This window comes from Jaculus jaculus, chromosome 6, assembly GCF_020740685.1.
Source record: "Jaculus jaculus isolate mJacJac1 chromosome 6, mJacJac1.mat.Y.cur, whole genome shotgun sequence".
NCBI classification, from domain to species: domain Eukaryota; kingdom Metazoa; phylum Chordata; class Mammalia; order Rodentia; family Dipodidae; genus Jaculus; species Jaculus jaculus.
The window spans coordinates 87,546,064-87,618,152 of NC_059107.1; the positions used below are offsets into that span (position 1 = coordinate 87,546,064).

At 40.3% G+C, this 72,089-nt stretch overlaps 1 pseudogene; it reads left to right on the plus strand.

The window, feature by feature from the left end:
• The first annotated feature begins 4,840 nt into the window (after nucleotides 1-4,840).
• LOC101615780 lies at nucleotides 4,841-37,789 on the plus strand (annotated as a pseudogene).
• Nucleotides 37,790-72,089: the final 34,300 nt, after the last annotated feature.

The window sequence follows — 72,089 nt, forward strand, 5'->3', positions numbered from 1 at the left end:
GGGTAATAGAGACCTTGCCTGATGATTGGGTGGGGGGAAGATCCAAAGATAGCTACAGGGATAGCTTGGGCTTTCGCTAGGCTACTGAACCTTAAATAAAAGCCTAGTTCTCCAGACTTAAGGCAGGGTAGAAAAGTCTGGCCTGGGGGTGGAATGGGGGCCCCTCAGTGTTTGTAGGATGAAACAGATGTCAGGCATCATGCCTCTGTGGGCCTCTCAATGTTCATATTGGAGAGTCTCATCAGGGTTCTGCACAACAGGGTGAATGGGAAGATCACACCGTATGTCTTCTGGAAGTGAGAGAGGGAAAAGAACATGATTCACACCACACACTGCTGCCTGCAGCGTGTTAGAGGGTGGAGCTGTACCTGCTGACAGGGAGGAAGGAGAAAGTAGGAGGCAGCATGAAGAATAGGGGTAGGCTCCCCCACAGTATTTTCTCCATGTCGGTCATCCTCTTTTGGAAGGTAGTTTGTGGCCATGATGACTGTGGAGAGTAACAAGAAAGTATCAGAAGAACAGGAAACACATAGAACCAGTTAATGCAGGAGATGGGTGTGTTAATGGGGGGGGGGGTTGCTGATTGTGTTGAGTTAATGGGGGAGCTGGGTGTGTTGAGGACAAGGAAATGTGGGAAATCTCTGCACTTTCTGTTCAGCTTTACTATGTAACTGACTAGAACTGCTCTAATAAATAAGCTCCATTTCAGAAAATGAGTCAACAAATAGTTCCTCACTACCCTGGGCAGCAGTTCCCTTCTAGATGCTCAACTACCTCTGCTGAGACTCATACCTGTCCTTTGGTATGTGACCACATCTCCATTCCAGGTTTTGGCTAACTCTGGTAGCTGGAACACTTCAAGTACTCAAAGCCTGTTCTTGCTTTCCAAAAATCATCAGCTATTCCGTCACAGGTGCATATGCCCACACTGAGAGCTGGGAAGGCAGCCATCTGTGGAACCATTACGATTAAATTAGCTTATGTGTGGTGTAAGCCTATTTTCCTCAATGACAGTGTTTAACTAGCATGCAAATTTTCCCAAGGTGCAAGTCAGGGTCACTAGCACAGAACCAGTAGGATATATACTAGAGGTTAGGATGGAGATAAAAAGGAATTTATTATAAAGAATAGGCTCATGTAATGATACCAGCTGAGAAGTTCTAAACTTTGAAGTCAGCAAGTATGAGAGCCAGTGTGGTAGCTTCAGTGTTTGAGCAGGGAAAGAGAGACTTCCCAGATCTGTCAGGCAGAGTGCCCTTTTAGACGTTTTGTTCAAGTCTTGAAATGATTGAATGAGGCCCACCCATGTTAAGGTAGGCTTATGCTTACCATAGTCTGACTATTCAAATATTAACACATCAGATCCTTGCAGGCACATCCAAGAGTGTTTAGCTAAATGATTAGAACCCAACAGAATGCTATTATGCTACTCTATTGTGGTTTTCACCTTTATATAATGAAAGGAAATGAGGGAAATAGTCCCAAAGAAAGGAAAGGGAGGAGGGGAACAGTCTTGGAGGATGCTTACTTGCTCTTTGAAAGTGAGCTCTAGTATCCATTGAGATACTGCAGAAGGATCCAGTGTCAGCAAACAGACTCCCAAGAACAGCAGAGGCATTTGTACTAATTGCACAAGGGCTTGAATTTCACTTTCTATTTCTATTTCTTTGGCTAGCACATAAAGATAAAATACTGTCATTGAGGTGGCTGACAAACCAAACTACAGGCTAGATCATCCTCCCCAAGACATGAAATATTTTTCCACTGGTCAATGTTACTAAATTTATTTACTACTTTAGTACTTTTGGGTTTTGTTGTTGCTCTTGTTCAAAACTTTTATAGAAAAAAAAAAATCCCATCAATTTGAACACAAGTTTTTCACAGCATTCTTTTTTCTACTGTACTTAGCCCAGATAGAGGACCACATTTACAGAACATTCTCCTCCTCTTTGCTTAACCTCACAAGGACGCACAGAGACCTCAGACCATAGCATAGCGATTGGAGTCAGATGCCCACCTATGAATCCAAATGTCACCACTGAAAAGCTTATAAGAAGTTTTCTTGCCACTCCAAGCTTTGGCTTTCTTATTTGTAAAATCAGGAAGATCATGTATTTCCTCATTCACAATACTGTAGCCAGGATGAAATGAACTAATATGGACTAACATATTCTGTCCACTGTAAATCATTGAGTAACTCTTGGCTTACATGCTCTCATTTCAATGCAGATACTAGATACTGTCACAGTAATGGCATCAAGGGTCATGTACAAGTTTTGTGTTGCTGCTATGACAAATTGCTACAAATTTAGTGGCTTAAAACAATATAAACTTATTACCTTATAGTAAGTCTACAGTGATTCTCACTTGGATAAATTAAGTTATCAAGAGGCTCTTTCTTTTAGCAGGCTCTAGGGTAGAAGGTTTCCTTGGTAGTTTCAGCCTCCAAAGGGATGTTAAGTCACTTTCTTGTTACTAAGACAAAATACTTGACTAGAAGCAGTTTGAGGAAGAAAGGAGTTTATTCTTGGCTTACAGTTTCAAGGGGAAGTCCATGATAATGGGGAAAGTATGGCAGGCCTAAGTAGGAAGCCTGTGTCACATCTTTATATTGGCAGGGTAGAAAGAGAGAGTGCCAGAATAGGAAGCAGGACTAGATTATAAAACCTCAAAGTCTGCCTCTAGTGATACTTCCCCTAATAAGGCTCCACCTTCCTAAAGGTTCCACAACCTTTCCTAACAGCACCACCACCTAAGATTAAGTATTTAAACACATGCGTCTATGGGAGCCATTTCATTCAAACCATAAGAGGCACCCAATATCTTTGCCTGGTGGTCCTAATCTCCATCTTCAACACAAAAAGTGTTGGGCTACATCCTTCTCACATTGCCATCTCTCTGGTTGTCTACTAAGTTTCCATCTTCTACTTTTGAAGACCCGGGATGAACGGGTATTTGTTTGTTTTTGTGACACTGTGACAAAATACATGACAGAAACAACATAAGGGAGAAGTTTGTTTTGACTCAGAGTTTAGAGGTAAGAAAGGCCTGGCAGCTACAGTGGGTCAGCCTATAGTGCAGTAGATTCTCATATAGCACCAACCCAGAAGCTAAGTGCTAGGCAGAAATCAGAGGTGAAATTTTCTTTAAGTCTTGTCCTTGCTGGTCTTTGTCAGCCAGATAGTACCCATATCCCAAAGATTCTATAACATCCCAAAACAGTGTCATCAAGTGGTTCAAGCCACAAACTTGTGGGAGATATTTCACACCCAAACCCTAACAGGAGCCTTGTAATGACACTGCACCTAGCAGAAAAGCCCAGGATAGTATCCCCATCTCAAGATCAAATCTGATTCCTTAATTTTCCCTGTTTAACTTATACTATTCACTCATTTCCTAATATAAATTGAAATTTTAAAATATGGCAACTACAAAATTCATTTTACCTTCATTCTCTGATGAAAACAAAAAACAAAAACCTACTAGTAATTTTTTAAATATTCAAAGATATTTTCTCCCATTTAAAAAAAAAAAAAGCATACTTGGGGTCCTGGAGAGATGGCTTAGCGGTTAAGCGCTTGTCTGTGAAGCCTAAGGACCCCAGTTCAAGGCTCTATTCCCCAGGACTCATGTTAGCGAGATGCACAAGGGGGCGCACACATCTGGAGTTCGTCTGCAGTGGCTGGAAGCCCTGGCGTGCCCATTCCCTCTCTCTCTCTGCCTCTTTCTCTCTCTGTCTGTCGCTCTCAAATAAAGAAATAAAAAATAAAAATTTTTTAAAAAAATACTTGGAAAAGTTAAAAACAAAGAAATTAATAATAAACAAGGTTTTAAAGAGTAGCCTGTAATACATACATGGACAACAATTTATATTTTGGCACATTACTTCCCAGCATTTTTGCAAAATTTTAAATAATTATTGAGAATATGCTGTACACATAAGTGCTTATACTGTTAAACATGATTGCATCAAGATTTTAAATTTATAAACTCTGAAAACATAAGTTGTCATAACAGCATATTTCATTGCAGCAAGATAACTGTTGAATATTTCAATTATTCATATTTTTAAATTGTGAAATATAATGGATTTTAAACATCTTTTGTCATTTCTACTTATTTAGATTTCTAGATATTTCCTTAGGTGATATTCTTAGAATTTATGGGCCAAAGGGGAATATACTCAGAGTTGTTGATGCACACTGTTGGATTACTTTCTTCAAATAATCGTCTATTTTACTCCTACCAGCATTCTGCCAGGGTTTCTTTCAGCATGCACTGATCCGATGTCAGGTATTTGCATTCTTCTTATTCCCGGATAATTTTAATTGAAACAAACGCCTCATTGTTTCACGTGCCTCTCCTTTTGAGCATATATGAGCCTGGCATTTTTTCATATTTGTGTCTGGCAACTGCATTTCACCCTTTGTGTATTGTCTTCACAAGAAGGTCATTCATTCTCAAACCTGCTTATGGACATGGAGGCAAACACCCAAACACACAGCTGTTTCAACAATTACTAGACATTTTCCCTCTTGTTCTTACTCAGCTTGAAGGTTCTTAGTTCTTATCAGATTCTCCAAGGGCCACTGTCGTCAGGTCTCCTCAGAACACTTTCTTTACCTATCTCTACCTGCTGTGTGGCGTTCACAGTGTTTCCTCATGTCAGCCCAGTTGTCAGGACCGGTCTGGTGCTGGCCAAACTTCCAACAGACCACACGTCTCTGCAGCCTTCTGCCTTTCCCCATCATGCTTACCTTTCTTCAGTCCTCCCATCACCTTTCTTCTGCCTGTGGTAGTCAATTTCTTGGCAGAGAAAAGGTTTCCAACTAGCAGTACCATGAAGGTAAAGGAATCACTGGCTAGTTATATCTTAAGTGAACATCCCATCAATCCTCCTGATGCAGCACAACACTCTACCTCTTCCACGACACCTGATGCCTGTAGTTCCAATGATTGCCCTAGTTCTATGGTGCAAGATTGATCACCCCACCTCCTTTTATAGCACTTGTGCCTCTCATTCCAAGGATGCCCTGGTTCTACGGTGCACACTAACCGCTCTACCTCTTCCATAGCACCTGTGCCACTAGTTCCAAGGATGCCCTGATTCTGTGGTTTATATTGGCCACTTCTTTTGATAATCTGTGTTCAGAAAAAGGTAGGTCTTGGTTGTACCTCTTTGCTAAAGTAGTGGCAACTTTTCCACGTTCTTTTCATCCTCTGACATTTTATTGCTATTTTTCATTTGTCCCCATTCCTCTTCTTGTTTCTTAGTCTCTATGGGCTTATACATTCTAGATTCCTTTGCAGGCACATTGTTGAGGATTGGAGGGCACATATTTCAACTGCCCCATGATTCTTTTTTACTCTCCACCATGAAGACCCACACTTTATCTTTCCTGTCCTCATAAATATTTTCTGTGTCACTCTCTTATAAAGCATCCCTCTTTATAGCACTAGAATTTTTTAAAATTTGGAGCATTTGAGTTTTGGATTTTCATATAAGAGATGCTTTATTTTATTTATTTATTTATTTATTTATTTATTTATTTATTTATTTATTTTGGTTTCTCAAGGTAGGGTTCCACTCTAGCTCAGGCTAACCTGGAATTCACTATGTAGTCTCAGGATGGCCTCAAACTCGTTTTGATCCACCTACCTCTGCCTTCCAAGTGCTGAATTAAAGGCATGTGCCACCATGCCCGACAATATAGAAGAGATGTTTAGTATTAACATAGATATGTAGTGGGTAGGTATGTATATAAGAATACAGAGAGAATGGTTGACTAGAATGCTAAGCTTCATTGGGGCTTCTCAGGCTACCACTACATAAGGTCTCACTGAATGTCATAAACCCCAAAGAATGATTACTTGTCAATGTCAAGGAGAGGACATGGCATCTTCATAATTCAGTCATAATCAGAGGCAATTTGTTCAGATCCCACTCAAAAAACAGATACTAAAATCTGCTTCTCAAACTTCACACCACAGAAAATCATGCCATGCCCACCTTCTTGCTGGCTTCAATTATAAGTCATCACTATTGTCCCAAATTTTTAACCTTGATATTTAAGTTGCTGCATTCAAGAGTTGAAAATAGATACAAAAAAAGGAAGTTGCTAATATTTATCATGAAATTTTAGATAACTAATCTCAAAATGTTTGTGCTTATGCTGGTTCTCGTGTCTTCAAATTAACTGTTAATATCAAATCAGAACATTGTAGTTGTCAGAGGCTCCTGAGCCTAAGTGGTTCTGCTTGCTAAAGAAATTAGGATGACTTCATCAGAGTTTCACTATAAACAAACAAAACCTTGTAAGATGCTGAGTGCAAACAAATATTTCTTAAATATTTTTAAAATTAACTTTGAAGAAAGATAAACTTTGAATCATATTGAAAATAGAAAATTTGATCAAATCAATTGGCTTTAAACATATTTTTTAAATAGTTTATCTATTTATTTGCAAGTAGAGAGATATAAACAGAGAAAGAATGGGCATACCAGAGTCTCCAGCCACTGTGAATAAATTCCAGTTGCATGTGTGCTTTGGGCATCTGGCTTATGTGTGTACTGGAGAATCAAACTGGTGTTGTTAGCTTTACAGGCAAGTGCCTTAACTGTTGAGCCATATCTCTATGCCTTAATTGGCTTTAAAATAATCAAAACCCTATTACTAAAATAAAGTAACTAAAGGCAATAGAAAAACCAATTAAGGGCTGGGAAGATGGCTTAGCAGTAAAGGCCCTTGCCTACAAAGCCAAAGGACCTAGGTTCAATTCCCCATGACCCACATAAACCAGATACACAAGGTGGCACATGTGTCTGGAGTTCCTTTGCAGTGCTTGGAGGCCCTGATGCACCCATTCTCTCCCTCTCCCTCTCTCTCTCTCTCTCTCTCTCTCTCTCTCTCTCTGATTCTTTCTCTCCTCTCCTCTCTCTCTCACAAATAAATAAATAAAGATAAATAAAGTTTTTTTTTTAAAGAAAAATCAATTTAAAAGAACATATATACAACATGGGAGATGAAGTCATACAAATGAGGAACAAAAATTCTAAAATTTAATCATATGTTGGAGAATTACATTAGAAGGCATAATAGAATATGCAATTGCCTGTCTCAAGTACAAAACATAAATTAGATTCTTCCTTGTTCTTGTAACTTGATGTTTTTTCAATCTATTTAATTACTGCCTATTTGGTAAACATTCAAAGTTTAAGAGAGTGCTTTTGAGAAGAAAGAAAAGAATGTTATTAGTATTACCACCACAGACAACATGAGCTTGATATTGTTATAATTTCTAAACTGAAGATGATATTTTTCTGAACTTTAATGTAATCATAACTACTTACTTCAAAGGAGTCTGACTGCATGTTTAAGTCCTTCCTTCACAACTCTACTTACCAGTGGTAAAATTATATCTTGCTGGTCTCCAAGAATCTCAGCACAGCTCCATCTATTTGCTGTGACCAATCCATCCCAGGAAACCTCACAAGTGGATCCCCAAACATCTGCATAATGGGATATGTTGAAAACCTAGTATTTTTTCATACCTTATTTCTTATAAAAGTGGTAAAAAGTTTTAATAAAAACAAACAAATGTCCAGGTAAGGTGCCAGACTAGAAGCTGCCTCCCAGTGTGACCTGGTAAGGAATGGGAATGAGAAAAAATAGAAACTTCTCAACAAAGCCAGCAGCACTTTGGACCAAAACTAAAAAAGAACACAACAACAAATGAAAGCTATAGACCAATTTTTGTGAGGAAAATACACACAAAATTTCTCAGTAGAGTCTTGAAAACCAAATTCAAAAACACATAAAGATCATATGCCATGACCAAGTTGATTTCATTCCAGGAATGCAAATTAATACATTTATTGCAGCATGAAAATAGACAAAAGGACATACAATGCTATTATTTCAATGGATGCCAAAAGAAGCTTTTTAACAAAATTCAGCATCTCTCCATAATAGCCCTGGAGAAATTAGAAATAGAAGGAACATATCTCAACATAGCAAAGGAGATAGATGATAAACTTACTGCCAACATCATATTAAATGGGAAAAAAACCCTGAAAGCATTTCTTCTAAAATCAGGAATGAGATAAGAGTGTTCCCTCTCTCTGCTCTTATTCAATATAGTGCTCATAGATAGCTAGAGCAGAAAGACAGGCTAATCAAGCAAAAAGGGTACACACAGGAGAGGGAGTCAAATTCTTCTCATTGAAGATAATTAGATCCTATGCTTAAAAGACCCTATAGACTTCATCAGAAAATTCTCATATCTGATCAACACTTTTAGAAAGTGGTAGCAGGATAAGGGCTGGAGAGATGGCTTAGCAGTTTAGGCATCTGCCTGCAAAGCCAAAGGGTCCCGGTTCGATTCTCCAGGACCCACATAAGCCAGATGCACAAGGGACGAATGCATCTGGAGTTCATTTGGAATCCCTGGCTTGCCCATTCTCTCTCTCTCTCTCGCTCTCTCTCTCTCTCTCTCTCTCTCTCTCTCCCTCTATCTTGCTCTCAAATAAATAAAATATATTAAAAACTTTTTCTTAAAAAAAGAAAGCAGCAGGATAAAATATCACAAAAAGCAGTATGTTCTATGTACCAATAATGAACTTGTCAAGAAAGAAATCAGGGAAAACCCCAGTCATAATGGCTTCAAAAAATAAAATACTGGGCTGGAAAGATGGCTTAGCAGTTAAGGCATTTACCTGCAAAACAAGTTTGATTCCCCAGTGTCCATGAAAAGCCAGATGTACAAAGTGGCACATGCATCTGGAGTTTGTTCCCAGCAACTGGAGGTCCTAGCATGCCCGTTCTCTGTCTGTCTCTCTTCTTTCTATCTGTCTCTCTACTTACAAATAAATAATTATATATTTTAAAACACCCATATAGGGTGTGGGAAAAGTTGTGCTTTAAAAACATAAATAGATAAACATAAAATACCTTGGAATAAACTGACCCCCCCCCCTCAAATTTAAAAAGCTCTTCAATGAAAACTTTAAGACACTGAAGAAAAAGAATTGAAAAATACACTGGAAGATGGAAAGATCTCCCATTTTCATGGAGTGGCAGAATTAATGTAAAATGGCTATCCTGCTGAAAGCAAGCTACAGATTCAACACAATCCCAATCAAAACTAATTGCATGTTTCATAGAGCTAAGAAAAAAACTATGCCAAAATTCATATGAAAACACAAAATACCCCCAATAGCCAAAACAATCCCAAGAAGAAAAGGTAATGCTGAAAGTAAATCAATACCTGATCTCAAAATTCTACTACACAGCCATGGCAACAAAAGCAGCGCGACCCTGGCACGGAAACAGAAAGGCAGCGCAGTAAGCCCACACTCCACAGTCACCTACTTTTTGGCAAAGGTGTCAAAAACAAATTGGAAAAAAGACAGCCTCTCTTCAACAAATGGCTCTGAGAAAATTGGATCGCCATGTGTTAGAATGAAACTAAATTTGTACTTCCCACCTTGCACAAAAAATTAAATCAGATGGATCAGAGACCTTAATGACCTTATTATGCAAGACTTAAAATTTGAAATTACTAAAGGAAAAAACTATTTTAAGATATAAGCATAGGTAAGAAATTTCTTTTTCCTTTTTTCAGTTTTGTGAGGTAGCATCTCACTTTACCCCAGGCTGATGTGGAATTCACTATGTAGTATTAGGGTGATCCCAAACTCATGGTGATCCTTCCAGCTCAGCTGCCCAAATTCTGAGATTAAAGTTATGCACCACCATGCCCAGCAGGACTTTCTATTTTTAAGTATTTTTATTTATTTATTTGCAAGCAAAGAGAAATAGAGAGAAGGGAGACAGACAGAGAGAATGGGCACATCAGGATCTCTAGCCTCCTCAAATGAGTTCCAGATACATGCACTGCTTTGTGAATCTAGCTTTACATGGGTACTGGGGAATTGAATCTTGGGTCGTTAGGCTCTGCAGGCAAGTGTCTTAACCACTAAGAAATCTTGCCAGCCACCTTAAAATTTTTTTTTTTTTTTATTAAGGATTTTCTTAAAAAGATGCCAATAGCAGAAGAACTAATCCCAAGAATTGACATATGGGATTATATGAAATTAAAAATCTACACAGCAAAGCCAGGCATGGTGGTACACACCTTTAATCCTAGCACTGGAGAGGCAGAAGTAGGAGGACTGCCATGAGTTGAAGCCACCCTGAGACTACATAGTGAATTCCAGGTCAGCCTGGGCTAGAGCGAGACCCAACCTCCAAAAACAAAAACAAAAATAAACAACAGCAAAAAAATCTAATAAACAATCCAGACAGAATGAGGAAGGGGAATCTTTGACACTTTCACATCAGAAAGGGATTGATACTTAGATTGTATAACAAATTACAAATTTTAAATACCAAAAATTTATCCAATCAATAAATAGGCTAATGAACTTAATAAATAGTTCTCAAAATAAGAAATATAAGGGGTTGGGGAAATAGTGGGTAAAATGTTTACTGCACAAGAACAGGACCTGAGTTAGATCCCTGCTACTCACATAAAATTGTTGGGTGTGAAACGCTGCACGTTATCTCTCATATGTGGATCCTAGCGTTGAATTTCTAGATTGGTAGGTATAATTTGGAATGAGTGTCTACAGAGGTTGAGAACTAGAAAAGAGCCAAGGGGCTGGTGAGAGGCCATGCAGTGGGGAGTAGAACACACAGGACTCAAAGGTGGAGGGGTAGTAGTAGGAGGGAAAGGTTTGAGCAGGGATGTGGATGGGATGGTGGGAAGATGAACCAAAACTAAAGACTATGACCATACGGAAACCTACTATGTAGTAAGCCAACAAAAAATATCATGTTTTAGAAGTTCCTTACACGGACAGTGTGTAAGCAGGCGCTGTGGCCTGGAGTGAGTAGGCCAGACCAATATCTGGGCTCCTCCCACCTCCTTCTCGGCCTGAGTTCCTTGCAGGTCAGTGTGTGAGCAGGCGCCACATCTGCAGTCAGTAGGCCTGACCAATTTCTGGTCTCCGCCCACCACCCAGCTCTGAGTTCCTTGCACATCAGTCTGAGGGCAGCCGCAGCTGTCGGAAGTGAGTAGACCAGAAATTAATGAATTGGAAACTAGGAGAATAATTTTAAAAATCAATGAAACAAAGAGCTGGTTCTTTGAAAAAATAAACAAGCTTAAGAAACCCCTGGCCAAAGTGATCAAGCACAAAAAACAAGAAGGCTCAAACTAACAAAATCAGAAATGAAAAAGGAGAGATCACTACAGACATCAATGGCTCATGGAATTTTGTGGAAGAGGGGGTGGAAAAATTGTTAAAGGCATAGTTGGGACATTTTTCACAGAGACATTGCCCCTCCCCCACAATTGACTGCTGCCCCCATAATGCATGTCCCACAATCCCCATGGGGTTGACCTGCATCCCCATGAGGAAGACCTCTTCAGAAAAGAGACAGACAGGAAGGAAAGGATGGTACCAACATGTGATGTTTACATACAAAATATGTCCATATCTAATAATAAAAAAGAAAAAATACATTTTTTAGATGTTTAAACAGAGATTCCCTACATGAGTGGATAAAGCTGCTCCCAGAAGCCAAAGGGTATTAATAAAAAATTCCAGGGACTGGAGGGATGGCTTAGCAGTTAAGGCCTTCACCTGCAAAGCCAAAGGACCTTGCTTTGATTCCCCAGGACCCACATAAGCCAGATGCACAAGGGGGTACACACGTCTGGAGTTCATTTGCAGTGGCTGGAGGCCCTGGTGTGCACATTCTCTCGCTCTTTCTGCCTCTTTCTCTCTCTCTCTGTTTGTCGCTCTCAAATAAATTAATAAAAATAAGCAAAAAAAATTTTAAATTAAAAAACAAAATCCAGTGCCAGAGCTGGGTGTGTTGATGGACACCTTTAATCCCAGCACTCAGGAGGCTGAGGCAGGAGGTTCACTGTGAGTTCACAGCCAGTCTGAGACTACATAGTGAATTCCAGGTCAGCCTGGGCTACCTGACTGCAGAATTTCAGTGCCAGAGATGGGATACCTCCCAATGAGTTCTCGGTCAGGGAGGCTAAAGAGACCCCCTAAAACCATATGGGCTGTGGCTCTTGCTCTTGGTTGCCACCAAAATTTCTGAAGATACCACATGCTTGCTGGGCAAGAAGTTTCCTCCCTATCAGCTAGCTGTCTTCTTGCTAGAAGGTGCTATGCAAGCCGCTGGGGGAGAAAAGTCAATCAGCTGTGAACACTGTGTGCTCTTTGCAACCGACCTGCCAGGAAAAATGTGTCCACTGCTGCAATTGAGGCAAGAGAGTTATGAGAAGGTCCAGTTGCTCTCCGATTGGATTTGAGGCCTATACCACAATGTTAGGGGCTGTAGCTGCTCTTTGACCATATGAACTGAAGCTGTTTTTGGATCTCTGGATACAGAGACCTTATCGTATGGCCTTGGCAAACAGTCTTCAGACACAGAGGCATTTGTGGAACAGACTTTAGGCACGTAGGCAATGTCTGGAAAGTTTTATTTTCTGTATATAAGCTTGTGCTTGCCTGAATAAATCTGAGACCTTGATCAGAATATAGACTTGGTCTCCTTATTTGTGTCTCTTGTCTTCCATCCAGGTTTCTTTCCCCTCATGTCCTTGTTTAACTCCCTGCTGGCCGGGGGCACACAAGAGGAAAATCATGCCTGATTAATCTGGCTGTGGCTGAGGGCTTAGGCACTAGGGATAGACCCAATACTGTGGTTATTCTAATAAGATGGCATGTCAAGTCCACTACATTCATGAATGCACAACAGATGTGGCTTCCTGCACAACACTGAGCCTATCAGTATCTCATCATACATGAGGGAGGGGTCTATAAGACGTCATACCTCCCAGAGTAAATAGTGAAACTTATGATTGCTGACAGACGGGAAGTCATGTCTGTAAAGGGGGTAGTCAGTGGAGGACTGCCCATTCTCTAGTAAATAACCTCCACCCATGATGATACAAGGGACCCTAATTTAAATCAGTGGACTAAAAGTTAAACAAGACATGGAAGTAGGATGGGAATCTCATGGAAGAGGAAGGGTTTTGGTGGGAGGGAAAGAGAGAAGGTAACTGAGGGGCATGGTATCAAGATGCATTGCATACATGTATAAGAGTGTCAAAATTAAATAATTTTTTAAATGCTGGGTGTGTTAGTACATGCCTTTAATCCCACTGGAGAGGCAATGGCAGAAGGATCTCTGGGACTGCTGGCTAAATCTGTGAGTCCCAGGTTTAGTGAGAGACCCTGAATCAAACCATAAGGTGAGAAGAAATAGAGGAAACTACCTGATGTTAACCTCTGACCTCCTCATGCATGCAAACACATGTGCACACACAACCACATACACATGTACACACACACACACACACACACACACACACACAAGGAGAAATACAAGTAGTCAACAAATATTTGAAAAATGCTGAATTATACTTAAGAAAATGAATATATAAAGAAAAATGAAAATTAGAACTGTGTTGAGATTGCTTCTCCCCCAGTCAGAATAGCTGTCATCAAGAAAACAAACAAGTGTAAATACTGGCAAGAATGTGGGGAGAGAGGAACCCTTCTACAATGCTGGTGGGAATGTAAACTGTTATAGTCACTATGGAAATCAGATTTCTCAAAGAATTGAAACTAGAACTACCATATGGCCTAGCTATATCATTCTTGGGTGTATACCCAAAGGACTTTAAGTCAACGTACCACAGAGATACTTGCAGATCTATCGTTATTGCTACAGAATTGAAATCAGCCTACATGACCATCAAAAGATGTATAAAGAAAGTGTGATGTTGTATATACACAAAGGGATTTGATACAGCTATAAAAATGAAATCATCATATTAACAGGAAAGGGGATGGAACTGGAAATCATTATGTCAAGCAAAATAAACCAGACTCAGAAAGATAAATACTGCATGCTTTCTTTCATATTTTAATTTCTCTCTAGATTTAAGTGTGTGTGTGTGTGTGTGTGTGTGTAATGAAAGTAGAAGGGGACCATAAGAGGGGATGAAAAATCTTAAAGGAATGAAAGGTAATGAAATACATATTACATGAAAGCAGAAAGGGGGACTAGTATGGAGATCAAAAGGATAAGTAAGGGGCTGGAGAAATGGTTTTTCAGTTAAGCACTTACCTGTGAAGCCTGATGACCCCATTTCAAGGCTCGATTTCCCAGAACCCACATTAGCCAGATGCACAAGAGGAGCACACATCTGGAGTTCGTTTTCAGTGGCTGGTGCACCCATTCTCTTTCTCTTCCTATCTGCCTCTTCTCTCTCTATCTGTTGCTCTCAAATTTAAAAAAAAAATGGATAAGCAAGATAGTAGCAGGAATATGGAGAGGTTAGTAAGAGGGGACTAAATTAATGTATAATGACACATACATATAAATAATATATGTAATAATGAAACCTATTCTTTTGTATGCTAACTTAAAATATTTTAAAAATAATGTCTTGACAAAAAGGGAATAAAAGGGATGGAAAGATATCTCAGTGGTAAAGGTACTTGCCTACAAAGCCTAATAACCCGGGTTTGATTCTCCAGTACCTACATAAAGTCAGATGCACAAAGTGGCACAGGCATCTGGAGTTTATTTGTAGTAGATGGAAGCCCTAGTGTACGTGCTCTCTCTCTCTCTCTCTCTCTCTCTCTCCATGTAAATATTCATATAAATATGCCTCTTTCTCAAATAAATAAAATTTTTAAAAGAGAGAAATAAAATAAAAAGGTGCCAGTTTGTACATGTTTTTAAAACCTGTTAAAAACTTACATGCTAGGGCTGGAGAGATGGCGTAGTGGTTAAGCGCTTGCCTGTGAAGCCTAAGGACCCCGGTTCGAGGCTTGGTTCCCCAGGTCCCACGTTAGCCAGATGCACAAGGGGGCGCACGCGTCTGGAGTTCGTTTGCAGAGGCTGGAAGCCCTGGCGCGCCCATTCTCTCTCTCTCCCTCTATCTGTCTTTCTCTCTGTGTCTGTTGCTCTCAAATAAATAAATAAATAAAAATTTAAAAAAAAAAAAACTTACATGCTAAAGCTGATGGTGAGCCCTTCAACTATATACAAGTGAACTGCCTGTTAAGTTCTTTACACATTTACTTATTTATTTGAGGAGGGGGGAGAAAATAGGTGTTTCAGGGCCCCTAGAGACTGCAAATGAATACCAGACTCATGCAACACCTTGTGCTTCTGGCTTACATGGGCAGTGAGGAATTGAACCTGGGTCCTTAGGCTTTGCAGGCAAGTTCCTTAACCACTAAGTAATCTCTCAAGCCCTGAACTGTGTTTTAATAAAATGATATAAAACTCTTTTAGGTTGTGAAATGTATCTATGGTAGCCCTTAATGCAAATAAATTGTTGTAGCAGTCAATACATATGTGTTTCCTACCTGTCAGAATTATTTGACGTCTCATTTTAAATGTTAGACATACTAATTGATCTTGCTTCTAGAAAGGATGATGATTGGTCACAGGCAGGCCATGGAGCTGAGTTTACAAGTGGCCCTCCATCACAATATAGTGGCTCAGGTGAAAGATACTAGGTCTGTTATTAATGGTGATGTTAAAGTGTCCTCTGAGTAAAACAAGTTGCTGGCCAGATCTACACCAGCAGTAGGAATGCCACCTCTTAAATTTGTCAGTCACTAGGACGTAGATATGCCTGCCTTCTGTCCTAAACCTGAATATGAAAATAAGAAAGGAAGAGAGGAAAATTTTTTGTTGTTTTTACTCCTTCAAATATTGTCAGTTCTCAAGACTAAGAGGTGACGAGGAGCCCATGGTGTACCAAGGCAGGCCTTGCTTCACAGTAATGCCCATCTTCTTGGGCATTCCTTGGGCATGTAACTGAAATACACATGTACACAAATACACACACATACATACATACACACACGGGGGTTGGGGAAGATCCTCTAAATAATGGGGGAGATCTCTCTAATGTGAGAAAGGAAAAGATCACTTTCTCATTGCCATCTTCCCTCTCTGGGAATTTCAAATCATTACAGAGTGGGAGCTACTAAAATGATTTTCTGCTTTGATGAATAATTCACTAAATATTTATTGAGTGTGATTACATTAATCATTCTTCTATTCTCCTGTGAAAATTTTCTTTTAAAACAGGAAAGAAAATAATGCTTCACCTTTTCAAATATGTCTTCTGTTGGAAGAACTCTTGGTCCCAGAATTCTTTCAGCATACAAGCCATCACTCAGAAGCAGCCAACTGAGAGAACATGGTCTGCTCCTTCAGCCAAATGATGGCTTATAAAACCACACAGTCAGACTGTTTTAGACTATTGTGTCTATTATGAAAATACCAAGGTTTCTATGAAATCCCAGGTGAGGACCAAGAATGAAACAGCCCAGTATGTCTGTGTAGTTCAGAAAGATCTTTCTTCTATGCTAATGTTTCCCACAGCCTCTACTTGGTGTTGATAGTGTTTCCCTGTGAGGTGATATAGTAAGGTCAAGTCTTCTACTATAGAACTCAGAATTACAGTTGGCATTTATTAGGTGTTTACTGTACTAATTCCCTGAGCTAAATTCTTCATGTACATCATGTCATCTTCCCCTATAACAAGACCCACATCATCCTTTTTCCAGACAAAACAAACCAAGATCTTACAGCTAGCTGTCTTTCATATGATGTTTCCAACCTTTTTGCATCTTGATCACTCACCACTGCTCAGCTTCACTTTGCCAATGACCTTCTTAGTGATGTGGCACCACGGTTTATTGAGTCCCTGTCTTAAATGCAAGTTATCCTATTCCAAGTCCAAAAGAACCATGATTTCCTTGGTTTGGACAGGCTATTTTTCTTAGTCTGGCCTAAGAACATGGAGTCTTGTTTTTTGTTTGTTTGTTTGTTTTATTTGCTTGGAAGTATTTTGAAAACATATCACATGATTTGTTCATGCTGCCTTTTCTTTCAACTAAAACCCTAAGGTCTTTCTTTATATACACTACAATAACCAAATCTCAACCACACTGATTTTTAATGTAAGGGAAATGTTTACTTTGCATTCATTTATTCCCATTAAATTTACTCTCTTGAATCTACTGTTCAAGTTGTTCTGAAATTATATGGTATTGCTCAATACATTAACTTCTGTGATAGCATATGTAAATGAAGTAAGGAGGTCTTTTATGTCATTATCCAAGCTGATTGCATAAGAAGCTAATTTATCCACACTGCATGCCAGTCAGAGCTTTCCACCTCATTGATAGTCAGCTCATTAGTGGAAGGTCCTGAGATCCAGCCCTCATCCACTTACAAACTTGATAATCTTTATTTGCTAAACTTGCACATGTTTGTATGCACACATGTGTATGATGTATCTTGTATGTGTGTGTACACAGATGTGCATGTCCCACACACATGTGAACAGAGTCCAGAAGAGAACATTGGGTATCCTCTTACTGATCATCCACTTGCTTCCTTCAGGCAAGTTCTTTCCCACAACCCAGAGCTGCTGTCCATCAGCAAGCTCCAGGAATTCTCCGGTCTTTGCCCTCAGTGGACTGGGTGTCAGACATGCATTACCATGCCAATCATTTAGGTGGGTTTTGGGGATCAAACTTGGTAGTCTATGGTTGCTTAAATGGCAAGCACTCTTAACTGCTGAACCATCTTCTCAGCTCCCTAAGCCTCTTCTCAATCTTGTCCTCAGTGATGCCCAGAGGCCTTGCTGGCTTCTTTGCTGTGATCAAGATGTGTTCCTCAGCCTGCCAGTGTTGCAAGACAACTCACGGGGCATCGATTGGAAGTTGTGCTTGGTCACCAGTAATTTCTTTCTTTTTTATAATTTTATTTCATTTATTTGACACAGAGCCAGATAGTGAGGAAGAGAGAGAGAGAATGGGTATACCAAGGCCTTCAACCACTGCAAACTCCAGACACATGTACCACTTTGTGCATCTGGATTACATGGGTTCTGGGGGATTGAACCTGGGTCCTTTGGCTTTGTAGTCAAGCACCTTAACCATTAAGCCACCTCTCCATCCCGAAATGTTTTTTTTTCTGCAACTTTCTTTCTTAACCTAACAATCTACTACAAATTCATGATAGTCTTTTGCAGAAGATCAATATAATTTAAGGTTTTGTTCCTGAAATTCATGTTCTTTTTTTTTCTATTTTAAAAATATTTATTTCTGTGTATGTGTGTGCACTCACACATTCATGCACACACATTCCAGGGTCTCTGGGTTCTACAAATGAACACCAGATGCTCGCATCACGTTCTGTGTCTGGCTTACATGGGTAGCTTGGGAATAGAACCCAGGCAGACAAGCTTTGTAAGCAAGCCCCTTTAACTGATGAGCCATCTTCCCAGCCCCAAATTCATATTCTTAGCTGCATCCAGCCATATACTCTTTATAAGTCTTGGGAGATTTGTTCTTTTCTTTTTTTTTTTTTTACTTTCATTCTTAATTCCTCTCTTTCAATGTTCATCAAGATTGCTTATTTTAGGAATGTATTCTTCTCTGTAGGAGGTGTGCCAGACTTAAATGCACCTTCACTCCTGAGGTCACTGGATACAGTCAGTTGCTTTTATTCATGCCCTTACCTCTTTACAAGCTCATGCTTGCTTACTATCATTGTATCTGTCGCTTACAATATGAGTATGTTTCTTCATAATCACCATAGGAGCCAGATGGTTCAACTATTTTTGTCTTCTTCCCAAGAAGTCATGGAGATTCAAAGGATGAATGGAGCTGTTGATGAGAGACAGTGTGCATGGAACCCAACTGTCTTAGCCTCCAGTTTCAATGCTGGGTAATCTATTTCTCATGTTTCCTTTTTTTTTTCTTCCAAGAAAAATATTGTGTTTGTGAGTTCTTATGCTATGTGTTTCGAAAAATAAAAACAAAAGGCATGTAAGCTTATGTTTATCTATCTTTGTTTTATAGCAAAATACTTGGATCAAAATATATTAGCATTTCAGCTCTGGTCCAAAAAAATCTACAATTTACATTTTTCCTCTTACAAGTTTAATTTTATTTTAATTTTTATTTTACTTATGTATTCATTTGTTTATTTTGAGATAGGGTCTCACTATATGGCCTGTTACCAAATTCAAGATCCTCCTGCCTCAACCTCCCAAGTGCTGAAATCACAGACACGCACCATCATGCTTGATGTGTATTTCAGTCTTGTTTGCTTTGGAAATGGTTCATTAAACACATCTTAACTGGTTCATTAAGATTGTCTTCTTTTCAGAGGGAATCCTGCCACATCTTTATAAACATCTTTCCTCTGCAAACTAACGGAAATTCTCATCTGACAAAGGGATATTAAAATCGCTCTCTTTATCCTTATGGTTTGAAGATAAAATGTTCTCCAGGAGCTCATGTTTGGATACTTGGTCCTGAGTAAAGAGGTATGATTAGGAAGGCTCTGAAGCCATTAAGAGGAGCCTTTCTGGGGAAGTGGTCATGAGGGTGGGCTTGGAGAGTTTTGTCCAGCCCCACTTGCTGTCCTGCCTCTGCCTCCCGACTCTGGTGAGATGTGACCAGCTCTGCTCCCAGGCCTGCTGCCGTACATTCCCCACCAGGATGAACTCTACCCTCTGCACCTGTAAGCCAGAATAAACTCCTTCCTGAAGTTACTCTGGTCAGGTATTTATCTACACAGCCAGAAAGTAACTGATACAATCTTTATAAACAACTCATTTCACTAGCTCATGAATGTGCCTGGCTGATACCTACTGAAGGAAAAAATTTGCTTTCTTTTAATAAAAACAAATACATTTACCTAAAAAAACTCAACAACTACCCAAAGATAAAACACAATTCAGAACCACAAAGCACTTGGGTTACAGGCCGGGGAATTGGCTCAGTGAATAAAACAATTGCCACTCAAGCCTGAGTAGCCAAGTTCAATCCTCAGAGTCCATGTAAAAAGTTGGAAGCTGGGCAGGAGTGATGGTTTAGTGGTTAAGGCACTTGTCTGAGAAGCCTCAGGAACAAGGTTTGATTCCCCAGTACCCTTGTAAGCCAGATGCACAAGGTGGCACATGAGTCTGGAGTTTGTTTGCAGTGACTGAAGGCCCTGGCTCGCCCATATTCTCTCTCTCCCTCTCTCTCTCTCTTCCCCCATCTCCCTCTTAATTTCTCTTAAATAAATAAAAGTTAGAAAAAACAAAGTTGGAAGCCATAGTAGGCTTTTGTAATCCCAGCATGCTGTCAGATAATTTTGGGAGGTGGAGAAAGGAGAATTCCCCACTTTGCCAGAAGCTTGCAGCAAGCTCAGCAGGAAGAATGAGAGAGAGACAGAGAGAGATAACCTACCTCAGAAACAAGGTGGAAAATGAAAATAATCCCCCCAAAATTGTCCTTTGACTTCCACATGTGCACTATGGAATACACATGCCCATGCCAACATATACACAAACATACATACAATAAATATTTTTGTAACAGTATCTGTTTTTTATTGGTTCTGGATATGCTCAGAATGTAAGCAGCATTTGTTGATACCATCCTTACCCTCATCCCTGTTTCCCCACCAAAGGGAGCCATGCTGGTTATCCCTTGGAGATTGTCAGCTGTGCATTAGGAGCCTTTGGATCTCTCTCTCTCTCTTTTGAGAGAGAGGAAGAGGCAGAGAGACAAGGGGCAGGCCAGGGCCTTTCAGCCCCAGTGAACAACTCCAGACATGTATGCCTCTTGTGTGCATGTGCAACATTGCAGTAGAACATGGAGATTGAACAAGTGTTCTTAGGCTTCAGAGACAAATGCCTTAACCCCTAAGCCATCTCTCCACCCATGCATCTGTATTTGTAAGTTGAGTTTCACAGAAAATGTCCATGGCTAGCAATCTAACAAAAATTCTCACATATGTAAATGCAGGGAAATATCCATGCATTATATTTGCATGTATTATATTTGCTTTTATTTGATTGTCTTTTCCATGCCTAGATTAGCATTTATTATCACTATCAATCACTATGATTATTATCATATTTTTCTTCCATGTGGTTCCAGATCTCCTTGGAACTTGTTACCTGATTTCTTTTTAAACTATGTTTTATTAGTTTATTTGCAAGCAAATAGAGATAGAATGAAGAAAGAAAGAGAGGTAGAGAGAAAGAGAGGTAAAGAGAATAGGCACACTAGGGCCTCCAGCCACTACAAACACAAATTCAAGAAACATGTGCCACTGTGCATCTGGCGTTGCATGGGTACTAGGGAATTCAGCTCCAATCACTAGGATTTGCAGTCAAATGCCTTAGCTGCTGAGCCATCTTTCCAGTCCCCTGCTTTCTTTCAGTAGTTTATAAAGCTATCAACCATTATGCTTTGAGTCATTATTTCTGGCCCACAATCTCTTCTTTCCTTTATCTTTCAGATTTCCTACAGCGTGTGTTAGCTTTTCTCATTGTGTGTTCTATTTGTATTAGCCACACTTATTTTCCTTCAAACAAGACATTTTCTTCTGGCTTATTTCCCAAATTTCTGTTTTAATTTATATCTAATATTTAATACATAGTGCATTTTTCTATATCTTAGTTTCTTTTTTTTATTGTGTTGTATCATACGGCTTTCAATTTTATGCTTACATTCCCTGTCTTTTTACCCTTAAATAGAGTAAGCATACATGCTTCCAGGTCTGTGCCTGAAAGCTGTACAATCTGTGGTCACTGTAGGTTTTTTTCTGTTATCTGTTTAATTCAAGGTTTGCTTAGAGTATGTTATCAATCTTGAGTACTGACTTTTTTTATTTTGTGCTACACAGTGCATTTCCTCAATTATTCATATAACTACTTTGCAGTCAAGGATATTGCTTTTCACCAAGTAAGTTTAGTCAGGGAGCTGGAGACTTGAGCAATTCAGGACAATGTTAATTCAACTTCAGGAATTGAGCTTTGGTGAACCAATGAGTTTGTTGGGCATACTTATAGAGCATGGCAAGGAATTGTGTATAGGAGTGTGTATATTATTTAAAAATTGCTGCATTATGGAAATGACCAACCATCCTCTTGGTGATGAACAGCCTCATGGAAACTGCATCATGGCCTTAATTCAGTGAAACTATATACTCTAGTACTGGCAAGACCGTCTGCAGCCTGGAGACAGGAACAGTGGTAGATGGAATACCATGTGGATCCGTGATAAGTGTCCCATGACAAACACCACCACTCCTTCTCCTAGCAAATGTTAATAACCCCATTGCCCTACCATAGCCTTAGATATCACAGCACTTAGCTATCATGACACTGTTTTGTTGCTATGTCTATAGAGCCAAGCATTCTGTCTCTGCAGCAATCTGTGCTCCATGATGGTGATGGAAAGCACTTTTCCCCAACACCAGGACCAAAAATGTCTTAGTGAACCCTATACTCTCATTACTGCCCTAGTCTCGCCATCTTTTAAAAATACTGGCCATACCTCCAATATTTCCTCCAGAATTGACAAATCTCTTCCAAGAAATGTGGACCTCATCTCCATTTTCCTCCATATCCTAAACATTAGTACTTTACTATCTTGTTAGCTATTGAACATCTAATGCTTTCAAAATACTTTTTTAAATGGTTTGTCCATATTTCTAATTATTCTTAGCAGAAAGTTGATTCAAATTGCCTAGTCTTCCATTACTAGAAATAAAAGTCTCTAGGGTTTCTTTTTAAATATTTTTTATTTATTTATTTGCAAATAGAGAGCAAAGAGAGACAGACAGAGAGGATGGGCACACCAGGGCCTTCACCTGCTACAAATGAATTCCAAATGCATGCATCTGGTTTTAAATGGGTACTGGGGAATTGAACCCTGCCCATTAGGCTTTGCAGGCAAGCACCTTAACTGCTGAGCCACCACTCCAGCTCTAGGATTTTTCTACTCCTGGATCACCTTAGCCACTTTAAAAATATTTTTAAGTAATTTTATTTATTTATTTGCAAGCAGAGGGAGAGATAGAGAAAAGGTGTGTGTGTGTCAGAGCCTCTAGCCCCTGCAAACAAACTCCAGCTGCATGTGCCACTTTGTGCATTTGGCTTTATATGGGTACAGGGAACCAATACCCAGTTGTTAGGCTTTGCAGGCAAGCACCTTAACCACAGAACCATCTGTACAACCACCCTTAGCCACTTCTGTATCCATAGCTCAGCAATCAGGCTTACCTTTGAATTGGTGATCTTTCCTTTCCAGATGTAACTGCAGTGATAGAGCAGTACAATAAGACACACTCATTTCTGCTCAAGCAATATGAATGGCTTCAGCCCACCTTGCTTTACACAGGAGTTCCTGACTTTCATTTCCATGGGTTCTACTTGGAGAAACTTCTGTGTTTACTATTGCCATAAGGAGACAATACTAAAGGCAGTAAAGTGTAGGAAAGAACACTGGAATTGGAGTTACAAAACTCTGACTTTCATCCATTTCTACCACATTTGCTGCTTGCTGTGTTCTATGGTTTCTGTCATTGTGCGCCAAGCTGTTTAGTGAACATGTAGACTGCCAAGGTGAGTGAGATCCAGTCTTGTCCTCTACTCTGCTGTGTGATCTTTAATATATTTATAACCTGTAAGTTAGGAATTAACAAATCCACCCCAAGTAGTTGTAAGGATTACTATTAAAGCATTAATGTTGCAATTACAAATAGGGAGAACTTAATTCCATTTATTAAACAATTGCAAACTTAGATAGTAGTTTTTAGGTTGTCAAACATTTGAGACTTTTTTAAATTATATTTATGAGAAAGAGAGAGAACAAACACCAGATGCATGCACTACTTTATTCATCTGGCTTTCCATGTGTACTGGGGAATTGAGCCCAGACCAACAGGCTTTGCAAGCAAGTGCTCTTAAAAATTTAAATAGCAGGGCTGGAGAGATGGCTTAGTGGTTAAGTGCTTGCCTGTGAAGCCTAAGGACCCCAGTTCGAGGCTTGATTCTCCAGGACCCACGTTAGCTAGATGCACAAGGGGGCGCATGCATCTGGAGTTCGTTTGCAGTGGCTGGAAGACCTGGCGCGCCTATTCTCTCTCTCTCTCTCACTCTCTCTGCCTCTTTCTCTCTCTGTCACTCTCAAATAAATAGATAAAAATGAACAAAAAAATTTTAAAAAATTTAAAGAGCAAAAGTTATTTTTAACTTATTGGTAACCTTAATAAATATGCACAATGCACCCTGATAATAATACCCACCCTTATTTGTTCCCCTCTTAGACCCTTTTCCATTTTGATGCTATTTTTGCCCTCATATTATGCAGGTCTTACATGGGTAATGACAGCCACTGTGAGGTTATGAGTGCAATGGCCACTTGTGTCTGGAAGACAGCATTCCAAAGCACTCCTCCCATCATTTGGCTCTTACATTTTTCTTGCCACCTCTTTTACAATGGTCCTTGAGTCTTGAAGGCTGTGGTGGAGATGCCTAATTTACTCCTGGACACTCAATTATCATTTCTTCTCAGCATTTTTACAATTTTTGAGTGTCAGCAGTCACTACCATCTGAAAAGAGAAGCTTCTCTAGTCAAAGTGAGAGCAACATTAATATATGGGCATAAGCCTAAGTATTTAGAGGGCAATTTGGTGGGCATAATATGTTCATTTAACCAGACAACAGAAGTAGTTTCCACTATAGCACTAATGACCTTCCTTGTCAAAGCTTTTAAGTATCTGGCATGGATTTCCTTCCATGGAGTAGGCCTCAAATCCAATCAGAGAGTATTTGGTTACCCACATAGCAGACATGCCACTATTGCACTAGTGGGCACATCTTGCCTGGCTGGCCAGTTGAATAGCTTGCAGGGTCCACTGCTGTTAGACACAGGAAGCTAAGTTTTGAAAGGAAATTAATATGTGGGTAAGGGAAAGAATCTTCTATAGAGTGTTAAATTTGATTTACTTGTTTGTGATCATGTTGATAAATTAATTTCTATGAAATTAATTTGATTAGAGTAAGTTATACCTGTAATAGGACACAATTCTTCTAGTTAGATAACCTTAGAAGTCCCACAGGTTGTTGACACTCATGTGACTATAAACAGAGATGTTGTTCCATGTGTCTGTGACAGCTAAATATTGGTCTGAGCTATGTCAGACAAAGTTTAAGGTGCAATATTCTCTCCCGAAGGCATGAGGTTTAGTAAGCACTAACGGGGAAAAAAAAAACTTGCAATCAATTTCTCAAGGTCATACTCCCAACTATTAATTCAAATATGATTTTTTTGTTCTAAAGGGTGAAATGTTTCACTTTATGACTGCATTTCAGATGTCATCATTTATTATGGAATTTTATTATTGCTTTAAGCAGCCTCTTTATGAGATCATTTTGTCCTTTTGGAATCTAAATCTGGGTAATGACTGTGTTGTTTTCAGTTTCTGGTTGTTTGTAGGTTGTCATTTTTTCTAAATGTTTTAAGACCTTAGCATTCTAATGGAAATGTAAACACCCTGACTTCATTTTGATAATGCAGGAGTAGTGAATATAAATGATAACAAACAATTGTGGCTTCATTATCATAACTCAGAAAAAGAATGTTATGCTAGAAATTCTAGATAATATTTTCAGGATAATGTAGACTTGAACCATTATATAAACTCATTACTAAGAAGGTTCTGATAATAATTAGCTTCTTAGCAACATAAAGATTTTTAAGACAAGCATCTGTTAGAAATGCTCAAATAAATGTAATGTTATTATGAAAGCCTCTCATTTGAATGTGTCATTTACCTTATAAAATGTTTGAAAGCACCAATAGTTTATGATATATGGTTATATATATTTACTATCATTTCATTTTGAGATTGATTTCAATCTACTGACTACTCCCTGTGGGTTCATGCAATGATGATAATAGTTTCCAAAAGATCTCAAAATTAGATGATATTTACTGGTAGCCTAAAAGTAGCAACAGCACCAGACATGGAGCTGACCGACAAGGTCCAAATCTCTGCTGTATTATTTGAGGCAAATGAGCTCTTTTAATCCTCAATTATGTCATCTTTGACACAGAAAAATAATAATTGTAACATGTATCTCCTATAATATAATTCTCATATAAGGGAATTAAACAATATCAGCTATATGAAGTAATTCACATAGGACTGTCACACAACCACTCACTAAATAGTAGCGACATGTGGTATATTGTAAAATAGAAATTAGAAACACAGTTCATATATGGAAGGAGTGGTGAAAACAGCAGGACATAATAGTTACATATTCAGCCAGCATTCTTCTGCCATAATGCATTGTTATATACTGTTATTTTTGCTGCTCCTTCCTTACATGAACTGTGTATCTAATTTATGTTGCATGGACCACCTAGAAACTCTTTTGTCATTTCTGAAGCCTTAGCCTGACCACTCAGCAAGAAGAGGAGACAGTCATAAGTAAACACAGAAGAAAAACAATGGAGCAAGATAAAAGAGGATGTTAAATCATCTCATGCATGTAATTGTAAAAGTGAAAATTAACTAGTTTCACAAAACAGAAAAAAGTTATACCTCTTTATATGCTTCTGGCATACTATAATCAAACATCTTTTAGGAATAGAAAACTATTTCCATAGTGTAACTTATATATATGTGTGTGTGTGTGTGTGTGTATGTGTAATTAATATATATTTATGTGTATGTATATATGTATTTGTATGCATGCATGTATATACACAGCCAACATCAACAGCTAGCACAGACATTCCTATTAAGATTAAAGGTTGGGCTGGAAAGATGGCTTAGCAATTAAGAGATTTGTCTGTCAAGCCTAAGGACCCCAATTCCAGGCTTGATTCCCCAGGACCAACGTTAGCCAGATGCACAAGGGGGTGCACACATTTGGAGTTTGGTTTGCAGTGGCTGGAGGCCCTGGCATGTCCATTCTCTCTCTGTCTCTATCTGCCTCTTTCTCTTTCTGTCGCTCTCAAATAAATAAATTTTAAAATTTTTTTTAAAAGATTAAAGGTAAATGAGCTGCACATGATAGTGGATACCTGAAATCTCAGCACTGGGAAAAAGGATGGTAGCTGGTCAAAGCATAGCCTGGGCTACTTAGCAAGGCCTTATCTCAAAATAAAACAAAAACAAAATGGTAAGGCAAGGAACTGAAGTGCCAGAGAATGCCATCATTGCTTTAAATTGCTCTGGAATTTCTGGATGATGTAATAAGACATGAAACATATATCATAATTCTGAGAGAATGTGTTGGTCACACTGTAGATTAAATGTTAGATAATATGAGAATGTGCTGGGAAGACTAGATTGAAAAAAAAATTAGTGACTTGTGGATGCACACTATCTGAAAGTCAGGTTTCTTCTCTCTGTGCTGTCTGAATAGTGAACATTTGTTTACCTACTAACTTAAACCATCCTATCTCAGTGGCTCAATTCTTTACTACTCCCATTATTAACACAAGTTATGATTATTAGATTGGGCTTTCACTTACTTAAAATGTCAAAACACTAATAAGAGTAATATTATAGATTATTTGAGTAACATAGACATGATGGTATTCAGCTGTGCTCTCCTAGGGAGTTACACTTACCTTGTTCTAAGCACTGGAAGAAAACCTGAGATGAAGCATTTATTTATTCATCCAATGTAATGGTTTCTAAGTATCCATGACAGACTCTGCATGGATTTCAGTGAGGTCACAATGACTTTAAAGTTGACATAAAGTTTACAGGCTGGTGAGAAAAAGAAAGTACAAGTTGTAATAAAGTCTGTGGAAGGGTAACAGAAAAAAAAAAAAGCAGAAAATGATGGGGTAAGGAGCTGAGGAAGAGAAAGAATATAAATTTTCAAATAAATATTCAGACAAATCACTCTAGAGAGATGATGCAATGGCTCAAACCTGAGTGACCGGGAAAAAGCTGCTGAAATGCAGGTGAGTAGCCACATCCCCAAAGCATATGCAGAAGGATGTAAACAAAAGGCCTGTGAGCTAGGGGCAGAATGGCGAAGGCTAGCAGGGTTCACATGGTGCAGCTTGACAAAGTCCTGCTTTCCGCTGCTAGTAACAGAAGGTTAATTAACAAGAACTCAAACAGGGTTGGAGAGATGGCTTAGCAGTTAAGACATTTGCCTGCAAAGTCCTAAGACACTGGTTGGATTCTCCAGGTCCCACGTAAACTAGATGCACATGGCAGTGCATGTATCTGGAGTTTGTTTGCAGTGGCTAGAGGCACTGGCACACCCATTCTCTCCCTCTCTCTCTCTCTAACAAATAAATAAATGATTTTTCAAAAGAACTCAAACAGCAAAATGTTTATTACCTAACACAGTAAACATGTTATCTTAGTACACAGAATAAACACATTATACTCAAACCTATCATTCTAAACATAATAAATATATGATGAGGCCCCAAGGCAAGCTGTTCGAGGAGTGGATAGGTTGGTGGCTCCAGCCCAGCCTCAGTGATGCGGACTCCTCCACATTGCCTCTGCTGTTTTGGGGAGTCTGTTTGCTGACCGTGGATCCTTCTGCAATGCCTCAATGGATACTGGAGCTCACTTTCAAAGAGCAAGTAAGCATCCTCCAGAACTGTTCCCCTCCTCCCTTTCCTTGCTTTGGGGCTATTTCCCTATTTCCCTCATTTCCTTTCATTATATAAAAAAAGGTAAAAACCACAAAAGGATAGCATTCCATGTTATCTAGCACCAATAAAAGTCAGATTCTTGTATCATAATAAAGTTAAAGCTATACTGCTTTCTTGCATTTGCAGTTTTCATCTGTTTTGTGTGTGCGTGCATTTGTGAGTATGCATGTTCACATGTGTGTGGGCATAATTGTATATAGGTGCATGTGCACCCAGTATCTACCTTTCACCTCTACGTGCACATGCACACATGAGCCCACATACATACACATGCAAATGAGGGTGGGGTTCTATAGGTTGTGCATACTATCAAAAGCATCCTTCTTCAGCTAAATAAAATCAAGATCTTTCAGCCAGATCAGAGGCTGGAACTGGCTGCAGGAATCGTTGAGCATGGATAACTATGCCTGCTACCCAGAGCTTTCACCTTTCCTGTTCATATTAAAGAATGTAAACTTTTTTGGCTGGGAGATGGTTTAGTGGATAAAGTGCTTACCACATGATTCCAAGTACCTGAGTTCAGACCCCTAGACCCCACATAAAAACTGGAAGCCATGGTGGGCTTCTGCATTCCCAGTGCACCTATAGTAGCTCAAGTGGCCATACAGAGAGAGCAGGCAGAGACAAAAGAATTTCATGGAAGCATGGAAGTTTGTGAAAGGGGTGTGAACAGCAATGGGGACTATGCCTCAAATGAAGAGGGAGGTGAAGACAGACCTGAAACTTGTCTTCTGATCTCCATATGCACACATGTATGCATGTGTGCACATGCGCGTGCACACACACCCACACACACACCACATAAATAAACAAAATAAATGCTTTACAAAGAATGTGAGCCAGGCTGGAGAGGTGGCTTAGTGGTTAAGGTGCTTGCCTGCAAAGCCTAAGGACCCAGCTTTGATTTCCCAGAACCCACGTGTGCCAGATGCACAAGGGGGTGCATGTGTCTGGAGTTTGCAGTGGCTAGAGGCCTTGGAACATCCATTCTCTATCTCTCTAACTAATAAATAAATAAAAATAAAATATTTTTTTGAAAGAATGTGAACTTTGAATCAAGCACAAACGGAAAACTGTTGAAATATTTTCAAGTACTACTTTTATTTAAGTGTAATATTTAGAGTCCACATAAGCATAAATGCTAATCTGTTTTCTCAAAATTCTATATAAAATGATTATATTATTTTTATATATGATAATTATATTAATAATCATATTTAATTCTATTAAAAGGTCTTAAACGATCAAACAAAATACTATATTTGCTCTTTAGCAAAATCACACTGACACTGACTCAGGATTGGTGGAGTCAACAGAGAAATATCAGAGGCAATGCCCTCTTATCATAACAGTACAGATAAGAGCTGCCCATCCAAGTGGTACAAGTGAGATAGAGAATAGTGGGTATATTTAGAAAGGTACACAGGCTATTGCCAAGGCCCTTGGTTTCCCACCAGAAACAGATGGTAAGACACTGTGGCTGAAGACTTCACATGCCTTAGCAGCAAGGTCACTGAGAAATCAAGCTAGGGCTGAGCTGAAAACCTTCCTGTAGATCAACTGATAGAAAGCTGAAAAAAGCTACACTGCATGCAACCCTATGGGAGACAGAAGTCACTAGTGGTTAAAACAGTGGACACAGCAAGCCTCAAGTTTGGCCAGATAGGCCAAATGACTAAATGGGTGCAATAGTGGCATGTCTGCTCTGCGAGAAACCGACTGCTCTCTAATTCGACTAGAGGCCTGCTCTATGGGAGGGAATACATGCCTGGTACTGAAAACCTAATCAAAAGCCTATGGCAGGACTGGAGAGATGGCTTAGTGGATAAGTGCTTGCCTGTGAATCCTAACGACCCTGGTTTGAGGCTCAATTCTCTAGGACCCACATTAGCCAGATGCACAAGGGGGCACATGCGTCTGTAGTTTGCTTGCAGGGGCTGGTGGGCCCTGGCGCGCGCTCTCTCTCTCTCTCTCTCTCTCTCTCTCTCTCTCTCTCTGCCTCTTTCTCTCTGTCTGTTACTCTCAAATAAATAAATAAAAATAAAAACAAATTTTAAAAAATAAAATAAAATCATTTTTTAAAAAGCCTATGGCAGGGGAGATCATGAGCCTTAGGAGTGTGAAACCTGCTCTTCTTTGGATAAATGCATATATTATGCTCACCAAACTGTCCCATAAGCACTTCGCTTAATGTTCATATTCACATATTAATGCTACTCTCACTTTTGGTTAGAGAAGCTTCTCTTTTCAAATGGTGATGACTACTGGGATGACCCAAAAGGCAACACATTGCTGAGAAGAAGTGACAGAGGAGTGTCCAGCACTGAAACCTCTCTATCACCTCCTCCAAGGCTCAGGGCCCGTTGCGGAAGAGGTGGTGGAAAGAATGTAAGAACGAAAAGAATGTAAGAGACAATGCAACTGTGCAGACAGAAATTGACCTCTATGACCATGACTTCACAGTGCCTAGCAATACTTTCACAAGGCTCTCATAATAGGAGAAAGAGATGATGACATCAAAATAAGAGAGCTCATTGGAGAGAGAGGATACTAAGGAGAGTAGAGTTGTGAAGGGGAAAGGCAGGGAGGGGAGGCAAATATCATGGTTTATTGTCTGTAAGTATAGAAGTTTTCAATAAAAATTTATATGCTAAGAAAATAGGCAATCTTAAGTCATTCTCATAAGACTATTCACACAAAGGATTGCAAGTTCCACTGCAGTTATCAATGGGCATGCCTGTGACATGTTCTATTGTAATCAATTCTAAGAGTTATAATTTAAAGGTAATGTTGAAATCTGAGTACATCTGAAAACATAATCCAGAATGTTGAGAAAAGGTATCAGTAACAGAAATATTAGCCCAGAGTTGAGAGCAGGGGCCTTGAGGCAAATGGGATAAGTCCTCAAGATCTGTTTCACATTATGGCCAGAGGGAGGCAAAAATGAGCCAAAGTTTGATTTTTTTTTTTTTTTTTTTAATTTCACCTAGGTAGAATGAAGAACATTCTAGAAATGTCCAGGCTTCTACCAACATTTGGAGGAGTAAACTGTCAATACTGAAATTAATGCAGGGGCTGGGTGACTGGTAAAGTGCTGTACAAGGAGCCTCCCTATACCAAGATGGGGCTTGGTGTCTCATCAGCCTCTGATCTTGAAGTTCCGCTTATAACCCTCTTCCATAATCCATGATCTTCCCTTAACTGTGCTCCATCACCCAACAGCTAGAGTATGTAACAGTCATAGAAGGGTCTCATAGAAAGAGGATGCCTGGCACAGTATTTCCCCTCCTGATTCTTGGGTATCCCTCTGTGAACTACATGACCCTGAAGGCTTCATTATCTGGATACCACTCACCTCTACTCCATGTGACCTTCTGGGACATCTTTCTTACACCTTCACTCTCCCTGAGCGTTCCTCATCAATATGCTAGCTGCCTCTCTAACTAGAGCTTGAAGGTCCAGTAGTCTAAACATTATGCACCATATTCATTCAAAACTCATGGTTTATTTTGTAACGTTTGTGTGTTCTTACTTGAAATTTGTGGAATTCTCATTTCCTTTGTTCTCCACACTACCCTTCATGCTTCTCCTTCCTCTACTTTATTTCTTGTCAAGTCTGTACTGTTTACCATCCCCATCCTATTACGCTTACTCTCTGAAGCATGGTTAAATGATGTAGAAAGAGTTAAAAACAGACACAGAGAACACAAAGTCCTTTTCCCCATTCTCTAAAATACTAACATAAGGTAGAGCCAGAGGACACAAGCACTAGAACATTGTGTCTAGGTTGGAAAGCAAATTCTATGCCTTACTAGAAGTAAGGTTTGGGTAAGTTACAGAACCTCACTGAGTCTTAACTTCCTTATTGGTGAATGAATATAGTAATATCTGCATCATAGATTAGGAACTGAATGTGAAGTGCTTACATAGCATTTGGCACTCAGTAACTAACAAATGCTTGTTACTACTAGTATGGTGAAGAAATTATTCTATAACCATATGCAGGACAAAAACATCTGTAAAGGCTACTTATAGAATATATAACAAAAGAATCAGGTATGTATTTATATAAACATATTCCAAACATAGAGAACTCAGCAGTAGCAAAACGTTCCTAAACATTTTATCCTGAGCAAGATTATTCCTTTAAAATACACATGCACATACACATGAGTGTGGACTAATTTCTTTTTAGATATAATGTATAAAAGTGATTTGGGCTAGGGAGATTTCTCAGTGGTTAAGGCCCTTGCCTGCAGAGTCTAACAACCTGGGTTCAATTCCCCAGTACCCATGTAAGCCAGATGCACAAGGTGATGCATGCATCTGGAATTTGTTTGCAGCGGCTGGAAGCCCTGAAACCACCATTCTCTTTCTGTATCTTTCTATGTCTCACTTTCTGAAAAAAAATTTTTTTTAAATTTCTTTTCAGCCAAACCAAAAAGAAATCTAGGAATGGGGACATGGGGAACTGTTTAAAAGAGTATTAGTCTTATTTACTATATTCAAGTTTTTACCTGGAAAAGGAACTAATATAACATATACTATATTAATTTCTTTCAAATATTTGAAACAAGTAATAATATCCCCCATCAGGTTTTGTTGTTGTTATCCAATTACCTGGGGTTTTTGACTTCAGGCAAGACTTGGTTATCAATTTAAAAAATAAAGTTCCTTTTCTTCTTCAAAGCCCCAAACCAGCAGGTCGAGGCCTATTTACTCATGGTTCTAAATGGGCTTATGTAGAGCCATGTGCACACAGAGAACCCGCCCAAGCTGACACTGAGGTCCTGGGCACTACAGCTCCCATGCACACACCCAAAACACACCTTCTCTCCTTGCTATCTTTCAGTTCCAACCATATCAGATCAGAAAAGCAATACAAAACCACCTGGAGATTGTTCTGTCTTCTGAGTATCTATGGTGGGTCAGCTGGTCTTTCTCAAATTGCTCCATGCTCCTGGCAAATCAAGTTAACATTGAGGACCCATGAATCAGTTAAGTGAGCACAAAATACCATTAGCCCCTCCACACAGGAAACTGCGGAGACCATAGAGAACAGCAGATGTTCCTACATGGGTACAAAACAGGTGCCCCCTCATAAGTATTACACACTCACATGCATACTATGCTTTTACAGTAATTTGGTAACATGACCATATTTTCAAATATTATTTATTTACTGATTTATTTGAGGGAGAGAAAGAGGCAGATAGATAGAATGGGTGCATTAGGGCCCTCAGCTACCGCAAACTCCAGACATATGTGCCACCTTGTGTGTCTGGCTTACACTGTTACTGGGGAACTGAACCTGGGTCCTTGGGCTTTGCAGGCAAGCTCCTTGTTAAGCCATCCTTCCAGCCCACATGATTATATTTACATGATGATCCTAATTATATGTTACATAGCATAAGATGATCTATATATAATAGTGTTTACATACATGCATGATTTATTGTACATTGTTTTACACAGCATGCACATTTTAAACAGCTATTCAATGTCTAGATGAATATATTCACCAATTTTTATTTCGTGTTCACACCTCAAATATCAATTCTAATGGGTGCCCATGATTAATACATAACGGCTGTCAGCAGAGCCTGTTGGTACACACTGCATAATTTGTAAATTCGTAACTATGCGGTGACAATTTTTTTCTGGAGGATTAGGAATGTGCAGTTAAAAATCAAGGTCAGAAGCCTGACGTGGTGGCACACGCCTTTAATCCTAGCATTCGGGAGGCAGAGATAGGATGATCATTGTGAGTTCAAGGCCACCCTGAGACTACATAGTGAATTCCAGGTCAGCCTGAGCCAGAGTAAAACCCTACCTCGAAAAAAAAAAAATCAAGGTCAGGCCTAGGGGGATGCAACATCAGTCCTCAGAATGCAAGTGTGAGGAGCTCCCACAACCCCCACTCCACTCACAGGTTCTTGAAAGTGCCCCAGGTCTCTTCCTAGTCACAGGACTATAAAAATGGCTGTATTTCTCGTATCATCTTCATCACTACCAGTAAGAATTATTCATCACTAAAAACCAGGCAGTATATTAACTTATCTAAAAAAAAGTCATGCCTAAAAATAGCAATCATACTAATATAAAAACAAGAAGTTGCAAAAAGCAAGTAAAATGTTTTTGAGAACCACAACTGAACATGAAACCATGAAGTGATTGGTCCACACACATTACACTTCTGCATTTATACCTCTGTGTTAACTGTCTACTCATGTTACAGTAACTTGACAGGTGGTGGCTTCAAACCTATCACGAAAGTGTGATATGATTGACAAGTTCCAAAAGGATAGAGGATACATGTTCTCATTTCCTATATAGCTCCCTTTACTTTGAAAACTGAAATGGATAATGGAGCTGATGATAGTCTAATGATACTTCAACAAGATAATATGTTTATATTTAAACTCATACACAGACCAGGAAGGGGATTTACACAACACATTATCTAGCATCTAGCTATGGGTGATTTACTGTTGTATACTGAAATGTGGTTGAAGTGCAAGATGGATGGTAATATTATATTGTGGTATATATCCTGTTCACATCAGGCCTTTGTAATAAAAACCAAACAGCAATCCACAGAAACTGTCTTAAATCTGTCACCTCAGATACTGATTATAAAATAAAATGATCAAAGTGCAGGTTATCTCTATGCTACCTTCCCCTGAGAGAGAAGTATGCAAAAGCTTCCCACTTTTTATTTATTTACCTTCAGTCAACAGAAACATAAATTAAATTAAAAACTACAGTGTGATGTGGGCTGAATATGTTGCTAAGATTTTTTTTAGATATTACAGACTACAAGCTGTACTGCACTTTAATCTGGTGCACCTTTTACTACTTATTCACAACAAAATATGCTGATGAAATAATAGATTAAAATGAATTTTGCAAACCAGCAATTTCACATGATACAGCCCCACTGAGAATAAACAGTTTTTAGAGAGTCTTTTTATTTGACACATGAAATCAAGCATTCCTGGCAACTGATTTCATTTTAAATAATGTCTTCACGACATTATTGAAACAATCAACACAGACAAGTTAACATTGCACGAATGAATTTTGTTTTTACAAATTACTTTTAAACAAACTTTCTTGTCATTATTGGCAGGTACTTAAGAATATTAAAGGCCACCCTTCTCTACAAAAAAAGAAATAGCCATATACATTATAGAACATACAGGGACAAAGCAATATAAGGTCTGGGCTATATCATCTGATTCTCCAAATGCAAATGTGTACATAGATGGTCAATGTGAAGGTCAGGGTATCCTTGGAGGGAAAAGAAGCCCCAAAGACACTCTGTTCACATTTCTACTATATCCCAGATTTAGATTCTTTTTACTCTATTGTTGTGGCTCTTGAAACAAAGTCCTACTATGACACTCACTCAATGAATTGTTGTTTTTTGTTACACATAATTTTATACAGTTCTTACCATATAATTTATCTGCTTGTCGTCCTTTCTATACCGTAAACTCCTTTAGAAGAGAAATTGTTATATTCTTCCTGGTTTCCAGCAGTGAGCCCTGTGCTTAACAGTCCTACTAAACATATGATGCCCTGTGTGGTGGCGCACTCCTTTGATCCCAGCACTGAGAAGGCAGAGGTAGGAGGATCACTGTGAGTTTGAGGCCAGCCTGGGACTACAGAATGAGTTCCAGGTCAGCTTGGCCTAGAGTGAAACTCTACCTTGGAATGAAACAAAGCAAACAAACAACAGCAAAAATAAAACACACGGTGAATTCAAGTGGATAATGAAAACAATAACATCTAACTTGTAAAAATAAGAGAGGATCCATGGAGTGAGGTGGGAATGATACAGTCACATTTGTTTGAAGCTATGGAAATGGGCCCAGCTACAGGTAGATTTAACACACGCAAAGTTTCAGGATCAACTGTTGAACCACTCTTTCTCCCACGTGGGCTGGTTATTTCCCCCAAGAATTGATTTATTCACTTGACAAATACCTACTGAGTGCCAATTGTGTACTAGGCAACTTATATCAGCAATGTCCTTAGCAACTACATCAGTAATATTTCCATGTCACCTAAAGATGATTACCATGAGACACAAGAACACGAGTCTGTTATGATTTCACTAAAGACTGCCAACAAGAAGAGCGGGCCTCAAGTTTAACCTTAAGCAAAACTGTGGAATATTTAAGTTTTCCACTCCAATACATCTTGCCATTATGTAAGTAGCTTCCTTCTCCTCAGGACTCAAGGTTTTAATGTTAGGAAATATGATAGTACAACAAAATCTTCCTATATCTGGGTTTACTACTCCATGTTGGCCAGTCAGCATTTCTGATTAGATTGAGACCTTGGATCAGGCTACATAACCTTGTTCTTCTGCCCTTCATTCTATGTTGAAGGCCTTGTTTTTCTGCAACAACAACGAAGTCTACCTTTAATGTGGTAAAAGAAAAGTAGAAACAAAATTGGCCTATTTTACATGCTCAGTCTTAAAATATCAAGCCAGGAACGGTGTGCCCGGGGCCCCTGTGTTTGTGTCTTGCTTTAACAGTGTTTGGACGGAACAGACCTAGGGACTTCCTAGTGTTTTTTGTTTTGTTTTGGTTTTTGGTTTTGGTTTTGTTTTTTTTTCTTCCAAAATTTCCAACTGCCTTCCAGTCTCTCCAGTCACCACCTCTGGGACCATCTCCTTGCCTTTTGGGCCTTCCAGGACCATCCAGAACCCTCTAACTCTTTATTGCCAGACCAGCCATGACCTCCCAAATTTGTCAAAAACCTACGATTTGGAGCAGGATGAAGTGGTTCTGCCCGGGGTGGGCCACTTTTTCCAAGAGTTGGCGGAGGAGAAGCGCGAGGGCGCGGAGCCGCTACTGAAGATGCAAACCCAGCGCGGCGGCCGGCTGGGTGCTCTTCCAGGACGTGCAGAAGCCTTCTCCAGTTGAGTGGGTTCAGCCCAGGAGGACATGGAGGCCGCCTTGGCCTTGGAGAAGAACCCGAACCAGGCTCTTCTGTATCTTCATGCGCTGCCTTCTACCCACACAGACCCCCATCTCTGTGACTTCCTGGAGAACCACTTCTTGAATGAGGAGGTGAAGCTCATCAAGAAGATGGGCGACCACTTAACCATAGTCAGAACCTCCTCCATCCCAGCCTCTCCAGCCACTAAGCAGCTGTGTAATGACCAGAGCCCCTCCCAAGCCTTGGACCAAATAAAATAAAAGTCTTGGGCAGCAACTCAAAAAAGAAAAAAAAAAAATCAAGCCCGAATGCCCACTTACATAACTCACAAAAACCTTTGTCTCTTCCATCTGTGGCAGAAAAATCCCAGTGAATATTTTTTATGAGAGGCTATCCTGTTCACTAACGTGAAGATAAGCAGGTAGATGTCCTTTAAGATGACATAAGACCTTTGACCCGCCCCCCTTTCCCTTCCCACTAGCACATAATTTCTGGGAACATCATTCAGTAAGATGTGAGTATAAAAAATGATACTCCAGGGCTGGAGAGATGGCTTAGCGGTTAAGCGCTTGCCTGTGAAGCCTAAGGACCCTGGTTCGAGGCTCGGTTCCCCAGGTCCCAGGTTAGCCAGATGCACAAGGGGGCGCACGCGTCTGGAGTTCGTTAGCAGCGGCTGGAAGCCCTGGCGCGCCCATTCTCTCTCTCTCCCTCTGTCTGTCTTTCTCCCTGTGTCTGTCACTCTCAAATAAATAAATAAAAAATGAACAACAACAAAAAATTTAAAAAAAAAATGATACTCCAATTTTACTTAAAATGAGGGTTTGGTCCCTTTGTCATTTCTCCATATTAAACTGACAAAAACATCTGTTCTTTTAATTCCACTGAACAACAAGCTTATAGGTCAAAGAAGAAACACACCAAAAGTAGAAACAAGTGATCTGTTTGTTCTATACATATTGCCACCAGGACAATATTATTCTTTCAGTGAACTTTCCAGCTGTAATGTTAGTGCATTCCACAGTTGATTGTTTAATAGTCCACATGCATATGCCTTGTTGTATGTATTCACCATCAGCTGATAGACATTTGGGCCCTTTTCTTTCCAGCTTCCATAAATAATGTTGCTATGAACAGTAATGTATGTTTGTTGAGTATATGTATTCCTATGAGTGGAATTGCTGGGTCATAGAATTAACTCCATATTTAGCATTTTGAGAAACTAGCAAACTGTTTTCAAATGTGTAGGAACCATTTATACTCTTAACAGCCACAGAAACGTTCAGATTTCTCACATTCTCATCAGCATTTCCTCTTTTAAATTTTTCTAAATTTTTTTTACATTCGTTTATTTATTTATTTGACAGAGAGAAAGAGGGAGAGCAAGAGAAAGAAGGGGTGCACCAGAGCCTCCAGCCACTGCAAACGAGCTCCAGATGCATGAGCCCCCTTGTGCAGCTGCTAATGTGGGTCCTGGGGAATCGAACCTGAGTCCTTTGGCTTTTGCAGGCAAACGCCTTAACTGCTAAGCCATCCCTCCAGCCCTCATCAGCATTTCTTGTTATCTGTCTTTTTGTTTAGCCTTCTTAGTGGGTATGAATTTGTTTTGTGGACTCCAATAACAAATGATGTTAAGCATATTTTCATGTGCTTTGTGTTAACTCGCATATATTCTTTATGTAAATGCATATTTTAGTCTCATTCCTATTTTTTATTTTTTCAAAATATTTTACTCATTTACTTTTTTGCATGGAAGTGGAGAATGGGCACACTAGAGCCTCCAACCACTGCAAGTGAACTCCAAATGTATGTGCCAGTTTGTGCATCCAGCTTTATGTGGGTATTGGGGAATTCAACCAGGGTTGTTAGACCTTGCAGGCAAGTGCTTTAACTGCTAAGCCATCTCTCTAGCCCCCTTTCCCTATTTTTAAATCGAGGTGTTTGTTTGCCTGTGAGTTTAAGGAGCTTTCTTTACAAACTGATATATAAAGGATATTAATTACTTACTCCCCCCCCAAAAAAAAAGATGATTTGCATTTGAGTGTTCTCCATCAAAGTACTTAGTGGTCTTATTCCTTCAGTCAGTACTGTTTAAAATTCAACCTGTTTTCCTTTATGGTAATTAATTCTATCCTATTTTATCCTGTACTTTTTTCATTTCTGCACTCAGATCTAAAGTATTGTCATCACTTCCACAGCGTATCATGTTGCTTTTTGCCACTGCTTAGCCACATGATACACTCCATAAATCTCTCTTCACAAATCAATATCTCTCTTCCATTAATCACTTGCACTATTTACCTCCGGATTCCCTCCAAGATTGTCAACACTGTTTGTTTATCTAGCTCCAAATGGAATACCGTGATCTCAGGGCAATCTCTGCCACCCTTACATGAGACGACACAGCCTCCTGGCCCTTACTGTCTCAAAACTGCTGCCAACGGTTTTCTCATTGCTAGCATTTACCAAACCTGCCACATTTCTTCCAAATCTCCTTGCTGCTTGGGTTGCTGTGAGCAATCTCATTTCTCCCGATTCTCTTCTCCAGTGAATATTTGGGATATGACTTTTGCCAGATATTTGCTCACATCTTTCCGAAAACAATTTCATGTTCTTCCATTCCATATTTCTGATTTGTTTTGGTATTTTTGAACCAAGCTGCTGTCCATGTCCTGGTCACTTAGCAAACTTGTAGCACTTCCCAATTTAGTCTTCCCAGTGATTGCCATTAGCATTTTGCTCATTCTGTCAGATGTTTAATAAATACATAAAGTATAAACCACAGTGACTGCTATAAGGCAGGCTGTTAGTGCTACACAGAATGTCACTTTCTTCCCTCTTGTAGATACCCACTTAGCCTCCTGTAGCCCGCATGGCTGTGGTAATAGCAATGCTACATGAATTGGGTACATCCAATCACATGGTCAAAGCTAATGCTTTGCTCAAGTCTGACTGTAATGCAAATCTCTTACTATCCTCCTGTCACCAGCTCCTCACTCCTTCACAGACAAAGCCATGTGGAATCTTACCTTGCTTTATGAGGGATTGAGATGTGGGGGTAGGTTTTATCATATGCTTTAGTTCAGATAAGAGTTTAGGATTGTAAGCACTCCCCCCGCACAACACTTTGCTCATTGATGGGATGCATTTGGTTGTGTCAAATGGGTAACAAGAAAGGATATTCTGTTGATTAGGATATAAATAGATCAAAACCATGTAAGAGTGGCCATATATTGTCAGTGCTCTGAGGTCTGAATCACCTGTATTGCTGCTGGGGGTAAGGTTCTACTTTACCAATTCCACACCCATGGTTTGCTTCTGACCTTTTCTCAGATCTGTGACTTAGGCATCTTTACACATGAACAAAGCTTTGCTATGAAACCAGTGGCCACCATGTGCCTTCAAGGGGATATTGTGGACACCATAGCTCTATGATCACTGCCCACCATTCCAGGCATACTAGGAAAGTGCACTGAGCCAGTTGCTACTAAATTTACAACTCTGGTAATATTACAAATATTAAATTATATAATTGATACAAATGTACATTACTATTTAAAAAGTAAAGAAAAATATACTTACTCATGCTCATTTTCTCTTCTTATTTTGAATTCTGTTTTTTTTTCAGCTATTACCGATCTTTATTCTTTCCTTGCACAGTAAGAATAAAATTATGACTATTCTTCAACATATCCTTTAGCAATTGATTAGTAACTTATTGACAGAATCCTAATATCTAAATACTCATCACTATTACTTAGTACTATTCTTACATGTGCTTTTCGGTTTTTGATTTTTGGTTTACAATTGAGTTCTTCTCTCCAGTTTTGGTAGTTTTGCACATTCTTTTAGCTATTTCTAATGTTCTGAGCTATTAGGCAATCATAAGTACTAGAAACACAGACAAGAGCTAAGAACTCAGAGAAATTTGAGGTTATATATGTTAAAGTATATATTATTACAAAGTCTAACTATAACTGCATGTATGCTAATTAGAGGTGAGTCACACTCTGAGCCCATTTATACTTGCAAATTATTCTTAAAATGTTATTGACTTGTAAATCTATTGTATTAGACCAGTAAATGACAATGGGACAAAGAAATTCTTCCTCCAGGTCAACTTCCATGTAAAAAAATAAAATGAAATATCTAAGAACTTCAGAGAGGAGTTGATAATTTTGGACCCATGGCTCTATGCACTTCAAATGACTCTAATAATATTTCTGTGACAATGACACTGTCTTTCTAGGGACTACAGTTGATTACAATGACTGGTCCATGAGTTCATGCCATGTCATGATCAAGTAAAGAAGCATATGATTTCTTTTAGATGTGTTTACATCCAAAAGTGGTCTTATAATAGCTACATTAATTTTTAAAGGCTAGCAGAACAACTTCTGCAAAAGATAACAAAGCTTCCTATAAATGACACATATTTTTCATGTCATTTCTGGTACAAATACTCCACTGACAACTCTGTGCTGGAGATGGCACCCAAGAAATGACTCACGGTAGGTAAGCAATGTCCCACTGAGTTCCTACTCCACACCCACCTTCTTTTCTTTTTCTGAAATAGTATCTCACTAATTTCACAAGACAGGCCTTAAACTTGTGATCATCCTGTCTTATCCTTCTCTGAGTAGCTGGGATTACAGGCACACACCATCATTCCTAACCAATATCCATTCGTGTGAGAATATAAATTCTTCAACAAAATGGAATGTTCTGTTGCTGTGGATATAGGTTGGCTAACCAAGCACACAAAAGAAGAGTTTAAAATCCTAGGCTTTTAAGGAAACTTAGATATCATATTAGTTCAATCCATTCATTTTATGAACGTGTTAACTATGCAGTAATATTTTCTGGAAGGTAATATGACATTTTCCTCACAGATTTTACAAAAACCATATATATATGAAGCAACTCCCTAGTGCCCCAGTTTTTTTCTCTTTAGTAACTATCACCAGCTTTTTTCATAAAAACAGTCTGTGTAAACACACAGGAAGTTTATACAACCTAAGCAATAGCATAAAAGGAAGTTTGCCTTGTAAATTGGTTTTTACACTTAATATATTTGAAAATAATAAATGGATCAGCAGTAAAAATTCTGATAGTCAGCATTAGAATTAAACTCTGCCATGACACACTTAAAGTCAATTACCAGTTTGTCACTAATAAATCAATACACTGAAAGGTTCACTTCAGACTGTAAAAATGGCTTCTTTTGAGTCATGTTAATAACCTCCAGAATAAAGCAAAGAATGTGAGGGTTTTTTAAAGTATGTTTTCCCTAAAAGACTTCTTATATGATTTTTCAACACTTTTTCCTTTTCTTTCTTTCTTTTTTTTTTTTAAATTTAATTTATTAGTTTTCTTTTCAGTAAATACAGGCAGTTTGGTACCATTATTTAGGCTCATCTGTGATCTACCCCCTCCCATTAGACCCTCCTTGTTATTGAAAATGGGTCGTGCATTGTGGAGTTAGCCCCCAGTTATTAGTATGATAAATGTCTCTGAAAATCATGACCCAACATGTAACTCTGACATTCTTTCCGCCCCCTCTTCCGCAAGATTTCCCTGAGCCATGTTGGGTTCATTTTTGGTCTGCTTCAGTGCTGAGGTGTTGGGGGCCTCTGAGGCTCTGGCTCTCTGATTTGGTAGGAGTTGATTTTTCTCTCCGTTGATCTCCTTCCCCTTTGTGCTGGTATCCAGTTCACAGGAAAACATCACCCTTGCTTATTTCGCCAGTTGTCCTTAGTTTCAGTTGGGCCCCTTCTGAGGTATGTTGGGGCAGCTCTCTTCTTAGGATCTGCATCTATCTGGAAAAGAGAAGCAGATTCTCCAACGGAGAGTAAGTTAGCACCCAGAAAATTGAGATAACACTTACTTTTTTGATAGACAGTTTGATAGGTGTAGGCCCTCTTATGCCCCGTGATTGATGGTAGCTTGATATTGTAGAGTGGGCTTGTGTTTGGGTATGGTTCTGACTTGTTTCCCAGCTCCAGCTAAGGGTCTAGTACCACTGAGTGGATCAGTTAGCCAAATCAAGAGCAATTGATTGCTCACTTTTTCCTTTTCATTGACAACTTCCATACTTGCAGACAATAAACCATAATTCCCTCCCCTCCCCCACCTCCCCCTTCCCTAATCTACACTCCATCATACCCCTCCATTTTATCTCTCCATTTTTAAGATGAAGCATGAACAGTTTCCATGGTAGCACATGATGTAACCCCAGTGCTCAGAAGGTGGAGACAAGAGGAAACTGAGTTCAAGGACAGCATGGGCAGTACAGAAAGTTCCAGGTCAGCCTGGTCCACATAAAAGATGAAGTGTGATAGGCAGAGACTATCAAGGTTGTACTTTTAATATTCTGATTGTTGAACATTGTGATTCACTGATTAAAATGTTTTAAAGTAGGAAAGGGATACCCAAGATCCATTTAATAAACTGTTTTCAAAAACATGCAGGCCATACATGATGAGTGGGGTCAAGATCAATCTAGTCAGTTAGAGTATGTAATATTCTATGGCATGAAAATAGAAATGTCTGCACAGAATGCATTCTATTTGGGTAAATTGTGCCATAAACATTTGTGTGTGTGTGTGTGTGTGTGTGTGTGTATAAACAGGGCCATAACACAAAATGTACTTCTTGGCATGGACTCTGGACACAAAATTAAAAGACTAATTTATGGGCTTGAGAGATGGCTCAGCAGTTAACGTTGCTTGCTTGCAAAGCCTGAGAGCCTAGGTTCAATTCCCTAGTACCCATGTAAGCCAGATGCACAAAGTGGCACACATTTGGATTTTGTTTGCAGTGGCCCTGGCATAGCCATTCTTTTTCTCTTTCCCTTTCTTTCCTCTTCTTTCTCTCTCTACTTTCAAACATGTAAATAAAGTAAGTAAAAAGTTACTCCTCTGTTCAAGTCTCTGACTTCTAATGAGGTGGGACCATGTATAAGTGGTCTCAGAGAAAGAGGCGGTTGTGCTCCCCTGCTGTCTTGAGAGCCAACTCTCAAATGCCTTCACTTGGGCTCATTACCGGAAGTGTGTGTCACATTCTCATTTTGTCAAGATCACCGGGAGACAAGCTTAATTCTAAACTTATTCTCTTTGCAACATAACTTTACCTTGGCAAATAATTGATGAAAACCCAGTAGAAATCCATCTCAATCATTAGGCTTCCTTATTATTTTGAGGATAGATACACAGCCATAGCAGGAAAAGCAGCTCCATCGGGAAACAGCTCTCACATCCTTTGAGCAATTTCCTTTCCACCTCAGAATTGGTAAAGCCAAAGCCTGCTGATCTATCCACAAACCCTGAGGCAAATCCAGACTACTGAGTCTCAATTCAGTTAGATCAAAAGAAACAGTGCGACTGTGCTCCTGGGGCTTCGAGAGGACTACATGTCTCTCTCACCCCTTCCTCTTTCGCACAAAGTGGAAAGCAGAAGCAGGAGCCAGAGGCAGTATGTGAGAACTGGTGTGCTGTTCTGGCCTCCCCCTGAAATGAAGGGTGAGCACTGGGGTAGCAGCGGGTGTGAGGGCAGAGGAGCATGTGCTCTGAGTGGACTCTTGAGTTTTGTTGACACCTGAGCAAGTCCCTCAAGAGCTCCAGTGTGTCCTTTCTTTAATGAGGGACTATGTCACAGCAGTCCAACATAAATATGAGTCACGACTTCACTGGATGGTACATTCTCTTTCCCAGGCTCTTATCACACATGCTAGATAACTAGCTGATTCATCCTTACAGTAACATAAACAAGCAAGGCATTTTTGTCATTTTACACATGAATATGCAGAGAGGTTAGATAACATACCCAAAGTTGCACAGGTAGAAAGTTACTCTTTACATTATACAAATACTGCCTTGGCAAATATCTTCTTTGAAAATCCACATCTGCTTTCCAGAGTGGAAATTACTAAGGATTTTTTTTCTACTAACAATGACTTATGATGAAGCATGTTTATTTCATTTCCCATTCGTTAGTTAAAGATGTGTCAAATGGTCAGTCAGAGTTTCTAGACAGCATAATGAGTTATATACACAATCATGCAATTTCTCTCCAAGGTGAAATTTGATGATCTGGTTCATTAATGATTTTATCAGGTATCATTTTTGTTAACTCAGGATTACAGGGTCTCTTTGTGTCTAGAACACCAGGTTTTCCTGAACACACCATAAATTGTTACAATAGCCAAGTACTTTGCAGTTCTAGGATGCCTACAGACTACATGCTTCAAAGAATGCACACTGTGAACACAAGGTAAAACCCGAGCCAGCCCACTAGATTCCAAGGATTTCTCTTGCTCTTTTGGTTGTCCTGGCCATGTAGAGGGAGACAGCATCCTCAGAGTGTAGTCAGAGAGCACAGCACACCTCATGACCTCTGCTAAATGTGGTGCTTCATTCATATTTATTGGCTTGTTTTAAAAGCATGTATAGGGGGCTTAAGAGATGGCTTAGCAGTTAAGGCACTTACCTGTGAAGCCTAATGACCCAGGTTCAATTCTCCAGGTCCCATGTAAACCAGATGCACACGGTGGAGCATGCATCTAGAGTTCATTTGCAGTGGCTAGAGACTCTGGGGTGCCCATTCTCTCTTTCTCTCTCTCTGCTAATAAATAAATAATTTTTAAAGCATGTATAGGGGTCCTGGAGAAGATTGCTTAGTGATTAAGGCATTTGCCTGCAAAGCCAAAAGAACCCAGTTCAATTCCCCAGGACCCATGTAAGCCAAATGCACAAGGAAGTGCATGCATCTGGAGATCGTTTGCAGTGACTGGAGGCCCTGGTGTGCCCATTCTCTCTCTCTCTCTCTCTCTCTCTCTCTCTCTCTCTCTCTCTCTCTCTCATAAAAAATAAAATATATTTTTCAAAAGTATGTATAGGGTCTACAGAGCTAGAAGGCACTGGCTTGCAAAACCTGCCAGCTTGGATTGAACTTCATTGTATCCACATAGAGCCACAAACACAAAGTGACACATGCATCTGGAGTTCATTAAGTTCACCTTAATCAAAAAATATGTGAAGCTATGGGGAACATACATTTACATTCAAACCCTATACATGGTATGGATAAACTTGATTGTATCCACTTAACACACTTGGAGTAGTTCCAGTTTGAGGTCACTTTGAAGATTGCTGTGTGAACATTTACTCACATGTGTTGTGTGACATGTTCTGGACTTCTCTGAGAGTACACCCAAGAGTAGGATTGGTGGGTCACATGGAAGACCTATGTGGTCAAAGTGGCAAGAGACCCTGGCACGCCAATACTCACTCACTATCTCTATCTCTATCTTCTCTATCTCTATCTCTCTTTCTCATGTTTACAAAAATTTAAATAAAGTATGTATAGAAAAATATTATGAAGTCCACTTCGCAGCCACTAAGATTGCTAAAGTAAAGAAGACCGACAATAGTACATGTGGGTAAGGATGTGGAAAATTGGAAGCCTCGTGCACTGCTGCTGGGAATGGAAACTGGTTGGCCACTTTGGGAAACAGCCAGCAGTTCTTCAAAAAGTTAAACATAAACCTTCCATGTGACCTACCAATCCTACTCACAGGAATACTTCAAGAGAAGTCAAGAACATGTCCACATAACCCCTGTGAGTAAACGTTCACACAGCATCATTCAAAGTGACTCCAAACTGGAGATACTCCAAGTCTGCTTAGTGGATACACTGTTTTGTCCATACTATGTGTGGTGGTTTGAATGTGAAAGTTTGTCCCCCATAGCCTTGCGTATTTTTTTTTTATTAAGGTTAGACGTCCTGCTTAAGTCTCCAGCAGCCTGCTGAAGGGGCTGTGTCACTGAGAGCCGATCTGGCTCCGGCCCAAAGGTGTGGAGGGAAGTTTGAGTTCTGGTGGTGCTTGCTGCCTGTTGGTGTTTTGCTTGCTGCAGTTTTTATTTTCTCTCTCTCTCCTTGGATTTATGAAAGGGAGTCAGCTTCTTCTGCCATTGATTAGATCTGTAAACCTTCCTGCCATAAACAGTGTCTGTTTGGAAGTTCATCTCAGCAACTTGGAGCTGACTGCAATGGGGTCTGTTTCAGCCACAGGAGGCCTAAAGCATCCATGCATGCCAGAGGACCTGAAACATGCCATAAGGAAGGAGCTCTTGTTCAGAATGCAAGAATAGAAGAATCACACATAGAAAGCACTGGTTTCCAGGGGTTGGTGGTAGAATGAAAATGGAGTATGTGCTAATTAGCTTCCTTTTCATGTGGTGAAAACATTCTGAAATTAGATAGTGGTGATGTTTGCATAACTCTGACTATCCTATAACCACTGAACTATATGCATTATCAGTCCTTGAGACATGTACCTGTAATCCTAGCATTAACAAGAGGTATTGGTTCAAGATCAGTCTAGGTTGGAACTTTTGACATGTGAATGATATCTCATTAAAGTTACTAGAAAATTTTAGTGTATCACATTCCTGCCTGAGGCAGATAATCCTCTAGCCACTATAGTGAGCAAAAAAGACAAAGCACTTGTTCTCCTGGGATTTGCAATGCTAGTAAATAAAAGCCAATTTACTGCTCCTGAAGAGGGAGACTAGTGAGAGCTGGATGCTCAGTGTACATCCACATGGACCCCTGGCAAGCACTCTTGCCTGACACTCAGGGCCCACACAATGCTCCTGGCCAGACCACCCACAGCAGCTCTCTAGCTCCGGCCCCAGCCCAGAAACTCACTCCCAGCTCAAGGCATCAAAGCTCTTCACTGACCTGCTTCCACTCTCCTCCCAGACTCCCTGGCCTCCTGCCCACTGATCCACCCTCCCCCGCCCTTTTTTTTTTTAACCTTGATTCAGTTAAATTCTTAAACAAATGTTTTACTAAGGCTACAATGCTAGAATGCTCTGGACTAAGACATATAGAAAACAGACCTCAAACTGTTTAAACAATAAGGAAAATATCTTTATCCTACAACAGGATGTCTAACTTGTAGGCCCAGAACTTTAATCCAGTTTTTGTGCATTCATTTGACTCTGCCCTCATCAATGTTGTCATTGGTCTGGGACAGCTGGTTCGACAGCAACAATGGAGCTACTAGACTTTTTCAAGTTCATCAAGTAACCAAAAGTAAAAATCTATCCTCCAACCATGGAATAAAAATCTATCTGCTTCATCTTCAAGGACCCCCTTCAGGTCTAGTATCCACAGTTGGCAGTGGCAGATAGGCTGTTGCCATATTCCTGAACCAGTCATTCCCAAGGAGGCCAGGTCCATGCTACAACCCAGAGCTAAAGGAGACATTAGTATTGTCTGAGACTGCAGGATGCCAAGGAAAGAAAGAAAGAAAAAAAAAGGAGAGAGGAAGAGAGAGAGAGGAAAGGGAAGAAAGGAAAGAAAGAAAGGAATAAGGAAAGAAAAGAGAGAGAGAGAGAAAGGGCTCAGTCTAAGTCACTACTTGATATAGACTGTCTACTCTCTAAGCTGATTCCAGGTACAAAACTAAGAGCTTTTCTACAGACTGGGGAGTTTACCTTTTATATGATGAAGAACTATTTTTACACCTTAAACTACCTTAAAGGAACTCTCCTACAGAACAATTTGTTCCCTCTCTTATTAGTGGCATTTCAAGGTTGATTACACTTGAATAGGGTGATATTTGAGAGCAAGTAACTGACACCCCCATAATGCCCATAACATCCTATAAGCAGCACTCATTTTACTCTGCCTATGGTCAAGCCTGCCTGTATCCCACAGGATTTGCATAAGAAGTCCATTCCAGAGGAGGGTTTCATCTCTGCTCTATCCATGTAATGTCATATAAAACAAATGCCAGCTTTCCTGCTAAAAAGCTCTATACTTCACCACTAGAAAGACTGATCTGGGCATGGATACACTATCACCCTGTGTTTGGAAAGTCCTCTGGCATACTTCTGACATAGATTGGAAACTAGTTTTGTTTGGAAGTAACTGCATTGTGCAGTTTGAAATTTTTTTTTTTTTTTAGATTATTTGGGAATGTTCAAACACCACTAGAGGGAAAAACACATTTTAGACATGAAGCAGCTGGTGCTTTTTTTCTGATTAATTCTCGAGAAAAGGGAAACTTAAGGGTCTTTAAAACATAGAGCTACTCTACTACCATGTGCAGCCTGTCACAGTTTGCATCCTTTCCAAAAATTTAACCTAAGGTGGAATCAAGAATGAAAATCATAAGTATAAATTCTAAACTCCATGTGTGCTTAGTCAAAATTGAAATCTCACTGCACAATTCTACAAGTGAAAAATAAAGAGACTTGCCAGTTCAACAGGAAGTAGAAAGGACAACTGGTTGGAAAAGACCCTTAGTTAACTGCTTCAATTTACAGGTAGTAAATATGAAAATGCTGACCTCTCAGAAAAGATGTTTTCAAAATAATACGGAGACATAAGCTCAACTGACATCATTATTAGAATTATTAATTATAAGTACTTTGTATTTCTATAATTTTTTTATCTTATAAAATTCCATTGTATGCATGATCTCATTTGAATATCATAATAGCATAATAATCTTTTTAGTGGAAAAGATGTGTTTCCATTTTTAAGATGAAGAAATTGATAGTGCAGGGCTTAAGGTCTCCTCACATGGCCCAAAGATAACATGCTTCAATGGTGCAAGCCAACACAGATTTGACTTTCCCCAAGGTGCATCCTGCTCTCTCACTCCATCCTTTTGCAGGGATATTCATATTTTCATATGTGCAGCATGGAGAATGACTCAAAACTGATTGCTGAATGGTCAGATTAGAAGAATGGCTGGAAGGAAGAAACACTTGAGTGGTCTGTATGAAGTCACTGGAAATAAGAATTAAGATTAAGGAAATTCAGCCAAGCGTGGTGGTACACACCTTTAGTCCCAGCACTCGGGAGGCAGAGGTAATGGATCTCCATGAGTTCAAGGCCACCCTGAGACTACATAGTTAATTCCAAGTCAGCCTGGACCAGAGAGAGACCCTACCTCAAAAAACCAAAAAAAAAAGAAGAAGAAGATTAAGGAAATATGTCATTGCAACTTTAGGAATGGAGAAAGTTAACTACCATAAACTGTTTTAAGTATTTGTGAAAATTGAATAGAGGCAAAGTAGGGGACTTCACTCACTGATGTAAAGCTTAACTTTTCACTAAAACCCTTGATTGTTGTTGTAACCTGAAAAGATCTTTAATATCTCTGCTATTTTCATGAAGTTACAATTTGTTGTGTTTCAGTTCCATCCCAAGTTATATGCACTGCTCTGACCCTCACAATGGCAAGAGTGGTACAGATGAGGTGTGGAAGTAAGCATCATTCCTCAATGCACACAGCCAAGCTCATGGGACAGCACCTGATGCCTTTCTGCTGGGCCAGGCTCTGCTCCAGGGGAGTTGTGCTTCTAATAAATTTATTCTCTAAGGAAGATTTTAAAATTAAACTCCTGAGGAGCAAGAAACTTGACTACAATTTTTAGAAATTCTGAAATGTACTTGGCAAAACTCAAACCTCATTTCCAGTGAGTAAATATATATATTTGGTTTTTCAAGGTAGGGTCTCACTCTAGCTCAGGCTGACCTAGAATTCAGTATGTAGTCTCAGTCTGGCCTCAAACTCATAGAGATCCTCCTACCTTCTGCCTCCCAAGTGCTGGGATTAAAGGTGAGCACTACCACACCCAGCAATGTATAGATACATATATAAATTTTTAGTGTGTGTGTGTATGTATGTACATGCCACCGCATGCATATGGAGGGCATAGGACAGTTTTGAAGTATCCATGCTCCATCTTCACTCAGATAAGGTCTCTTGCTACTACAAGTGAATTACAGGCTGCAAACTGTGACACTGGCTTTAGCCAGCTGCGGGCAGTTTGGGATCATTGATGCATATATATCACCTGGCATTTGGCTTTAAATGTGTTTGCTTGGGAATTGACCTGGGGCCAGCAAGCTTAGCAGACAAGAGCATTTAGCCACTAAGCCATCTCTCCAGCCTCCTCTCTGTTTATTTAAAATAATCAAATATGTGATAGTACCTGGATATGCACCCAGGTCTGGTGTGGCATGTGGTTATTTCAGAGAGTTACCCATTTCATTAGCAAAGCATGCTGATGTTATTCCCAGTCTTCTATGCCATGATCTTTCCTCACTTCTTGGACAGCAACAAGACAAGTCTGGACTAACTACATTAGAAAAAAAGGCTGTATACTAGAGGGGAACTACTACTGTTGTCTGGGTAAATGGATATATTACACTTACCAAACTACCCTCTAAATATTTATGTTTAGGTCCATATATTGATGCTACACTTTTCATTAAAGAAGCTTCTCTTTTCAGATGAAGGTGACCACTGGGATGACTCAAAACTCACCAAAGTTCTGAGAAGTGATAGTGGACTGTTCAGCACTAACTGAGACATCTCTATCACACTCTCCAAGGCTCAGGGACAATTCTTGAAGAGGTGGAGGATAGAATGAAAAGGAAAAGGAAGGGAGAACTGCTTACAATGCTGTCTTCCAGACACAAGTGGCCTTGATATTCATGATCTTACAGTGGTTGACTACCTACACAAGACCTTTATAGTGTGGGGGAGGGGCAAAAATGATGGTCTCAAAACAGAAGAGAAACTAGTTGGAAAGAAGGGATTTAGTGAAGAGGGATTAGAGAGTGAGAAAAGCAAGGGTGGTGGGATAAAATTATGATCATTGCATACTGTTTATATTTATAGATGTTGCCAATTAAAAAGTTAAAATAAGGGGGATGGAGAGATGGCTTAGTGGTTAAGGCGCTTGCCTGCAAAGCCAAAGGAATCATGTTTAATTCCTCAGGACCCACGTAAGCCAGATGCACAAGGTGGCACATGCATCTGGAGTTTGTTTGCACTGCTAAAGGCCCTGATGTGCCCATTCTCTCTCTCTCTCTCTCTCTCTCTCTCTCTGACTTTTCTCTCTCACAAAAATAAATATAATAGGGCTGGAGGGATGCCTTAGCAGTTAAGGCATTTGCCTGCAAAGCCAAAGGGCCCGGGTTTAATTCTCCAGGACCCAAATAAGCCAGATGCACAAAGGGCACATGCATCTACAGTTCATTTGCAGTGGCTGGAGGCACTGGCGCACCCATTTTCTCTCTGTCAAATAAGTAAATAAGTAAAAATAAATAAACGTTTAAATAAATATAATTAAAATGTTTTAAAGTTTAAAATAAAATGTTTTCAAAGTATCATGATTATAAATGCATATTTCCAAGATACTGTATTGCAAATATTTAATTATAAAAAGGAATATATGAGCCTTCCATTAACATTCGGCTTGCTCTGCTTAATATATGAAGTTTAAAGAACATCTAGGAAATGCTTAATATTAAGGATTATTTTTTGTACTGGTAAGCCATTTAAAAAGTCATTGTTGCCAGGTGTGATGGCCCATACCTGTAATTCCAGCATAAGGAGGCAGAAATAGAAGAACTGTTATGAGCGTCAACATGGGCTATAGAGTGAGTTCAAGGTTGTCCTGGAATAGAAAACAAATAAATAAGCTATTGTTTGTATTATTAGCAGACCCCCTAGAAAGTGGCATAATTAATGGAGAAATTTTGATGAATTAACATTGTTCAAGACCAGGCTAAGGAGTCATCATCTGAAATACTGCCCAAGATTGAATACCAGGTGCTCAGCTGTTTCAAGACCACAGAAATGCCCAGCCATGCTCCCAAAGCTGAAATCTAATGCAAACAGCTGAGGAAAGCAGACCAGCCATATGGTCTGTGGGTCATTAGCCAGGCTCTCGAGGACAGGGTGGCACCGGGAAGATAAACAAGACCTGGGCAAAACTCAGAAACCCAGATTCCTTGAGCGGTAAATGCCGCCCACCCAGTCACCTAGTGAGTGAGTTCCTTGACAGATGGCTGATTTACCGTTCTTATTTCATGCTTGCAGTTAACCAAAAAGAGAGAGAATGCTCAATTTCTAAAGCAGATGTGCGTGTCTGTTTAACTCCAGGAGAATGCACAAAGAACTAGCTGATGGCCTCCTTGTCCCGAAGCAGTGCTCTACAGGTGAGGGCTGGGCTTCGTGCAGCGCAAGCCAAATGACTTACTCTATGTAAAAGCTTGGAAGGTTTCTAACTTTTCTAAGACAGAGATCTCCCATTAGCAAAACTTCCTTTTCCTTCCATGGAAAATTCTGCCCAAACATTTTCCTTCCTAATTCACCTGGAACCCATGTTGCTAGGAAGAGAGGAGAGTTGGAACCAACCCAAGGCATGATGCCTTTTCCTCATGCATATGGTTTGCCCTGGGAAATGCATGTTTGCTTGCTTTCTAGGGAAGAAGATGAATAATAATTTAACTAGCTTGGTGCTTTTCTTGAAATGTATCTAAAGACAGATGACAGATTTCCATAATCAAACTACCACCCACACTTGAATTTTGCACTATTTTCTCAAAAGCAGAATGTACTGGTTTATAACTGAAACTTCTTAAAAATGCACAGTTATTTTTATCTTATTTTCTATGCTAGATGTGGCTTTTCTTTGTACATAATTGAGAAAGGAAATTTCCTTTACAAGGAAAAATTTAAGAATCCATTTCTGTATCACTACTAGTCATGCAGGGTAAACAAATGCTCGCCAAGGAGAACTTCCACAGCACGGCACCTGCTGTCACTTCAGCCAGCAGACCTTCATGTGCAATCCTTGGAAAAAATGGCTAATTCTTCATGCTGAAACCTTATAAAAATGTTTTAGGTTGGGCATAGCAACACATGGCTTTACTCCCAGCTCTTGGGAGGCAGAGGCAGGAGGATCGCTGTGAGTTGAAGGCCAGCCTGAGACTATATAGTGAATCTATGCCTGGGCTACGGCAAGACCCTACCTTGAAAATACAAAACAAAAAATGCTTTAGGGTTGGTTTAGGTCCAGCATTTCTCCACTTAAAATGTGGACATCATTTCAGCTATAGGATAGCATGCTAGAGATGTTACTTTCATCCATCTTATTACATGAATAGATTGGCTGACATTCCCTCCCCTACCACCTCACCCTCATCATTAAGATTATCATTCTGTTTTCTAGGTGGCTACTGTGTGCCAGGTTCCAGGGAGAGCAAAGTTCAGTTAGAGACTGTGGAGCAAATAATTTGTACATGTATACAAGTAATTTTACAGGTAGCTGCAGAGTCTGAGATTCCAGAAGGAAAAGTAAGGTATTTTTCATGAATAGCATCCACTAACATTAAAGTTTGTTTGTTTGTGTTCAGTTCTTAATTTTTTTTTTGATTTTGCTTTTTAAAATTTTTTATTGACAACTTCCAAAACTATAGACAATAAACCATGATAATTCCCTCCTCCACTTTCCCTTCACAAATCTACTCTCCACCATATTCCCTCCCTCTCTCATTAGTCTCTCTTTTATTTTGATCTCATCATCTTTTCCTCCTATAATGAGGGTCTTGTGAAGGTAGTGTTAGGCACTGTAAGGTCATGAATATCTGGAAGATTGCATTGTAAGCAGTCCTTTGGCTCTTACATTTTTTCTACCACTCCTTCTGTAATGGACCCCAAACCTTGGAAGGTATGATAGAGATGTTTCAGTGCTGAATACCCCTCTGTCACTTTTTCTCAGGACTACGGTGCCTTTTGAGTCATACCAGTGGCCACCACCATCTGAAAAGAGAAGCTTCTCTAACCAAAAGTGAGAGTAGCATTAATATATGGGTATGAATGTTAAGAAAAGTGCTTACAGGGCAGTTAGGTGACCATAATATATGCATTTAGCCAGACAAGAGCAGACGTTATACCCCTAGGGCTCATAATATCCCCTGCCATAGGCTTTTGATTAGGTTTTCAGTACCAGAAATGTATTCCCTCCTGTGGAGCAGGCCTCAAGACCAATTAGAGAGCATCTGGTTTCTCCCATAACAGACATGTCATAACTGCACCTGTTTGGTCTTTTGGCCTAGTTAGCCAAATTTAAGGCTTTCAGTGTCCATTGTTTTCACCATTGATGATTTCTCTCTATCAGAGGGCTGCATGCACCATAGCTTTTTGTCCAATTTTCTGTTATCTGATCTACAGGGAGGAGTTTTCTAGCTCAGCTCCAGCTTGATTTCTCAGTGATCTTGGAGCCCAAGTATGTGGAATCTTCAGCAATAGGGTCTTACCATGTATTTCTGGTAGGAAAGCAAGAGCCTTGGCAATGGCCTGTAATATTTTGGGGGTATCAGGAACCTCCATAGCCAACAACTAACTGGAATATATCCCATCCCTGGCACTGAAATGTTTCTAGTAATAGTGTATGGCTTCTGTGTGTGCTATTATCCAAAAAGGTAGGTTTCCATATGGCTTGTTTATAACAGCTTAAATTTTGATTAACCTTTCCCTACTTTTCTTTTACTCAATCTTTTCTCATGATCTCACTTAGGCCATTGCACCCCAGTAATATGTTCATCTACTTAAACATATGGAATACCATCTCCTTAAGTCCTCCCCTTTCCTTCCTTCCTTATAGCCCTTTATAACTTACTGGCCTCTGCTACAGATTTTTACTCTAACTTACATATAAGTCCAAAAATTTTAGCTAGGATCCACATATGAAAGACAACATGCAATGTTTTGTTTTCTGGGCCTGGGTTACCTTACTTAGTATAATCCTTTCCAGATCCATCCATATCCCTGAAAATGTCATAATTTAATTTTCCTTTACTGCTGAATAGAACTCTATTGTATAAATGTTGATACATCTTCATTATCCATTCATCAACTGAGGGATATCTAAGCTGGTTCCATTTCCTAGGTATAGTGAATACAGCAACAATAAGCATGATTGAGCACATACTTATCCATCAAGGAAATACAAATTTAAACTACTTTGAGATTCCTTTGTACTCCTGTCAGAATGGCTATCATCAAGAAAACAAAAGACAATAAATGCTGGCAAGGAAAAAAGGAACCCTTCTACCCTGTTGGTGGGAATGTAAACTGGTACAGCTATTGTGGAAATCAGTGTGGAGGTTCCTGACACAACTAAAAATAAATTTGCCATATGACCCAGCTATACCACTCCTAGGTATATATCCTAAGGACTCGTCTCACTACCTTAAAGTTTTGAAGATGAAACAGGGGCAGCATGACTGGGGATGTTGAGGGTCTGCTAACTTGGCTGAGGCATCACTGACAGCACTGGGAGACTGTTATCTTTGCTGAGATATAACTGGAATGCTGAGGGACCACTTTCTTTACTGAGGTTAAAATGCAGGATAAAGATGGGCGTTTATGAACATCACAGTAAGTATAGCCTTTCAAAACACCATCAGAATCTACTAGATGTTACTTAAATTGTAGACTGTGCTTACATTTTCTATAGGTTCATTAATAATTCAAGTCTGCATGTAAAATAAGAACTAGAAAATTGCTAACAAACAAAAAACAGTGAATAAATCCAAAGATAAACATGCAATTCAACAAATACAAGTCAGCAGTTATTACTTTTAGCTATTAAGTTTAAAATACATAAATCTTATACATTTATATTTATACATGTTTTTATATTTATATTTATAATTAATGTTTATTGTACAAGTGTATTTAATACAAAATTTATGTATCATTAATATATGTATACCATGTCAAAAATTTAAATGTATAATAAAATGATGTTCCACATAGTTAATGTCATAGAAGGCTGGAGAGATGGCTTAGCAGTTAAGACACTTGCCTGTGAAGACTAAGGACCCAGGTTTGATTCCCCAGTACCCATGTAAGCCAGATAAACAAGGTGCCACATGTGACTGGAGTTCATTTGCAGTGGCTAGAGGCTCTGGTGTGCCCATTCTCTCTCTTTTTCTCTCCCCCATTTTCTCTCTCTCAAATAAATTAAATTGAATGTCATAAGAGGTACATAAATAGTAAGCGAAGTTTGCTCTGTTTATTTAATACCTACAATATTCCAACTCTGTTCTAGTCACCATGGAGACAGAAATAAACATAGCATGTGAAATTCCTGCCCTCAGGGAGCTAACTTTACAAAGAGATGAAGATAACAAATAAATGTAATATAAAACAAAATGACTTAAGAGACTTGGGGTTATTTTCAACATTATTTATAAGTTGATGTGCTTATATTTTCTGGTGCTAGTTTTCCTTCAAAATCACAGTTATCATTTACAATTTTTAAAATAATATGTATGATATACATCTTCTTAATTGTCTTAATAATAAATATCTTTTCTGTATTTATCACATAAAATGTGAACTTGAAAAGCAATATTAATGGTTTTCTTAAAGAGAGGTGGTAGAGGTAAGATTCTAAAAACAACCACCTAGGCTCATATCTAACAGTTGAGAAACCTTGGGAAAGTTAACCTCTCTAACCACAAATTCTTCACCTATAAGTTATAGTATCAAAAAGGCCTTGAGTTACTATGTGTAAATCACTTAGCATTATATATAGTACTGAATAAATAGTATCATTGGCATCAAAACATTTAATATGCCTACCATATTAACAAGCTAGTGTTTGAAGTTCAAATTTCAAAAAAGAAAAAGTTCTATGAATGACCATGATATTGAAAAGTGCAAAGAAAGAAAAAGACAGTGTTGCAGTCAGGTTGACATTGCTGGCAGAAAACACCTGACCAAGAGCAGCTTGTGGGGGGAAAAAAAAGGTTTATTTTGGCTTACAGACTCAAGGGAAAGCTTCATAATGGCAGGGGGAAATGATGGCATGAGCAGAGGATGGGCATCACCCCCCTGGCCAACATAAGGTAGACAATAGCAACAGGAGAATATGTCAAACACTGGCAAGGGGACACTGGCTATAACACCCATGAGCCTGCCCCAACTGCCTCCAGATGGCATTAATTTCCAAATCTCCATCATCTGGGGACCTAGCATTCAGAACACCTAAGTTTATGGAAGAAACCTGAATCAAATCACCACATACTGCCTCTAGCCCCCATAACCGATAACCATCCATGATATAAAATGCAATGCATTCAGTCCAACTTTAGAAGTCCCCATAGTTTTATCAATCCCAATGATGTTCAAACATCCACTTAGACAAAAGTCTTTTTACTGAGCCACAATACCAATAAATAAATAAATAAATAATGGCACAGAATAAACATTCACACTGAAAAAGATGGCATTGGGTATAACAAAGAAATATTCAACCAACTCAAGATTTATTTAAAACAACCCAGGTAAACATTAAACTCTGTAGCTCCAAGTCCAACAACTCTAGCCAGTGACAAGTCTCCAAGTCCAATAATTCTAACCAGCAACAAGTCTCTGGAATTCCAATTCCGCCCCTCCAGCTAGGCTACTCACAGTCTTGGAAAGCTTCATCCAGGCCAGCAGCTCTCCTTGGCAGCCATCTTGTGGTCCTGGCATCTCCACTGGGTCTCCAGTGCAATCCATGGTTCATCCTCATGGTTCCATCCAGTCTCCATGCAGGCATCCAGTAAGCCTGCTTCACACTGCCCATGACCATTTCCAAAACACAAGACTGTGTTGCAAATTCAATGACCCTCTCTTTCCTGCATTTCTCACACTACACAATACCAATTTGTTAATCCAAGGGGGAATAAAGCAGACTTTGAAGAACAGGACATTCCTTCAGCATTCAGCCCCTTCAACAGACTTTGCATTCTTTCTATTGTCCCAATGCATGTCAGCTGGCCCAATCAAATGGCTATAATCTCTCATATAATTGCAGCTGAACAGGCAGCAGTTTGGGCCCAAAGAATTCTTTTCTTTTTTTTTTTTTTCTGTGCCACATCCCTCTGCTCACACCAGGCTATTTCTAAGCAATGCAATCCTGCACAAATTCTCAGATCACAGGCATAACAGCCAGCCTCAAACAGTAATTGCTCCTAGCCCAGTCCAGGCAAAGCTCTTTCTCACCCTTATAAGCCAAACCTCACAGTCCTTAGTTCTTACTGAATTCAAGTCTTTCACCTTTTACCAGAAGAGTCCATCAAGCTGTCTTACAGTGCTGCAAGGCAACTCTCAGGCCACAATTTCAAATTCGTTCACATCTCCCTGAAAAGCAGTTCCAAAAGGCCAAAGCTACAAAGTCATGTTTCTAGTAGCAACAACCCCACTTCTGGTACCAACATTACTATTGCAGTCAGGTTTGCATTTCTGGCAGGAAACACCCAACTGAGAACAGCTTATAGGGGAAAAAAAAAAGGTTTATTTTGGCTCACAGACTCGAGGGGAAGCTCCATGATGGCAGGAGAAAATGATGGCATGAGCAGAGAATGGACATCACCTCCTCACCAACATCAGGTAGACAACAGCAACAGGAGAGTGTGCCAAACACTGGCAAGGGAACACTGGCTATAAACACCCATAAGCCCGCCCCCAACAATACACTACCATCAGGAGATGTCAATTCCCAAATCTCCATCAGCTGAGAATCTAGCATTCAGAGCACCTAGGTTTATGGGGGACACTTGAATCAAACCACCACAGACAGGAATAAAAATAAAGGAGGAAGTAAGCAAGGAGGGAGGGAGGAAAGGTTAGAAGGGAGGGGAAGAGAGGAGAAAGAAAGCCTTCTAGAAGTGGGGCAGGGATGTCCTCACCGCAGCATAGATGTTGCAGTGACTGACTCAGAATTGCAGAGTGGCACTCCTCCTGCGCAAAGGAAGAAGCAAATGATTGTCACAAGCCTTTATTTACAAAGGAAATTATTTCCTACTCCTATCCATGTGGCGGCTACTCAAGTAGATTTACCTAGCCCTCCTCTACTAGCAAGTTTGTCTAGGAGTCTCAAAACTGCTTGGCCATCTTGCAGCCCATGGCTTCTGAACATGACTGCTATGGATGTGGAGAAGCCAGCATAGAAGGTGATTGCTCGACAGAGCTTTCACTTGGTCAATCAGACTCAAGTCAACACTGAGTTTTCCTCTTCCTAGGAGAGTTGAGGAAGCTTCATGACAAAAGATGGTTGTTTGAGTTGGGCCGTCAGAGACGTTCGCAGAAGTAGCAACTTGAGGAAATGCAGATAAACTTGGGTATGTATTAGTTATTTTACTCATTTCTGTGACAAAATGCTTGACATGAACAGTACAGGGAGGAAAGATTTATGTTAGCTTACATCTTCACAGATGTCAGTCCATAGTCACTTGGCTCAAGTGCTTGTGCAAAAAAAAAAAAAAAAAAAATGGTGACAATAACATGTAGAAGAGTAGGTTGTTTATCTCCTGAAGAGGAAGCAGAAAACAAGGAAGAGTCTGCGGTCCAGTTGTAACTTCAAAGGCATGGTCCTGGTTACCTGCTTCTTTCACCGAGACTTCACCTTCTAAAGTTTCTAGAATCTCCCAAAATGGTGCCATCAGCTGAGGACCAAGCATTGAACACATTAGCCAGTGGGAGACATTTCATATTCAAGTCATACAAAGTACAAGATCATATTTCATTGGTAAATGAGCATCAACCTTGTATTAATATTGCTGGCTAATATAGATAACTTTTCCTCCCTTCTTGGTGTCCTATGTTTTTTTTTTTTATTCCTTTGATTTCCTCTTTGATTTCTTTGAACATATTTATAATCATTCTTTTGAAATCTTTCTCAAGCATTTCCTCTAATTCATTCTCACTGGAAGTCATTTCTGATGTATTAATACTTTTTGGTGGATTTATATTGTCTTAATTTTTGGTCTTTCTTGTGCTACAATGTATATATTTTTGCATCCTGGATTATTTAATGATTGGATTTTCTAGTTAGCTGGGTATTATTAGATGTCTCAGACAATCTGATGTTATATAACTTCAGGGTAGGAGCTTAAGGCTTTAGGTGTGGCTCTCAAGACTCTCAGGGTATTTATCCAAGAGTAGGTATTATGACAACCAGAGCCTCTAATTGTCCCTTAGGGTGTGTGGTGCCCCAACCACACCCTTAATCCTGACAACAAGGAGGTTAAGATTTCTGATCTGTTGAGGGTTCCAAGTCAGTTTATGACCAGGTGAGACCCTTCCCTGGTGTAATCCCAGTTACCTCTGCTCCTGCTTGGGTCCCGCTGTCAGTTCAAGTTGGCGTGGCTGGGTCCCTGGACCACTGCCCTGTTCGCTGGAGCTGGGCACTGGCTGTGGGGGAGGGGAGGCTGCTGATGCTGCTCTAGTTCTCTCACTGTTCCACATGTTCTTCTACCTTGTGATCTGCTCCTCCGTTGTTCACTGCCACTCTCCCTTCACGTTTCTTGAGTTTGTGGAGAGCTCCGATGTGAGTGGAAGCTCCTCTCACTTGGCTTTTCCTGTGGCTCAAGCTGAGCCTGGCAGCTTTCTGGCCTGCCACCGCTGCTGCTGCTGCAATAGGAAGACCTGCCAGAGCTGCTTCTGCCAGCCTATGTGGGCTTTGGAGCTCTGGATCTCTCCTACTTCTCCACTGCCCTGTCAATTTCCTATACACCTCACTTTTTAGTAAAAGTGTGTATTTTGCTGAGGGTATTTTGGCGTTTGCCCCCTAGGCTGCTTTGGCTTGGTACCTACATCACCATCTTAACCAGAAGTCTTTTCCTCCCTTCTTGTCACTACCTCTGACACAGACATTCACATGTTCATGAGCATAGGAGTTATGCTTTAGAAATGAATGAGAAGCAGTGATTAATGAGGAAGAGACAGAAAGTAGAGGAGCAAAATAAAAGCACATGAAAAAAAAAATCTAATCATTTTAAAATAGTTTTAAAAGCTCATAGAAAGAAGTGAGCCAAAACAAAACTCTGATGAATCTATTCAGGATGGCCTTATAGCAATGCACTTTGTTTCTGCTGTGCTGCTTTCTTCAGCCTTTTTCTGTCCATAAAACTATTCTCGACAGGGTTCCGGTCAAGATGGCGACCGCCTAGCTGCACTACAAACAACGAGGGAAAAAAAGGCAAGTATTCAAGGGAAATTAGGAACTTTTTGAAGAGGGAGGGCACAGATTGGGATAAAAGAGGGAAGCACACATCCCCGCGACCCACGCCCCGCCACCCCGCCACCCCGCCCACAGCAAATAACTGTATCGGGCGCTGCCCCACGCCCAGCGGCCCGGCGCCCCGTGCACACCAAGCCCCACGCACCCCGGCGGCCCAGTGCACCCCACAACCCCCGTGCCCCACACCTGCCGCAACCCCCGCACCCCCCCAGCGTGCCCCTCCCCCCCAGCGCGCCCCACACTCCCTATCCACACACGGCAGACGCGGCCCAAGCGAACCAAGGCTTCCCACGCCCCGGGCACCCAGGCCTGCCCCGCGCCCCCGCGCGCCCAAGACCCCTGCGCCCCACCCCCGCGTGCCTCGAGACCACCCCACGCCCGCCCCACCCTCCCATGCGCCCCACCCCCCGCGCGTTCCGTGCTCTCTATCCACACACAGCAGGCACGCCCCCAGTGCCCCGCGCCCCGGGCGCCCAGGCGTGCCCCGCACCCCCGCACCCCCCGTGCGCCCTGAGACCCCCACGCCCCACCCCCACGCGCCTCAAGCCCCCCCCCTCCGCGCGCCCAACGCTCCCTACCCACACGCGACAGGGGCGCTCAAAGCGCCCCGCAGCGTCCAGCGCCCGGGCGCCCAGGTGTGCCCCATGCCCCCCCGCGTGCCCCGAGACTCCCTGCGCCCCACCCCCGCGCTCCTCGAGCCCCCCTCCCATGCACCCCACCCCCGCCGCGCGTCCAGACTGCCCCGCAGCGTCCCACAGCATCCAGCACTCCATCTTACCTCAGCGTGCTCCACGCCCCCTGCGCTACCCGCGATTCCCCTGGACCCCCTCACCCCCCCCCCCGCGCAATCCGCCCCCTCCCCCCCTGCAAGTCCAGAGCACCCCACGGTATCCCACAGTGCCCCACGCTCCTAGCTGCCCCCCCTCCCCTCACGCCCTGCTGTTCTCACATCACTTGCCGCTGGTCAGTTTCTGCTGTGTCCTGATTCCGTACCCACATCATTTGCCTCTACACTACAATTGCACGTGCAGTGGGCCCAGTCCCACAGCAAGAGCCACATAAGTCCACACTGAGTCACTAGCGCCAGCGCAGGTGCCATCCCCTACCTGTACATCGCCACCCATCCCCCACTCCCCTGAGGCGGAAGAGCACAGACTGTTTACAGACCCCAGTGTACCCAGCCAGAATCTAGGCACCTTCAAGGCTTGCTACCTCAGTCCCTTTTCAAGCTCAAAGGCAGGCAGCTTAGGTGCATTACTGGGTGAGAATTCAGGCAACTTTGGTGCCCCTGTCAGGCTATAGGTAGGCGGCTTTGGCAAGAGTGAGCAAAAACCCAGGCTGCTTGCAACTGCCCCAGGCTGCCTTGGATTTGCATTAAGCTAGATCCCAGGCTGCTCCATCCACCTACCTGCCCATACACTGACATGGGTAGACCACAGCGCAAAAGAAATAACACGAAAAATAAAATGGAAGAAAATCCAGACAGATCACCCAGTCCAACAAGGATCACAACAAACCAAAACATAGAAGAGTGTTTAGGATCAGAACATCAAGTGGAAGCAATGAACAATGCAACCCTGACCAAAGTACTGCTAGATCTGACAGGAAAGCTACAAAGGATAGATAGTTGTATGGATGCTACCATCACTAAGCTAGAGCAATATGATAAGACACTGGAAGGAATTCAAAGAGAGCTAAGAGAGTTGAGGGAGAATGAAAAAAAAAGAGGACCTTAAAAATCAGCTGGCCACACTAAATGAAAACATAAAGAAATGCAAGGATGATTTCCAAGAATCATCAAGAAAATCAGAAAATGAGACAAAAAGGGAGCTGGACAAAGCGATGGAAGTGATACATAGGAAAGTAGTAGAAAATGCAAACTTAATTGAACAACTCCAAAACTCACTAGAGGCTCTCAAGAATAGAGTCAGCGAAGTGGAAGATAGAAATTCTGATCTGGAAGACAGGATGGAAGAAACAGTTCGAGAGTCCAAAAATTTCAGTAAGTTCAAAAGTTCCTGTGAACAGAACATGAGAGAATTGTGGGATACACTTAAACGTCCTAATATCAGAATCATTGGAATACCAGAAGGAGAAGAATTTCAGACCAAAGGCATGGAGATCTTATTTAACACAATAATTGAAGAAAACTTCCCCCGTCTCTTAAAAGAAAGGCCCATCAAGATTCAAGAAGCAAACAGAACTCCTAACCGACTAGACCAAAGGAGAAACTCCCCAAGGCATATTATCATTAAGACTCTAAACATTGACACCAAGGAAAAAATCCTAAAAGCAGCTAGGGGAAAACAGCACACCACTTTCAAAGGAAACCCCATCAGAATTACTTCAGACTTCTCAATGGAAACCCTGAAAGCTAGAAGGGCCTGGAATGATACTCTCCAAATGCTAAGAAACTATGGCTTTCAACCTAAACTACTCTACCCAGCAAAAGTCTCCCTTATAATAGATGGTGAAAGGAAAACTTTCCATGATAAAACTCAGCTTTACAATTATATGAACACAAAACCAAACCTACAGAAAGTACTCCAGGAAATTCTCCACAGAGAGGAAACAAATAACCAAACACAAATGCCTACAAGAAGAAGATCACAGCAATCAAACCCAGAGTAGATACAAAAAAAAAAAAAAAAATTCCATGGAAATGCCAACACACCTCTACCACCACAAAATGACAGGGATCAAATCAAATCTCACAGTCATCACCCTAAACATTAATGGCCTTAATTCACCCATCAAGAGACACAGGCTAACAGGGTGGATCAAAAAATTAGACCCCTCAATCTGCTGCCTTCAAGAAACCCACCTTACCACTAAAGACAGAAACCTCCTCAGGGTGAAAGGGTGGAAAACAATATTCCAAGCAAATGGGAATAAGAAACAAGCAGGTGTAGCTATATTAATATCAGATAAAGTTGACTTCAAACCAAAAACAATCAAAAAAGACAAAGAAGGCTACTTCCTACTTGTAAAGGGAACAATCCATCAAGAGGATATTACAATCATAAATCTGTATGCACCAAACACAGGGGCACCGCAGTTCATAAAACAAAACCTACTTGACAATAAAACAGAAATAACCACCAACACCATCATAGCTGGGGACTTTAACACACCATTATCAGTAATAGACAGATCATCCAAACAGAAGCTCAACAGGGAAGTAAGAGAGCTCTACAAAACCATAGAGCACTTAGACCTAACAGACATCTACAGAACTTTCCACCCCAAATCCACAGACTACACATTCTTCTCAGCAGCCCATGGAACATTCTCTAAAATAGACCATATACTGGGTCACAAAGATAGCCTCCACATATTTAGGAAAATCGACATAATTCCCTGCATGATATCAGATCATAATGCTATATTCCTAGAAATCAACAACAAAAAAACCAACAAGAGCCCCAACGGCAACTGGAAACTGAATAGCACACTCTTAAACAATAAATGGATAGTGGATGAAATAAAAAATGAAATTGCAAAATTCCTGGAATTGAATGACAATGAGAACACATCATACCAAAACTTGTGGGACACAATGAAGGCAGTCCTCAGGGGAAAATTCATAGCACTCAATGCCTTCATAAAAAAGACAGAAAAATCCCAAATCAATAGCTTAACCATCCACCTAAAGGCATTGGAAAAACAAGAAAAATCCAACCCAAAGAGCTCCAGAAGGAAGGAAATAATTAAAATCAGAGCAGAAATTAATGAATTGGAAACCAAGGAAACAATTAAGGCAATTGACAAAACAAAGAGCTGGTTCTTTGAAAAAATAAACAAGATTGACAAACCTCTGGCCAATTTGATCAAGCAAAAAAAGGAGAGACTCCAAATTAACAAAATTCAAAATGAAAAAGGAGAGATTACAACAGACATCAGTGAAATTTGCAGAATCATCAGGACTTATTTCAAAAACCTCTACTCCACAAAACTGGAAAATGTGGAGGAGATGGATAAATTCCTGGATGCATATCATCTACCAAAGCTAAACTCAGAGCAGATCAACCACCTCAATGAACCCATCACGCTCATGGAGATTGAAAAAGTAATAAAAAACCTCCCAAAAAAGAAGAGTCCAGGACCAGATGGATTCCCAGCCGAATTTTATCAAACCTTCATGGAAGAACTCAAACCAATCTTCCTAAAACTGTGCCACACAATTGAAGAACAGGGAAAACTACCCAACTCCTTCTATGAAGCTAGTATCACCCTAATCCCAAAACCAGGCAGAGACGCCACAAGAAAAGAAAACTATCGGCCTATTTCCCTAATGAACATAGACGCAAAGATCCTCAACAAAATTCTCGCAAACCGAATCCAACAACACATCAAAAGCATTATCCACCTTGACCAAGTGGGATTTATCCCAGGAACACAAGGGTGGTTCAACATACGAAAATCTGTCAATGTAATACACCACATAAACAAGCTTAAACATAAAAATCACATGATCATTTCGATAGATGCAGAAAAGGCCTTTGACAAGATACAACATCACTTCATGATCAAAACATTGGAGAGAATCGGTATGGCCGGTTCACATCTTAATATAATAAAGGCAATATACAAAGCTCCAAAGGTCCAAATAATTCTTAATGGAGAGAGACTGGAGGAATTCCCATTGAGATCAGGAACAAGACAGGGATGTCCTCTCTCACCTCTGCTTTTCAATATAGTTCTGGAAGTCCTAGCCCAAGCAATAAGGCAGGAGAAGGAAATAAAAGGGATACAATTTGGAAAGGAAGAAGTTAAGTTAGCTCTATTCACTGATGACATGATTGTATATGTAAGAGACCCGAGAGACTCCATCCCAAAACTCCTGAAGGTGATTAACTCCTATAGCAAAGTAGCAGGATACAAAATCAATGCACAAAAATCGGAAGCATATCTGTATGCAAATGACAAAGACACAGAAAAAGAAATAAAGGACATAGTCCCATTTTCAATAGCAAAAAATAAAATAAAATACCTTGGAATAACGTTAACCAAGGAAGTAAAAGATCTATACAACGAAAATATAAAAACTCTCAAAAAAGAAATTGAGGAGGACTTGAAATGATGGAAAGACCTCCCATGCTCCTGGATAGGCAGAATTAACATTGTGAAGATGACAATCCTACCAAAGGCAATATATAGATTTAATGCAATTCCAATTAAAATCCCTACAATGTTCTTCACAGACATAGAAAAAATGATCTCAAATTTCATATGGAAAGGCAGAAGGCCTCGCATATCCAAACATATCCTCAGCAAAAGAAATACCTCTGGTGGCATCACCACACCCGATATAAAGTTATACTACAAAGCCATAGTAATAAAAACAGCATGGTACTGGCATAAACACAGGAGTATAGACCAATGGAATAGACTTGAGGACCCGGATTTTGGGCCAAGCAACTATAGCTACTTGATATTCAACAAAGGCCCAAACAATATAGACTGGAAAAAAGATAGCATCTTCAACAAATGGTGCTGGACAAACTGGATAACCACGTGCAGGAAACTAAAACTTGATCCACACATTTCACCATGCACAACACTCAAATCCAAATGGATCAAAGACCTCAACATAAGACCAGAAACTCGAAAACTACTGGAAGAAAATTTAGGAAGTACTTTCCATGATATAGGAATGGAAAAAGATTTCCTGAATAAAACCCCAGTGGCTCAAGTTCTTAAACAGTCACTCAACCATTGGGATCATATGAAGCTGAAGAGTTTCTTTACAGATAAGCATATAATAAACAAAGCCAATAGAATACCCACAGAGTGGGAGAAAATATTTGCAGGTTATCCAACTGATAGAGGCCTTATCTCTAGAATTTACAAAGAACTCAAAAGTCTAAACAATAAGAAGACAAATAACCCACTCACAAAATGGGGCACAGAGTTAAACAGGCAATTCACAGAGGAAGAGATACAAATGGCAAACACACACCTAAGAAAATGTTCATCATCCCTAATCATCAGAGAAATGCAAATTAAAACAACTATGAGATTCCACCTTACCCCAATAAGGATAGCCAACATCAAAAGGTCAAATGAAAATAAATGCTGGCGAGGATGTGGAGAAGCAGGGACACTCATTCACTGTTGGTGGGAATGCAGGATGGTACAACCACTTTGGAAAGCAATATGGAGACTCCTGAAAAATCTGACTATAGAAATACCAACAGACCCAGCTATACCATTACTGGGCATGTACCCTAAAACCTTCAAACCAAAAGCCAGAGAGATTTGCTCAACCATGTTTGTAGCAGCTCAATTCATAATAGCTAAAAGCTGGAATCAACCCAGATGTCCATCATTAGAAGAATGGATAACAAAGATGTGGTATATCTACACAATGGAATTCTATACAGCAGTAAGAAAAAACGACATAAAGAAATTTGAGGAAAAATGGTTGAACCTGGAACAGAGCATTCTCAGCGAACTTACCCAATCACAGAAAAAAAATCGACACATAGTCTCACTCATCTGCAACACCTAACCTGAATTTGCCCAAGATGCCTTACATACCCAGCAAGTACCTCATGGACTAGACAATAAGATGGATGGGAGGGCGGGGAGGGAATCAAAGGGTGGAAAACAGTAATCCGGACCCAAACGGCAATGGTACCATAAAATTCTACTTCCTAAAAGACAGACCAAATGACTGAACCTTCACTAGTCCCTTACAGGAAACACCTGAACCACAAGACACTGGAGAGGTTAGGATCAAGACTGACCTAAATCTCCTACATCTTCCTTCCCTCCCTCTCCCCCTCTCCCCTCTATCTCTCTCCTCTCTAACTCTTGTATATTAGTTATCTTTTTCCTCAATTTCTTAGTGGACACTGACCTGTAACCCCCACTTCCAGCTTGGGCCTACAATCCACAGTGAGCTTTTGATCAGAGAAACCTACAAGGTTTCCCAAAACAATGACAGACTTCTGTCAGAGTAATTGATGACCCACCAAAGGCCAGTGGTAAGACCCTATTGCTGAAGACTCCATACGCAGCTGACACGTAAAATGGAATGACATGGCTGGAAGCCAGGAGAGAGTCAGTCCCCAGACAGTCAGCGTGTCTAGTGCCAGAAGGCGCTACATAGGCGACTGGGGGAAGTGACCAAGATCTGTCCAAGCAACACATTGTTTAACCTAAGTAGCAACAATTAACCGGATGTGATACCCACACAAGTGCAATAGTGGTACACAGCCATGGTGAGGAATCAATTGCTCTTGATTTGGCTAACTGATCCACTCAGTGGTACTAGACCCTTAGCTGGAGCTGGGAAACAAGTCAGAACCATACCCAAACACAAGCCCACTCTACAATATCAAGCTACCATCAATCACAGGGTATAAGAGGGCCTACACCTATCAAACTGTCTATCAAAAAAGTAAGTGTTATCTCAATTTTCTGGGTGCTAACTTACTCTCCGTTGGAGAATCTGCTTCTCTTTTCCAGATAGATGCAGATCCTAAGAAGAGATCTGCCCCAACATACCTCAGAGGGGCCCAACTGAAACTAAGGACAACTGGCGAAATAAGCAAGGGTGATGTTTTCCTGTGAACTGGATACCAGCACAAAGGGGAAGGAGATCAATGCAGAGAAAAATCAACTCCTACCAAATCAGAGAGCCAGAGCCTCAGAGGCCCCCAACACCTCAGCACTGAAGCAGACCAAAAATGAACCCAACATGGCTCAGGGAAATCTTGCGGAAGAGGGGGCGGAAAGAATGTCAGAGTTACATGTTGGGTCATGATTTTCAGAGACATGTATCATACTAATAACTGGGGGCTAACTCCACAATGCACGACCCATTTTCAATAACAAGGAGGGTCTAATGGGAGGGGGTAGATCACAGATGAGCCTAAATAATGGTACCAAACTGCCTGTATTTACTTAAAAGAAAACTAATAAATTAAATTAAAAAAAAATTTTTAAAAATTCACATTTCACAAAAAAAAAAAAAAAACTATTCTCTTTAGCTTAGTCTATACTATGCAATTACCTGTTGCCTAATTCTACTCTTGAAAATGAAACCAATTAAGATTTTCTTCTTGACTTAGGGTTTTGCTCTAGCTCAGGCTGACCTGGAATTCACTATGTGGTCTCAGGCTGGCCTCAATTCACAGTGATCCTCCCTTCTTTGCCTCTCACATTCTGAGATTAAAGGCATGCATCACCACACTGGCCAAGATTTGTTTTTTGAGGCAGAGTCTCATTCTATCTCAGGCTGACCTAGAACTTATTCTATATTATTCTATAGCCCAGACTGGGCTTGGACTCACAATGATCCTTCTACCTCAGCCTACCAAATGTTGGGATTATAGGTGTGAGTCACCACACCTGACTTAAGATATTCTCTTAAAAAAAAAAATTAAGAGTGACTTGTGAGATGTGGGGCACAACGATGTTCTGTGACTCAAGTAAGAAAACATGGCAGAGGACAACTGCCCTTCCCTCTCCCTGTTAAGATCACAGTGCCAAGGTTGGAGGCATTCCAAGAGAACAGGACATCTCAGTAAATGTGAGGGATTTGCTGTGCAGCTGTAGCTCAGAGACTGTCTTCTAACACGCTCACACAAACTGAAACTCCTCCAGAAGCTCATGGGCTGGTTAGCACAGCAAACACAGCAGTATAATGAAAGACAATGCATCAAACAAAGTAGAAGGTGACAACTGACACCCGACACTTTCCTCTAACCTCCCTATACACACTGTGGCATGCACACAATCACACACACACACACACACACACACACACACACGACTGTCATTTACCTGTCTCTTCTGTCTACACTGTCATCAGGCTGCTCCTGTATGAAAAGGTGGGGAGTAAGTGGTGCTGGAGAAGAGCTGTGCCAGCACCCCCACACAGAGAATATTCTTCCCCAAAGGTTATAGTGCCAGAGACTTTGACTTCTCCATATGGTTTTGCAGGAACAGAAGTGAAAGAAAGGGAGAGATGCTAAGTGATGTCCACAGCTGTTTGGAAAACTAGGCTACCTAGGCAAGCATATGTATGTCATATTAGAAATTATTAGAACTAAGTGGGATGCCCTTTTATATATTTTTTTAAAATTTTTTTTTGTTTTTTTTTTATTTATTTATTTGAGAGTGACAGACACAGAGAGAAAGACAGATAGAGAGAGAGAGAGAGAGAGAATGGGCGCGCCAGGGCTTCCAGCCTCTGCAAACGAACTCCAGACGCATGCGCCCCCTTGTGCATCTGGCTAACGTGGGACCTGGGGAACCGAGCCTCGAACCGGGGGTCCTTAGGCTTCACAGGCAAGCGCTTAACCGGTAAGCCATCTCTCCAGCCCTTTGCCTTATTTTTTGAAACAGGATCTCTCACTAAACCTGGAGCTCACCGATTTGGCTAGACTATCTACACGCAAGCCTTAGGGATCCTCCTCCTCCTCCTCCTTCTCAGTGCTTGGATTACAGGCATGCATGACCACGCTCACTTTTAAAAAATATTTTATTTATCTGAGAAAGAGAGAGAAGCAGTTAGAGAGAGAGAATGGGCACGCCAGGGCCTCCAGCCCCTGCAATTGAGCTCTAGATGCATGTGCCACCTTGTTCATCTGGCTTTATGTTGGTACTGGGGAATAGAACCTGGGTCCTTTGGCTTTGCCAGCAAGTGCCT